The sequence below is a fragment of the Helianthus annuus genome, chromosome 4 (assembly GCF_002127325.2).
Source record: "Helianthus annuus cultivar XRQ/B chromosome 4, HanXRQr2.0-SUNRISE, whole genome shotgun sequence".
Classification (NCBI taxonomy): Eukaryota; Viridiplantae; Streptophyta; class Magnoliopsida; order Asterales; family Asteraceae; genus Helianthus; species Helianthus annuus.
The window spans coordinates 203,269,959-203,340,788 of NC_035436.2; the positions used below are offsets into that span (position 1 = coordinate 203,269,959).

Sequence of the window (70,830 nt, forward strand, 5' to 3'; positions counted from 1 at the left end):
CCACCTTATCGTGCGCAGGGGCGATGCTTTGAAGGGGCCAGGAGGGGTGCCCGACCCCCCGAACTTTTCGGCCAGTAGTGTTATATATGTAGTTTTCGTATAGAAATTTTTGAGTATATATGTTTTCGACCCCCGGCTCTATAGAAATTTTTGGGTATATACGTTTTCGCGCCCCCCCCCCCCCCCGGTAAAAAAATTCAAGCTTCGCCACTGATCGTGCGAAGCATACGTGAGCATCTCAACCGCACATCTGACCTACCCTAGGCCTTCAATTGAACGTGGTGGCACAATAGTAATTAACTTGATATAATTACGCACGTTATTGCATAATTACGCACGTTATTTGCATAATTACGCATGGGTTGGGTTAAACCTAATTACGCACGTTATTTGCATAATTACGCATATTATAAAAAAAAATCAAAACCCGCATGCAACCAAACATGAAAATTACGCATGTTGAACTCAAAATTAAGCATGGGTGGTTTCAACCCTAATTACACATGTTATATGCATAATTACGCACGTTATCAGGTGGTCGCGTACGTTAAGGGACTTTTGTATTTTTAACTTTCTAATATAAATAACTCCTTAGTCAAAATCATGAGAGAAACAATGATTACTCATACTTTATCTTTCCTAATGAGCTTGCAACCTTCAAGAGCACCGGTGCTTGAAAAGATTTCTTGAAGTAGGGGTTCGGTGACCTGTGGATGAATGTTCCCAACATACCTAAATAAAGTCGGATATTTGATGTCAGTGTCGAGTTTAAATTAGCATGAGGTGTTTAAACCATACAAAAGTGTTTTGCTAGTTAAGTAAACAAATAATATGGTTTGAACTATGATAAGGAAAAGAGAGCTTTGTTCGGAATTATAGAACAGGGGAGAAAACGAAGACACTCACACACTGCGGCATGTAGTTGAATCAAACCCGGGAGGTAGATTTCCACTCAAGATAGGTTCTATCTGCAAATATAAAGAGTTAAAACTTGTCTAATAAAATTATGTGAATCTTGTTAAAAAAATAAAAAAATCAATAAATAAAAAAGGCAAATTGGAAAATAATAATCCCATCTTTCTGAAATTGGCTGATAATAATCCCAAGTCAGTTATTAGCCAATAAAAATCCGACCTCGTCCATTTTTTTTGTAAAATAGTCTGCCGTTAAAATAAGGTTAACGGAGTTAAGTGTTTTTCCGAATTACAAACCGATGTTTTAGAGCTTTTGATCGGAACGAGGATACGAGTCGATTGATGTAAAACTTACCTCGAAATTGTGTTCGAAATGGCTTGAATTTTGTTAATTGGATGTTAAACACCCGAATTGAAGCACCGTTTTCGTGGGTTGGGGGCAGTATTTTGAGGTAAGTTTTACATCAATCGACTCGTATCCTCGTTCTGATCAAAAGCCCTAAAACATCGGTTCGTAATTCGGAAAAAAAACTTAACTCCGTTAAGCTATTTTAACGGAGGACTATTTTACAAAAAAAATTGGACGAGGTCGGATTATTATTGGCTAATTTTTTACTTGGCATTATCATCGGCCAATTTCAGAAAGATGGGATTATTATTTTCCAATTTGCCAATAAAAAAAACTAACAGAATCAGGAATTATTGTCCATCAAATTGGTCTATTGATCCCATTAATCTCTCATGGTTTCTTAACCCTTTCTTGTATTATCTTTTTAAACTTGTGTCCACATGAACAAATAGGTGCTTTTTTAGTACTAAAAGCCTAAAACCTTCAAAAACACTAGTACATTTTGGTACACATTTCAGTGCCATATATTTCTGTATATAGTAACAACATCCTTTAGCAAAAAAGCTGTAATCAATTCCCAATTCAAGAAACTAATAAAACAGTATTACACAAATTTCTACAAAATGCCCAAACACCAACTCAAAACAAAACAAAACTATACTATAGTGATTCAGTACAAACAGCTAGCACACCAAATTTAAAAAATATGCATCATCACCACTAAAGATTACAGATTATACAAAACCCACAAAAAAAGAACCCGACCCGGATCATAAAACTTGATACCCACTAAAAAAGGTAGCACCTTTAACACAAAAAATCTAAACTTGATAACAAAAAATCAAGAAAATGGAAAAGGGGGGGGGGGGGGGGGTTACCTGTGGATGGGTTATGAGACCTGGGTGATAGAGGGATTGCTGCTGCATCAGGGCTTGTTGTTGTCTTATCCTCTGATGCTGTGGCATCATGTTTGGAAACAGATAGATACAGGAGGGGGTGTATGTATTATGTTATGTAAAGCTAGCTAGGGTTTTGTTTTAAGTAAGAAACAGGAGAGAAAAGAAGGAAGGAAGAGTGGAAGAAGATTGTTGAAATAAATAAAAAGAGGGGGATGGTGATGGTGGTGTTATCATGTGTGTCAGATCTTCTAATCTGCATATGTATTTCGTGCGATGGTTTTATGTCTTGTTGTGTCTCCACCGTTGGATCTTTTCTTTGAGTTTGTTTATTACTATTTTTGTTTAAACGGCAAGGAACGACGTGTCAATCATCGTGACGGCGTGACACCGGACGTTGTGGTCAAGGTTGACTACTCGACCGCCGTCAGCCCCTTGGCTCTCCCAGATGCGTGGAAATCCGACCTCCACCCGCCCGAAGGCATAACAGTGGAATAATCGGTAAAACCTCGTCTCCCATTTAAAACAAACCACCACCACAGAAATTAATGGAGAGAATGGAAGTTAAACCTGCGTCACAAGTAACACCAAGTCTTTTCTCAACCACTCCATCACTGCCTATTTGTTTATTACTATTGTTTATGGTTTTTGTTTTCTACATTTTGAGAAAAAGGATAAAGAAGAAGTCATCGAGTTATTAAAAAATTAAAAATGGCAATTTTATAAATCCTCAAAATATTATATATATTTTATTTAAATCACGCTTGGAGTATTTTATATATCATGTATTGAAAAGTTATGTTTTATATATTTTTTAATTTAATGCGTAGATATTAAACCGAAACGTAAAATATAGAAAATAATAACTAAGTCGATTTAGAACCCGCGCATTGCGACGGGCCTGTCAAATGGAGAAAATAGACAACGTAAAACGTTAACCTACACACGCACGTTGCGTCGTGTTAACTCGCAAATTCTAGAACGAAACGTAAAAGCGTTGAACCACACACGCATATGTTAGCTCGCAAAATTCAGAACGAATCGTAAAACAAAAATTTGTGAAATATGAAAAGCATAGGGAACAAAGTTGAAAGTAAAAAAGTTGTAAGGTTAAATTGTAAAAGATGAAAACGTTTGGGTTAAAAGTAAAAAAAATTAATAGTTTTGGGTTGAAAGTGTAATATTAATTTTTTTTAAAACCTCCCTAAACATTAGATACGACTTCCCTATGCACAAAGATGTTGCAAATTTATAGTTTGTAATTTTAACTCTAACCTATTCGTAAGGATTAATCCCATCCATATAAAAGTTTACCGACAATCCCAACTTTGAATCTATTTTTCTTTAGCGGTTCAATACTAACTAAAAGTTTACTCAGTTAGTTTTTGCTGACGTGGACAACCACATAAGCAGCTTGCGTCATTAAAAGCTTATCACATAAGCAATCTATGTCCTCAAAAATTTACCACATAAGGCATCAATGTAAGCAAAAACTATTTGGGTTAATTTCCAGTTAATATGAAATCCTTAAAGAAAAATATGTTTAAAGTTAACACTCTATGTAAACATTTAATAAATTGAGATTAATTTCACCCAATAGATCAAAGTTGAAACCATTAAAATTCAATTTCTCTATTTTAATTGACCGTTTACTAGACCAAGAGGGTATACCAGTATTTGTTTGGTGATAGGTGGTTGATAGCTAAAGATGGTGTTGATAAAGTTGGTCAAGTGAAACTATTTTGTTAAAATGGAACTAATTAAATAAATATTTGTTTTTTTTATTGTGTGTGTAAAAGTGTTCTAACTTTAAAAAAAATATGGGCTTGCTATACAAATATACTCTTTTGTTATTCGGGTCAAGTGATCACGAATGAGGATGAAAACCAAAAAGCAATGTGAGAAGGGAGCTCGTCAGCCCACAAGCCCATATTCCTTAAAAGGTTTAAAAATTTACATTATTCATAAATTTAATATTCTAACGATAACTTCTAATCCATTTTACCCATTTCAACTTGTTATATTCTTTGACCTTTGTCACTATTTTGTTCACTGAACTAATTTAATCGTATTATTGAATTGACATTACAATTACTACAAATACATGTATTTTATATTATTGGGATTTTTTACATATATCCCCTTATTAAGATACATTATTACATATTTACTCAACTTCTAAATTTAATTACATATTTCCCCTATTTTTATAAAATTACCCATTTACCCTTTTAGTTATCCGTTTCTTTAATCAAAATTTCAAAACCACCTTCCCTGCTTCTCTTCACAAACATGACGGCAAGAACATAAATCTCAAACTACCCATTTAGTTATCCCTTTCTTGAACCCCCCTTTACCCTTTTAGTTATCCCTTTCTTGAACCGATTAGTTGTTTGTAGCTGTTTCTCAAACTATATCATTATAGTAATACGTCTGCTTGTCCTGTGCTTGTCATGCCATACAATATATAACAACAGATATGTAGAATTCAAAGTTTGAAAATCGCCTTAATTGATATCAGTTTCAGTTACATATGTTTTTGGTTCGCTGGTTCTATATATGATTCCGTTTTTTGTCTATTTTTATGAAGATTCACAAGAGACAAATTGTGATCCAACAAAAAAAAACTAGAGAAATTGTTTATTTTTATATGTGTGCTGTGCTTCTAACTGTACTTTGATATATTTTCTTTATAATTTTGATTCTTTAATAGCTATGAGAAAATATTTTTAAAACCGTCACTTTTAATAATGGACTAACTTTTGTGAGTCGAATTTATCTTTTTGTTCAAAATACAAACAAAATGAGTAGTTAAATTCTTAATTTTCATTTATTGGTTATCAAAAGTTTCATTTATATCTTTGTTTAATGTTTTTAAGGTATTGAACATTTGAACCGTGTATACAAAGATTTATATCTATTGTCAGGAAGTTGATTCATGATGTGTATTCTATTGTATGTTTATGGTTGTGAGTTATTTGATGCCTAATATGTTTCTAGCTTTGAATTATTTAATGTTTAATATGTTTTTGGTTGACTTAGTTTTGGTTTTGTATGATATGTTCATGGTCTTTTGTTCTCGTTAGGTGATTCATGATGGAAGACGAAAACAACCCATTTAGTATTGGATGTGTATCGTATTTGTACTTCTTAAATTTTAAGTTTCTTAAACTGAATCGATTATGAACAAAAATTGCATTTTATTGAAAGTTTGTGTTTTATATTATGAGTATTATGGTTTTGTTTGTATTGTTTGACAAGAGTAAAAGGTAGAAGAATTAGAGCGATACTACATGAATTGGGTAAATAGGTAAATGACTGATGATAATAGAATAGGAAAATATGTAAATATTCATTTAATAGTTCATTAAGGGTAAACTAGTCATAAATAAGAGTCATTTTAATGAAAAGGGAAAATATGTAATATATATTGGTTAGGGAGGGGAAATATGTAATTGTTTTTTTGGTTTAGGGAAATACATAATAAGACAACTTAAGAGGGGAAAATATATAAAAGTCCCTATATTATTTATGAATATGAATTGTGAGTGAAGTTGAACTTCTTTTTCTTCCAATACAAGTAATGTTATTTAGTGTACTTTCTTATCATTGAATGTTGATTGTGTTATCAACTTATGAACATTGCAAACATGCGAGACATGCTTTCTTTAGTTTTAGTTAAGTTAGTACTTTGTGTATTGCCATAATTTTATGTATGATATATGAAAGTCGAGCTCTTATAAGTTAAACAAGCGCGGGCTTGACTCCACTCGTTTGCACCCCTAGGTAAACGGGACCAAAGGTCTGCCTTATACAGTTAGAGAACCATCACAATGTTTTGATGAAACGAGAAACCCTTCATGAGACAGTATCTCAGTTGACGGTTAATACGATTGAATTGTTTAGCACTTTAGTGTTAGTTGCATTTTTAGGCACGTTTATGTAGCATATTAATAATAAAATTTCATCACATATCATGCATATTTCATAATAATGCCTCATAATTTTGAAATACACACGTTTTTGTGGAACGGAATCTACTTCGGTCGTTTTTAATGATTTTTGTAGGCGTGGAGTAATTGCAAGTGCCGATAACGAGTATTGGAGGGATCGACTGATTATGGAGGAAGCGAGTTAAGTTGAATAAATTGGAAAGAGAGAAAAAATCGGTCGATGGTCAAAAGTTCATTTTATCTCTAGTATGTTGGGCTTAAAGTATATTGTCATGGGCTAATGGAAGTTTGGTGGATTAGTCCACAAAAGAAAGGAAAAAAAAACGTAGAGAAGGAGGGGATTAGAAGAGATAGACTTGAAAAAAAAAAATAACCAACAACTTTGAAAGAAAGGGGGGAATTTTGGGGATCCATCGGTGAACGACAGCATCAAAGGAAAAAAAAAAAGAAGCATTTTTCTTGCGAGGATTTTCTAGAACATCAATTAATTTTTGGAGTTTTTGGTTTTCGTAAGTTTGAATTCTAATATTTTATTTAGTATTTGTATTGATTGAACTAGCAATCATGTCCGGCTAGTCTTTTACAGTTTCGACATCGGGGTTTAGTTTGTTTGATTTGGTTTATAAACTTATGTGAAACGGTTATGTTAGATTCAATTATTTTAGTGGTTTGTTTGTGTGTTTCTTGATCTTAAATCCGGATATTTTTACCGGATATATATTAGTTTGTTAATGAAACTGGCCACTTTGTTAATTATTCTAATAAAGTTCATCAAGTTTTAAAACCTTAACCAGTTTTGATTTTTGATAAAAGGAACAAATAACGGGTTGTGTTTGTCTATGAACTCGGTTTCGTTATAGAATCATACAATCTAGTTAAACATACCGAACGGCGTGTGTGTTTGATTATAATCGATACTTCTATCACGCAACCCGCACGCTAAAATCCGAACGGCGTGAGTTTAGAGTAGCGGGTTGACTCTAATCAACGAACTGCGCTTGGTTAGATATTAGATAGAGGGGATGTCCGAACTGCGTGACGTCTAGTATTGATACAAACTATTATTTAAAATGATCATTGCACCGTGACCGTTAATGATCGTAAGTCGAACCGAATCAAGAAATTGCCCTGGTGTTGAAATTAGTTTTTAACATCTGAATTTTCACAACCACTTTAATTAGCATTTTTATAAAATTTTGTTCTCATTAATTTTAAGTCTAAATCAAAACCCCCCTTTTTAAAACAATCGTATCTGAATAAAATCGTTTTGGCATAACTAGTTAATCTGTATCCCTGAGGACACGAACCTTACTTCCATTCATACTATTTTTAGTGTGTCAAGTAGGTTTATTTTATATTTATTTGCTGGATTCGACACCCAACATTTAGCTACTATTTGCGGTAACTTTATGTCAGCATGAACACCTTTAGCAATAACTTAAATACTGCTAACGATTGACGTATCAACATTTATTCTTAATTCCATTTAATTTAAATAAAGTCCAATTAGTTACTATGACATCGATACCAGTAAAATCACCAAACATTTAACACCATTTTTACCAGCCTTATGTTAATGAAGACAATGTTAAGCAAATTATTTGTTTATGGGAGCAGAATAACAAAACGGATATCAGAAACAAGTCGGGAATGTATCATTCCAAATCAAAAGACAAACATAAAAAGTAAATAAAAAAAGTTGATGCTTTGGATGTAAGGAAAAAATCATAAAGATTGCCCATAACAGAAAAAGGGTTGTGATTCATGACATGTATGATATGGGAGATAGGGTTTAGGTCTTTATTGTTAGGTATGTATCATGGGCACATGTTCATAACATCATATGATTTTCCCTCATGACCTAATTGTGTCTATTCATGAATGGGATCATAAGAGTAAAGTTGGGTGATGATGGGATGCATATTGTATTAGGGGCGGTGGTATAGTGTAGATTAAGATGTATGGCACGATGGCTAGAACTGTACGTCGATTGCTTGAATGTTTATGACCTTTGAAAATTTTGATTTTTTTTTTTTTGGCGTGTTAGACAAACATGAGTTCATGTACAAATATAGCTACCAAAAAGAATCTAAAATATATGAAGGAACAAGTTATCGATGGTGAAGTTCAAGCATTGCTTGGACTTGAGTGAATTTTTGCATAGGGGTTAGACCCTTAAGGTTAAAATTAACATGAATTAGATGGCACCCATTGGTGAATAAATTTCATTTCAAGTCTTAAAAATCATAGACTAATTAGAGACAATCATGTTATCTTCTATCTCAAAACACTTTAACACGTATGGTGAGAAAAAGTGCAAAAAAGAAAATGAGGAAAATGACTCGATCATTTGAAAAGCAGCCTAACATGTTTCTAAATACAAAAGGGTTGTTAAATCACTTAATTTATAAAAATAAAATAAAAATAAGGTTTTGTGCCCATAATTCACAAGCTTAAAGAATGCATCTTACTTGTGGAGACTAGGGGTGAGCATGGTGTGGTTTGGTTTGGTTATTGCTTAAAGCCGAAATCATAACTGCACACTTCGGTTATTAAGAAATCAAAATTGTTCGGTTTCGGTTAATCGGTTATTGGCGGTTAATGGTTTTAGTTATAGATCGATTTTTTACATTGTTTCTAAAGTTATGATTTAAATGTGTGGGGTCATACATACGAACACAAAGTGGCTAGAGTTTTAAATTCCATGTGGTGAACTATAGGTTAAAACTCGAGTTTTATGCTCATGTTGTTGCACTTGTCTTTGCGCATGTGCGCATAATTACGTGTACACAACATTTAGTGTTGCTTGGGGGTTTATGTACCGTAAGGTTGGAGTTCCCCCCTCTGGTAGGAAAGCTGAAAGTTACACTGTTAGGTTTAGTGGTTTGGCGCTTGGATTTTGGTTCGCCCGTGCGGCACTTCACTCTACCTTATGGAATGTGCGCATAATTACGTGTACACAACATTTATAGCCGAAGAGGGTGGAGAAGGAACTGGGCTGATGGGCCTTGCGCCGGACGTCGCCAACAAGGAACATCTGGTTTGTCCTCTCTGACACGGCCAGTAGTGTATGCAGAGGTATAGGGACGTTGGCGTACGGTGATTGGTGCCATGTGGCTTGCCGAGTGTACTTGTTATCGAGTCTTTTATCAACTGTGAGTGGAGATCATGGAACAGTGAATAGCACACGTTCATTGGCTACACGTCATTGTCCTTTTGTACTGTTTGTAGGGCCGGCTCAACCGTTTTAGAGGCTCAAAGCGAACTAAAGATCTCAGACCTACTAAATAAGGTTCTTTTTGTTAGGCTTGTACCAATTGGATTTTGGGCTTTGTATTTAAAAATAACAAACAAAAAAAAGGCTTAACAATGTCTCGAACCCCTGCCTTACTTGTAACTAGAGAGGAAGTTTACCACTAAATCAACCTACCATTTTATGTTTAACCGCCCTAATTTAAATATAGAGTAAAATGCACAGATAGTCCCTGTGGTTTTGCAAAATAACACCTATAGTCCCCAACTTTTGGAAATTACACCGGTGCTCCCTGTGGTTTGACAGTTTGTTACTCGGATAGTCCCTGGAGTGGATGACGGTTAGTTTTATCCGTTAAGTAGATGTAAAATGACAAAATTACCCTTCATCCTCTCCACTCTATAAAATATAAACACCACCCTGACTCTGACTCTCTCTCTCAAGAAAAGCCCCACCACCACCTACCGTCACCAGCACCACCACTGCCACCATCACCAACCACTAGCCACCATCCAACCTGACACCACCATCTGCCACCACCCACCCCCACACCACCACCTACCCTACACCCCACACCACCACCACCCCTGTTCCCAAATTCACGCCCTAATTCCTTTTATCCACAAATAAATCATGTACAGTGAATGATCTTGTGAATTACATTGGGGGTTTTAATCTAAGTACAGAAACGAACAAGATTCACCAAAAAAATGATTACAGAAAACACGAATAGAACCACCAGTATCCACCACCTGTCGGACTTCAACTCGAACCACCAGTATCCACCACCTGTCGGACTTCAACACGCCATCAAACACCACCACAGCACCGCCGCCCCCGTCATCATTACAACATCGCCTCCCACGACATCACCACGCCTCCCCTCGCTACCACCAGACACACCTAATAAATCATCCACCATCCACCACCTAACACCACCACCCCGTCTCCGTTCCACCTGTTGAGGCTACCCCTGCCATTGCCTTTAGTTGATTGGAGTCGTCAACAACAGTGGCCGGTCACACACACACCCACATCTCTTGTCTCTCTCTCTAGATTCTTTCTAATTGGTTGTTAAGTTGAATGAAATCAATGGGTGAAATGGATGGTGGCAGGTGGTGGTGCTGGTGACTGTAGGTGGTGGTGGGGCTTTTCTTGAGAGACAGAGAGATAGTGAGAGTGTCAAAGTGTTTATATATATATATATATATATATATATATGTGTGTGTGTGTGTGTGTGTGTGTATGATTTTTTTATACTTTAATAAAAACAAGGGGTAAATAAGTAATTTTAGATAGACTTAACAGAGAAAACTAACTGTCATCCACTCTAGGGACTATCCGAGTAACAAACTGTCAAACCATAGGGAGCACCGGTGTAATTTTCAAAAGTTAAGGACTATAGGTGTTACTTTACAAAACCACAGGGACTATCCGTGCATTTTACTCTTAAATATATATACAAAAACTAGCAGAGTCTTTTTTAAATTTGGGGTCTTTCTTAAATGGTGGCCCAAAGCCCTTGCTTAGGTTTACTTACCCTTGAGCCGACCCTATCTGTTTGTCTCCTGCACTATTGATCATCGTGGGAATTGTATTAGCAGAGTTTGGGGCCAAATAATATATGGTACATGATCTAATTTAATTGAAGGTAACAAACTACCCGAAGAAATATTTCCTTAGTTTATACGGCCCAAATTCGTTGCTTACTTGATCCAGTGGTCACTATTGTGTCCTAGTTTTTCTTTCATTGTCTCACGGCCGGCGTAAATATATATTATTAGCATCATTTATATTATTTCTTTCTCACTAAAAACATGCAAAAGTATTAACAAATATTTGTTAGTTTTAGTATTAAACATCACACTATTTTAGTTTGATGAATTATATTTATCAAATAACACATAACATAATTGTTAGCCTAAAATTTAAAATATTTTTTTTATCCTTTTATTTTAATTAGAGTTAACTGTCATTTTCGTCTCTATAGTTTGGTGGAAAATGTCATTTCAGTCTCAAAAAAGAAATTATGTCTGTTCCGTCCTCAAAATTTTTGAAACGTGATACTTTAGTCCAAAAAGATAACGCGCCGTTAAAAACGTCGAGGACGGAACTGGGCCAAGGAGTTATCTTTTTGGACTGAAGTGACACGTTTCAAAAATATTAAGAACGGAACTGACGCAAAAAAAAGGGCTGAAGTGGCATTTTCCACCAAACCACAGGAAAGAAAATGACAGTTAACTCTTTTACTTATATCATTATATGCCCGTCCATGTATTTTTATAAAATTTTATTTTTCATTCTTAAGTATCATAAATTACTCATACCGTTCTTCCTACTTACTACTCAACTATCTAATCTAAGGGATCAAATATGTGAGACCATAGATGAGACAGTGGAACGAGTAATTTTTGTTACTTGATAGACAAAAGGTAAATTTTTTGACAAAGCATATACAATAATGTAAGTTACACTATATTTTATATGCTTATAATGGTTTATGAGTTTGTATAATTGTTGATATCTTAAGTTAAAAATATTTATATAAGATAGTCCTAACTCCCAAGAGTCGTGTTTAAATACGTTTTAAGAATTAAATGATGGTACTTAATGGTTAAGAGTGTTGGACAAGTGATGATTAATAGTTAAAGCATCACGATTTAAACATTAAATTATATTATATCATTATCTTGAACTTATTTCCGGACATGGAATAAGCATATATCATTTTCTTATCCACCATGCCAAATATCTACCTTTTTTTCCTTTAAAATCATATTATCGACCACATGGATCAATTAGCAAAACACGCAACAAATATATTCCTTATCATTTTCCTAATTAATTAAATAATTTTATTCTTTATTTTCCTTTCAGACATTAATTGAATCAAATATGGTCAAACAAACACCCAACTTAAAGTATTTATCACAGCCACCCACATGTTACATGTTCGCATATGTTTTTTTTTTTTTTTTTTTTTTTTTGAACAAGTTCGCATATTTTTTTTAACAAGATCGCATATATTCATTTATCATAACAATGAGTCTTTTTATTTAAATTGTTAGTAAGAATAACAATACAATAAGTAGTTTATAGTTACTAGTAGCGTCTTCCTAATCGAACCAAACCAGTTGCCCTGACTGGTCGGACACATTCGTAGTCCAATTATGTTTGTTTGAACAGTGAACCGGTCGGCTAACAATTGGATTTCAATTTTTTCCTCTTTAAAACTCTCAATTACTGATTTATTTACTGTTTCATACTTTATATTTTTTAAATTTAAGATTTTTTTTTCCTAATTCAACTATTTATTTACTTTCACACCCTTTATATTTTGCTTATTTAAGGTTCTATACTTTATTAATACTACAAATCCACACAAAAATATATAAAGTATTTACATATTTTCTTTTAAATTAGTTCTATAATTATATTTTAAAATTTTAAATTATTTATGACTCCGTTCTATAGTTGAAATCGGTTCAAACTCGTCTGACCAGTAAGACAGCTAATTTAATGACCGATTTGGTATAAAACTGCGGGGCTAAACACCTATATGTATTAGTTTATCTCATATACATATTAAATGAATTATGTTGTGAAAAAGAAAGTGGTGAGATTGTTAAGGAAATAAAGTGATTTTGCAAGTGGATACCCTCATGGCTGGTCCAAATCTTTATAAAAGCATTTCAAATTCAAGAAACCTTCGAAATTTAAAAAGCCTAAAACCGAGTTGCCCCGTCACAAAAAACTATCAACCTTAAACCAAAAATACAAAAAAAAATATTAATTACATAATTAATTAATAGTATATCATCCATATTATTGTTACTATTACTATTACTATATTTCTGTAAATACAATTATTAAGTTATGTGAATAACTTGGCCTCCTTTGATCACCTTTGACTTTCTTTTTTAATTTTTTTTTATCTTTGATTTCCCCCTTTTTCAAAATCTTTTGAATTTTTTTACCTTTCCCTTTTTTCTATCAGATCAGTAAATTTGACTAATTTTGACTATTATTTTTAAGATCGACGTCGACCGATTCTCGTCGCAACGCGCGGGTAATTTTACTAGTTCCATACCATGTACTAAAAAAAGAGTAACAAGAAAATCAAAATAATATTAATTAATTAATTAATTAATAGTATATCATCCATATTCCATACCATGTAGTAAAAAAAAGTAAAAAAAAACTACATCTTTCAATTTTAGAAAGACGTAAAAACAAGTCAGATCAGATATAGTATAGTTAAATCGGCCCTCCGTAAAAAATAGTAACAAACATAACTAAAAACACCAATTAATATCCTTAATCAATCAATGAGATAGTCCACCAAGTCCCAACCATTCCTTGCTGTCTTCTTGCTTCGAAACATCATGAACTTGATATGGCGATCGAGCCGTGACTCGGTCCTTCCTCTTCTCCAAGAATCTAGCAAGCGAAGCCTTTCTTGCGATAGGAAGATCTGCACAAAAAAAAAACCAAAACGATGATTTAGTTTCACTATATTTAATCAAGAAAATGTTTCCTACCACTGACACAGGTTAGATTTTGGAGTAAATTACTTTTTAAGTCTCTGTGTTTTATTAGTTTTAATTATTTGAGTCCAAAATCAAAAAGTTTAACATTCTGAGTCCTTAACAGTTCATTTTATAATGTTTTGAATTCAATTTTGTTCATTTTATAACGTTTTGAGTCCAATTTTGTTAAAAAAAAAATTAGACTCAAAGGGTTAGAATTTGGACTCAAAATGATTCAAATGGTTATAAAAAAGCGTCTATGGGGTCAGGGCGTTAGACATTTTGATTTTTGACTCAAATGGTAAAATCACTAAAACATAAGGACTCAAAAAGTAATTTACTCTAGATTTTTACATATAAAATCTGAGTTTTTTTTTTTTAACAAAACATGAGTTTGACTCCTTAACTGTAACCGACAGAAAAAAGAACAGACGCTACTAAAAGGTTCTGGTTTCACCAGAACCTATGGGTTTTGTTAATAATTACCGGAGCCAGTGACAACAGTGTGCTTGGATGGTTCATCTGGCTTAATAGGTTTGTGGGCGCTTCCTTGGTCCGCAAGTTTCATGATTTCTTTAACCTTTTCGGGAGCTAAATCATTGAACACCATGACCTGACCATTGTAGAAGATGGTCATCGTTTTTGATTGATCTTGTTGCTTGTTTGCTTGTTGCGCGGTGGCGCGTGGGGTTTCATTCATGGGAAAAAGACTCATGGTGGCAGTTAATTGTGGTGCGCTCCTACCTGAACAAATTGAAATTACACAAAATCAATATTTACCTCCATTAGAAATTTTTCAAGAACCAAAAGATTAATAGTTAATAAACTTATACAAAGCGGAACCAAGAGAAGGTCAAGAAGTCCGCTGTTTCCATCACTAGAATTTGTTACAATTTTTACACGTAATTTTTTTTTTATTTAATAAAAATATGAGTTGTACGCCTTAGCTGTAACCATGGTTATAAAAGTCAATATGCGTCCTTAGTCGATCGACCGAGAAGTTAAGAGTACTCAGCCTAGGCGGAGAGTACCAGGGGAGTACTCAGACATGTTAAATTATAAAAAAAAAAAATAGTTTTTGGAAATTAAATATATGTCAAATAACATAAATTTACTAATATTTATAACAAAATACGTGAAAACGATATTCATTTTTTAATATGATAGAAATAGAAATTATGTTTTATTTTTTTTAAGTCAAACTCAGCCTGAGTTGACCTACTAGATCCGATTCTGACCACGGTTGACCGTGTTTGATCGATTCCGAGTAAACAGGCGGAGTTGAAGAAAGTTGTCTCGGCAGACTACCTTGTAGCGCTGCCTTGAAACTCTGTTTTACAACCATGGTTGTAACTGGTACAGAAATGAACCTTAGACGGACCTGACCTGACTAAAAGGTTCTGGTTCCGCGAAATAGTCGTGTAATTATATGGCTAAGGAATTAAAAACTTACCAAGAGTTAGATCTGGGAAAGTGTTGTTTTCCTTCAAGTATTGAGAGAAAAGATTGCAAGTTTGAGAGAAACTAGACTTCTCGGGTGCCCGGACCTGTGTGTTTTGGCCGGAATATCTCATGGAATCCACAACTTCCGATGAAGAAGACATGATATAATATTTTTGTGAAGAAGAAAGAAAGAGAGGAATCTGGAATTGAAGGTGTGTAGATAGGAAAGGGTGATTAATAAACTTGTGGTATATATAGAAAGAGGAGTCGTGTTCTTGACAACTTCCATGAACATGCTTTGTTCCCCCTTTAATATTAAAATCTTTTGTTATTTTCATATTGTTTACCACGTGCTCTAATGGTGGACCCTTTTTTCTTTTTTTATTATTCATATAGAATAGAATATTTACTATATACAAATATCATGAATAATTTAGAGTAAATCATGTAGATGGTGTGTGTGATAAATTATGTTATGATATTGTTTTGGTTTTTTATTAACCGTTTACTCAATTATAACATGTTTGGTTTTTTTAACTTAAATTTATATGAAATGAGGTATTTAATGATTTATATAAGTCATATGTTGCCAATGAGACGCATACAAATACAAATAGGAGGATCATTTGGGTCATAATTACTAACTTTCTGCAAGGAAATAATTTGACCATGGTCGAAATAGAGAAGAGGAATGTGACACATAGAAGTAGAAAAGAAAAACCTAAGTAAGACTGATCAAAATGAGAAGGGGCTTATTTCTTGTGAAATTAAAGCTAGATGATTGTTTCAAAACCTAAATCTAATTGAATACGATTTGAAGGCGTGTGAATTTTTTGAAGCTAAGTGGGTTAAAAGCGAACCTAAAAGCAAAAAATGATGAAAGGCGAAATTAACCTTGTTAATGCATGTGCACTACCAATTAGTGTCTGTTATCAGTGGCGGAGGCAATGTATAAGGAGGGGTAGCTCGGACTACCCCTCAACTCCATCTTCGTAGTGTAAAAATATCCTTCAACTCCGTCTACATAGTGTAAATTTTTTATCTTTTTAGACAAAGGATACCCATAATCCCAAAAAAAAAAATCGGGATACCCATGAACTTTTGGGCTAGCTTCGCCAATGTCTGTTATGTTGATGACATGAGAATTAAATCGTATAAGTTGAATACTATCTAAAGTTGACCATATGATCTTGCGTCGTTCTTCCAAGTTCTCCTCAGGAAAGAAGCTCCATAGTCGATGGATGTGTCGATCATGGATCGACAATAGTATATATGTTTCAATTCCGCAAAATAAATTCGAACAAAATATAAAATTGAAGACTACTATCGAATATCGGTGTCATGGTTGAGCCATGCATTGGATATTGTACTTTGCATGTTTTGGAACCAATTGGGTTAAGTTGTAGTGTTCACCGAGCCACTGGTCATCAACTCAGTATATGATTGTAAAACAAGGTCTCGAATGTTAAATAATCTTTGAGTTCAAGCTACAAGGTAGGCTGTCAAGGGCGAGCAGTTTTTGTATAGGCCGAATACTCCTTGAGTATATTCCGCCTAGGCCAAGTACTTTCCTAGTACTCTCAAATCCGACTAGGGAGCGCCTAGCGACTTTTACAACCATGCTTGTACCCTGATAGAGTCTTTGGTGCTTCTGTAATTTTTGTTTGGGCATTTTAAAAATTGATTAATTACTTGGTACGGCTGGTGAGTGAATGATGGTTGTACCCGACTAGGGAGCGTCTAGCGACGTCAAGAACATAAGTTTTTTTTTTTTCAAAAATATGAGTTAACAAAGAATTGAGTTTAAACTAAAGTACTGATAAAGGAATGGGCATAGCAAATAACGTAATTAAACAATGAAATTGCCTCTTAAACTCGACGTTTAGCACATAAAACGCACTTTCCTCTTCTATGTCTACATTTGAAAGGGTAAAATGAAACATGTTATTGTAGGATCACGTGATCGACTGATACGTTCGATTAACGTGTTCAACGTGCAGTATCCATCAAACACGATGTGCTAGAACAACACACAATCAAGAACATTCAAGATCTAAATTAAATCAAGCTTGAATTATGAAGAGTATTGTTTACATGCAATCCCCGACACTTTCTCTCTCTAGAATGTGAATGTGATAAATGAAACCCTAGAAAGTGTCTACCCCCTAACAATAGCATCAATTATGTGTTTCTCCGATGACTTGGTAACTCTGGAATGCTTTGGCTTCACATGCACTAACAATTACTCTATGTGAAATCTAATTACGAAGGCCAAAATTCAAACTATGGATAGTTTTTAACTTGAATTACCCTTTCTTGAACTGTCCATACATCGTCCTTAGGCTCAGAAATAAGTCTACAATCCTTAAAGCTGCTTTCAACATGTTTAAGAAGATATATGATTACCAGAGCTATCGAAGTGATGGATTTAGGGTTTATATTGAAGCTAAAACGTTTGTGAGTGGTAAAGATTGATCATATAGACCCCGATAAAATATATATGATAAAAGTTAGGAAGTTTTCGGGGCAAAGGCAATTGGTGGAGTTCTGGAGAACCCAATTTTTATAAATTTGAATTACCATAGGGACAGTTATCACAAGAACTTGCATTTCTTTGATCAATCCCAACGTGAACGATGGTGGGGCTAGGAATGGTGTTAGAACACAAACGGGCACCAACCGCCGATAATAAATCCATTTTTGCCTTCACCTTGCTTCCACTCCTGATGGTATTAGACACACACAAGTCTAAAAAATTACAAAAATCATCCTTTATGTACGTCACTTATTGTAAACTGTGTCCTATGTCTTCAATAATTACAGAAAACGTACTCGATGTTTGCAAACTCTTGCAAGTTATGTCCTTTAACCCTAACTTAGTTAATTTTTGTGGTTAAATCTGACCAAATGGATCCCACATGAGGGTATTTTCGTGGTTAAATCTGACCAAATGGACCCCACATGAGAGTAAAATGACCAAAATACCCTCATGTGGGGTCCATTTGGTCAGATTTAACCAAAAAAATTAACTGAGTTAGGGCTAAAGGACATAACTTGCAAGGTTTGCAAACATCGAGTACGTTTTCTGTAATTATTGAAGACAAATGACACAGTTTGCAATAAGTGACATATATAAAGAACGGTTTTTGTAATTTACTCAAAAAGAAATGAAAAGACAATTTTATTTATTTATTTATTTATTTATTTATTTATTTATTTTTATCAAAAATGGTATAATGGTCATGTCGGTTAGTAAAAATGACCATATCTGTGACTAGTGAGCAAACAATTAGGATCATATGCACAACTTCTCAAAAGAAATGACCAAACCTGGAGGGGTTAAAGTCTAAATCTAAAAATAGAGTAAAATAAAAATAAAAATGTAAATAAACTAATGTGAGTTAATTAGACAACTAGTCCATGTGAACTCACCCTGACACTTTTGGAGTTTAGGCGTAAAATGTCACACGTTTGAGTTATGTAGTTTTCAATCTATAAATTTTATATATAAAATGACTAAGGTACTCTTTTAATAACTATTTTTGTAGTTAACTAAAAGATATGAATTGATTTGTAAGTTAATACGTGCCGAAGTGTCAATCAGTTAAAACCCACCATCCCCTTTGTTCGGCTTAACCTTTATACAGGATGGGGTTAGTCGAATCAAAACTTATTTATTTTCAGGTTTTGTCAGAAACGAGTTAATGCAACTCGCGCGTTGCGGCGGTATGTTGATTATGGATGTATTTGGTATCACTATATCGTATGCTAAAATTTTTACGTTCATGGAAAGCATTCTTTTTATTTTTGCAAACGACCGACCTACAACGCTATATTAAAACATTTTACTTAGAAATATTCTTTTTATTTTCACCTACGCCAATCATTTATTGTCACATTTGTCATAATGAACATTCAATCTCAATCCCTTAATCTTATTAGTTTGTAAATGGGCTCCAAACAAATCCGCTGTTTTTTTTTTTTTTTTTGAACAACAAATTTTTTTTATGAGACTTGAACTCAAAATCTCACACTTCATTGAATTGATTAATATTAGTCTCGTCATTTCGGCGTCTTCATAACAGTATAACATAAACGGTGATAAAACAAAAACTACCGGTGTATTATAAACCAGTATCCAATCCCGAATTAAAAAATGTAAAAAAACACATGGAAAGGTAAATTTATGATAAACAGAAGAGTCAAACAATACATCAAAAGGCAAATATATGGTAAACAATCTTAGATCCGTATTCATAGCTTTGAACAAATGACATGTCAATTTAAAAAAAAAAAAAAAACTTCAAAATGTTGTTTTCTTTTTTTGGATTTTTCAATCAAAGATATTTGCAGAAACATATTTTTTAAAATATCTAGAGACAAATATGACGTTTTGTTTTTATAAACCGGTGGCGACACTTGGTTGTTTAAAAAATCTAGATTTCATTCCCCAATCATGATATCAATTGTTCAATAAATGATTTACGAAAATTAATTTCATTTTTGATGAATTGTTTTCAACAGCCACCTTTATTCTTCATTTTTGTGGATCGGAAAATTTTAAATTATTGTTCTTATTTAATCGATGATTGAAAGTGATGTTCTTGTTTGGTTTGATTTAGAAGTTTTGGATTTGATTGTGATGCATACAAACGGGTCTATACTTTCTTTTGATTTAAAAAAAAACAAAAAAAAAATGGTTTTGATTGCATGTCTGTGACATTGCCTTCAAGTATTCTTAGAATTTCAAGACCTGAACTTTCCTTTCTCATACGCATGTTTTGCATTTTTATATTTTCCTACGTCGGTTTTTGATCGAAGTGAACTTTCAGTTTCATTGAGGCGATCATTCTTATTCTGATCATCATGATCGGTGAATGATTGTGGAGACTAGGAGATCGATAAATGAGTTTGAAAGTTTTTAAATGGATGATCACATATGGGGGAACGGTGGTGGGAAGAGACATATCGGTTAGGTGGTGTTGCTTCGGTTGATTGGCGGAATTGGTGGTACCGTTAGAATGTGGCATACGCGTCGGTTTGGTGGTGTTGCTTTGGTAATTGACGGCATTGGTGGATGGTTATTGTGTCGTGGGCGATGGTGTCAATTTTTTATATGTATTGTATGTCATGGTCCTCATGGATGATGGTGTTAATTTTTTATATGTATTGTATATAAGTAATTTAGAAAGTTGTGTATATGTATTAAATAAAAATATGACACGTAAATATAACCTTATAAAGTGGAGTCTAACAATTTGTTTGATATGTTGTGGCGTCAATTTTACGAAACGGTGGCAATTAGTTGTTTCTAAATATTAAGAAAGTTCTAATGTAAATTCAAGTGGTCATTTTTCAATCGAAATGGTGGTATAACATTATAATATTATATCATATAATTGAAAGGTAATGACAATTTTTTTAAGTGAACTTTTGCAAACCATTATGTCTTAAGTTGTAAGTGAAATGTCGTGACTTTTTGCAAACTATTGTGTCATGACCTTTTCAAATTATGATGTCTTAAGTTACTTTTTGTATGCATATAAAAGTCACAACCTTTCATTCTAGAGAGACAACCCAGACAAAAGGGTATGTATGTGTGGTTTTTTAAAAGTCGTCAATTTTCATGTTAGAGAGGCAACCGAAGTTGCTTTTTGTAGGTATATATAATTGTTACCATTTAATACAAACTTACTGGAAACTTTAACGAAAGTTAGTAACTTTTTAAAGTTGCACGTTAAAGTGTTGTTAAAGCTGAATCTCAGAGGCTATTTGTGCAATTAACACCGTTAACAATGAAAAATATCTACAACATTTTAAAACTATAAATAGGGATTTTTTTTAATTCAGAATGGCATGTAGCCCAGTGTTACCAATGTGTTGAAACGTATCATTTTCGAGTAGTGAAGATTTAAATCCAATTATGGACAAATGGTGTAGAGTTAAGTTCCCAGTAAAAAAAAATAGTGTTGTTATAAGTAAAATTGATATTTGTAACACTTTGTGAATTGTGTTCCTATTAAAGCATTTACATTGGTTTCTTTATCCTTAAACATATAATTTAACAAAAAATTACTATTCTATAAAGTTTTCTATCACTTTTTAAAAAACCGCTCACATCCTGTTTCTTATTGTCACACTCCAATCGATGGCGGAATCATCGGGCCATGGCACTGAGCGAAACAGATTGTCCATAAGTTTCCATAACAATTATCATTACTATTCAATTTATATAATACGTCTCATACCGTACCTCAAATAGCAAACAAACTATTACAGATAAAATCCAGGCAAATATTCTGTTCCGACAACTCAGATTTAAATATAAATATTGTTTATCTATGTCTAGAGACTCATGCTGCAAGATCTACAGACAACTATGCTCTAGACTTTTATTCTAGCCTCGCCTTCCTAGCAGATAAGCATCTTAAACACATGTCACATACGTTAAAATAAGTCAATACATAAAATGTAAAGGTGAGCATACAAGTTTGATAATAGCATATAGAGTTCGAAATAGTTTACGCATAACCAGCACGTACACATAGGAAAACGAAGCATGTTAATTATCGACATGGATCTATCGATACCAATGACTGCGGGTTGACTGCCCGAGGCAGTTCACAATACATGATTACCACCGTAATCCATGCAAGTAATTGTCCTTAACAACCCCCGTGTGAACGGGTGCTGAGTCCAAACTATAGTACTATCGTCGTTAAGGCAGGTAGACAGCATTCCATGTGTAAACATAACAACAAGCATTCATTTAGTCACGTAATACATGCGGTAACTATTAGCGTTTAAAGTAATTGAGTAGTGTGTTCGATTGTGATTTAGAATAAGTAACGTATGTAACACCCAAAAGCGCTAAAGCAAAACGGGTTCGAGTATACTCACAGCGGTTGATGGATTGAAGGGAGCGCTTGAGAGTAAGCTTAGCCTGAATAGTTCGCTAGCATAATGATAAGCAACGCGTAAAATGGAAACGAGTATTGGAGGGTCGGACAGCTGTCCGGTCGGTCGGTAGGCCGATCGGATGGCTGCTCGAGTGGATTGTTTCTTCCTTTGAGTAAGATGTGTTTGTGTATGATGGTTTGACCTTTTGAGGTCTTTGTTGCGGGTATTTGAAAACATTGAAATATCTTTACCTTTCAGGTCGATGGATCGAACGAGCCCGATCGGTTAGGTGCAGTAGTAGCTTGATGCAGAGACTTGGAGGGCTTATCCCAAAAACCAGATTTTACCCGCTTGTCGTTGATCTCGGCGGCAAGCAAGTAAGTCTCTTCAATTGATGATGTCTTTGCAGCGTGAACAAAGTCGGCAACACAATCGGGTAGAGCTCGAATGTACTTCTTGATGGCCATATCTGGCGTCTTGACTTGATCGGGACAGATAATGCTGAGCTGCTTAAAGCGAGCAGTCAGGGCAGCATTGTCTCTATCCTTCTGCTTAATGTTCCAAAACTCGTCCTCCAGCTTTTGGCATTCATGGGGAGGGCAGAATTTATCCATCACAATGGCTTTCAGCTCTTCCCAAGTCAGCTCATAAGCTGCATCATTCCCGCGTTTGTTTCGTTCGGCCGTACACCAGTCTAGAGCTCGGGACTGGAAGACGCCGGTTGCGTTTAGGGTACGGAGATTTTCTGGACAGCCGCTTTGGCGCAGAGTGACTTCGACGGAATCAAACCATTGAAACATAGCAGTAGGGCCATCTTCTCCGATGAATTCCTTTGGTCCGCATGCCTTGAATTGTTTGAAGCTGAAAACAGTCTTGGTAGCATCTTTAGGAGCTTCGGTTCTCGACTCCTCAGATGATTTGCTGACGTTCTAATAAACATCGCTCACAGCTTTTGCTACTTGTTTGGCGATGATAGCAGCAAGACGTTTGTCTCTCTTTTCTTGGCGAGAAAGTAGGTGTCGGGATCCAGATGACATTGTCTGCAACAGACATCGCCACAGGACTTAACACGTCATAATCGAATCTCATCTCACACGTCTAACCTTAACTAAAGCTCAGGAACACGATAAGGCATGTATCGCATAAACACATAGGCACGAAAATCACATAATCACAGAAGCACATAAGCACATAGGACACAGAATCACAGAAGCACATACGCATTTAATCACAGATGCAGTCATAATACAGAAACCTATCATTCAAAGTTCGCGAGTCGTTCGTATATATATATCGGTCGCGTATAGCATATCGAGTAGTATAGCATAATTGTATGGCATGTCGAGTATAGTATAAGCGTATATCATAGCATAATGCCGTCTAGATTTGCAGCGACTGGCTAGCGTATTGAGATAGAAGAGCAATGCGAGTCGTGTGTGTCGATCAAAATGATGGCAAGATCAGATAATTCTCCAAAAATTCAAAGCATATAAACAGGTAAATACACATAAAGCACATAAAATCGACGAATTATCAGAGTCAGCAGTTGCGGGCTCAGAATCGAAACACAAAAAAATCGAGAAATAGATTGTCTGCGGCTATTAGACATCGACTACCCAAAGCGATTCGACTATTCTCAAAGACTTGTCGTCACATTTCGACTTTCGGGATCGTGTTTCTGCCTCGATTCTTGGGCATTCAGCACGCATTCCCTAGGTCAACTCATGAGTTCAGGTCATTGGAGTCCGTCGAGGCTTTGGTGAGATAAATAAAGTCGGAACAAGTTGTCAAGGTTAGGGTTTCACCCCTGGCTTAGCAACTTCATCCTTGTTTTTAGTAAATTAGAGGAGATTATTCATCAAAATATGGATTTCACTCCTGGTTTGGTATAATTCTCCTCATTAAGCAAGCGTTCGTGTTAAAAAGAATAATGAAGAAATTGTTGATAAGTTTGATGAAAACAGCATTAATCAAGCAACTTAGTCAAGAATTTGCGGCTTTCACACCTAATCTCGACTTAATCGCTTGTAGTGTAGTGTAAGCGAGAAATAGCAGGATATAGCACCTAAACTTGGTATGTTGGTTCCTAACTATAGTCTAGGTCTCTAAGACATCGACCCGGACTAGGTCGTGTCTAGCCTAATTCCCTATAATTATGGCTTTGATACCAATCTGTCACACCCCAACCGATGGCGGAATCATCGGGGCATGGCACTAAGCGAAACAGATTGTCCAAAAGTTTTCATAACAATTATCATTACTATTCAATTTATATAATACGTCCCATACCGTACCTCAAATAGCAAATAAATTATTACAGATAAAATCCATATCCAGGCAAATATTCTGTTCTGACAACTCAGATTTAAATATAAATATTGTTTATCTATGTCTAGAGACTCATGCTGCAAGATCTACAGACAACTATGCTCTAGACTTTTATTCTAGCCTCGCCTTCCTAGCAGATAAGCATCTTAAACACCTGTCACATATGTTAAAATAAGTCAATACATAAAATGTAAAGGTGAGCATACAAGTTTGATAATAACATATAGAGTTTGAAATAGTTTACGCATAACCAGCACGTACACAGAGGAAAACGAAGCATGTTAATTATCGACATGGATCTATCGATACCAATGACTGCGGGTTGACTGCCCGAGGCAGTTCGCAATACATGATTACCACCGTAATCCATGCAAGTAATTGTCCTTAACAACCCCCGTGTGAACAGGTGCTGAGTCCAAACTATAGTACTATCGTCGTTAAGGCAGGTAGACATCATTCCACATGTAAACATAACAACAAGCATTCATTTAGTCACGTAATACATGCGGTAACGATTAGCGTTTAAATTAATTGAGTAGTGTGTTCGATTGTGATTTAGAATAAGTAACGTATGTAACACCCAAAAGTGCTAATGCAAAAAGGGTTCGAGTATACTCACAGCGGTTGATGGATTGGAAGGAGCGCTTGAGAGTAAGCTTAGCCTGAATAGTTCGCTAGCATAATGATAAGCAACGCATAAAATGGAAACGAGTATTGGAGGGTCGGACAGCTGGTCGATCGGACGGTAGTCGGATCGGACGGCTTGACCGTTCGGTTGACATTCCGTTCGACAACTGTCCGGTCGGTCGGTAGGCCGATCGGATGGCTGCTCGAGTGGATTGTTTCTTCCTTTGAGTAAGATGTGTTTGTGTATGATGGTTTTACCTTTTGAGGTCTTTATTGCAGTATTTGAAAACATTGAAATATCTTTACCTTTCAGGTCGATCGATCGAACGGCTGTTCGATCGGCCGGCAGCCCGATCGGTTAAGTACTTCAGCAAACAAGTCCTCAGCAGGGTGTCACCTGATCGAACAGCTGTTCGATCAGGTGGCACTCCAAACGCGTCGGACATGTTGGAAATCGATTAAGTGTTGAAGCATAGTATCTCATGATCCGAAAAGTAATCCCATCGGACAGTAGTCCGATCGAACAACATTTCGTTCAATACTAGACTTCAATGAATTGTTCAAGTGTGGGGCCATGTGCTAGCCGATCGGCTGGCCGGTCGATCGGCTGACTGTCCGATCGGCTGGCTGTCCGATCGGCTGGCTGTCCGTTCGGACAACAGTCCGATCGGTCAGCATCCTGACCTGGTCGGCCTGTTCGTCTAACACTTGGTTGTTCTGTTTTTGTTTGTTGTTATATCGAGGTATTTTGACAACGAGTTGAACCATAGGACCCTCGTTCTTACTTGTTTCTCCTGATCGGACAGGAATCACCCAAGTCCGGCCGGTGAACTGTTTGGAACGGAGTTTAATGTTTGACCCGAAATCAGTGAACCTCGTGGATAGAATCTGAATCTTGAATCGCACAACTACTAGGATGATTAGTAAGTCGGCACAAGCTTCGTTTCTATCGGTTTGAAGGCATTGAGTGTAAAAGAGTTTAAAGAAAGTTGGAAAGCCATCTTCCAATCTTTTCCACCGTGAATATGTTCAGATCTGTGAAAGATCTTTGTTTGTTTATGTGGAAATCGGCTAGATCCAAGTTATTCTTGGTGGATTGAGGCCAAAACATGAAGTTCTTCAAGAACACCATGATGACATCATCCTAGAACACTTGAATCTTGATGATTTCACGGTTAAAAGTTAAGATTTGAAAGATAGAAAGGTGTAGGAGTGCGTGTAGATCAAGAAAGTACAAGATTTAGGATGAAATCTTACCGGAATCGAGAGAAATCTGAGAAAAAGGATGAGAGCACGAGCTGGTCGGTCAGAGGTTTCCAAAAGTGGTAAGGATGACAATGACAGGGGTATTTATAGGATGCCAAATGAGGAAAGGGTTGGCCGATCGGTTAGGCAGCTCGATCAGACAGCCTGTCCGATCGGACAACAGTCCGATCGGCTGGCTGTTCGATCGGCTGGAAGCCTGATCGTTCAGCTGCCTGATTCGAGCGTTCGGTGCGACAATTTTTGATGTTTCGATTTCGATTGAGGACGATGCGAGTACGATAGAATTTCCTATTCAAATTACTTTTAATCCCAACTACTATATCTAACATACAAGCATCTATATCTTGCACTGTCTCTTCTCCACCAATTATCATAATTCGATTTCGATTGAGTTCGAGTTTCGATTCGATCGATTACCACACATAACATAAAAGTAAACACGCACAAGTAACACATAAGGCACACACACGTATAATAACACCAAATTTGCATAATTCGAGTTTCGAGTTCGATGATGATTTGATTAGATCGATTATCAATTAATTGGCTTTATCGCATTGTTACTTCCTATGATTCATAGTCGTAAAGCGTTTCGTGGCGAAAGACATTCGATTACTTTGATTTTAGCAATTACTCAACATAACACAACCAACGTAAAGATTAAATAGAGTATCTACAGTCAAAGAAGTCAAAACAGTAGTTGAACAAGTAGTGACAGATCGTAATTAGCGATCTTTCCTCCTTTGACTTCAATCTTGACTTTGACTTTGACTTTTGAAAATACGGGGTGTTACACTTATAGCTATCGTTATATCTTTTTTTTATTGTTATTTCTCTTTTTTTTCATTTCCTATTTAAAACAAATAACTATTTTGTCTTGTTATATTTTTATTTTAAAATTGATCTCTAATAAGTAATGATAGCATATGCAGGTTGAATATTGGATTGGTATATTTACCGCTTTACTTATTTTAAAATTGATCTCTAACTAGGATAAAGACCCGCATGTGTTGCGTTGCGGGGCCTTTTGAGTTGTACACATAGTATGATGTTAAAAAACCATAGCAAAAAGCAAACACATATTTATAAATTTCATTTCGTGCAAACTGTAATCAAGTGCAGGTCAATGAAATGGGCTAGATCAAAAAATATTAATGTTACAAAATCATAACAAAAACCAAGCATAAATTTATAAAGAGTAGGGTTCTTGCAAATAGGGATGAGCTCGATACCGACCGGTACCGAAAATCCCCAAAAGTGGGTACCGGTACCGAATATACCCGGTACGGTACGGTTCGGTACCGGTATTTGAGGGTAAAAACCGGTACCGAACTGGTACCGTACCGTATCGGTACCGAAAATCTCAAAAGTCGGCACCGAATTGGTACTGAAAATGTATCCGGTTCGGTACATAGTGGAAAATTATCTTACAAAGCACAATGCACACAATACAACTCCTATTGCACAATGCACACAATACAACTCCTATTGCACAACATTGTTATAAAATCATCTTACAAAACACAATGCACAAAATACAACTCCTATTGCACAATATTGTTGCAAAATAATAGTATATAAATAAGCAATGATACCATATATAGGTTGAATAGTGGATTGGTATATTTACCGCTTTACTTTAGAATACCATATAATATAGACAAGATTTAGGTTTAATCAAAAACCTTATTTTTTTCCCTTATTTTTAAAGATAAAGAGTTAATATAATATGAATGCTGATATGGTCCTTGTGCATAAGTGCCTGGAGTATAAGAATATGATTCCATTCATGGACCAAAACCTATTTCAAATGGATGACGAGGTAGACTTGTATGGTCCATACTTTTACAAGAAAAAAAAATAATGTTTTTATTTAATTAAAACGCATATTTCGGAAAAGTTGTAACATATTTAAATCTTCAATACTAACTCTGTCGTTACCAGTTGAGAGGTTTAAATGTTTGATTTTAATAAGGAAAAAAAGAGTCGGTGTGGAATATGGATAGGGTTGCCATAAAGTCAAAGCTAGAATTTTGACATTTAAGGTCATAATCTATTTAATTTCTTTATGGTCTATTTTTGAGATATCCAGGACCAGAAAAACAGGTTGGCATTTGGCAAGACTTTGTTGTTATTGTTTTTAAGATTTATATTTATATTCCTACTTAAAAATGTAACCAGAAATCTTGTCTATTTGTTGCTAGGTACAACATTCTCATTCAACTTTGTACGATTAAACTCATCAGGATACCATTTAGAGCATTTGGAGTGAAGAGTAGATCACTACCGATAATTCTATTCGGGTGTACCTATTGGCACACCACATTGGCTATCTACACACCAAAATGTGTTTTTTTTATATGCACACCATGCAGTGTCGAGCTGTGGTCAAAGCACGGCGTTTTGGTCCAGTCAATTAGACAAAAAACTGACGGGTGTCTGACGGGTCTGTTGACCGGACCAAAACGCCGAGCTTTGGCCGCGTTTTGGTCCTGTCAACCAGACAGGGTGTCAGTCTTTTGTCTGGTTGACAGGACCAAAACGCGGTCAAAGCTCGGCGTTTTGGTTCCGCCAACAGACCCGTCAGTCTTTTGTCTGGTTGACCGGACTAAAACGCTGCGCTTTGACCACAGCTCGACACTGCATGGTGTGCATATAAGATAGAAAACACCTTTTGGAGGTGGCTATCTACACACTTGGTGTGTAGATAGTTTGAGCCTTCTATTCTACTCTCATATATATATGTGAATTGTCTTAAAAGTAAGTAAGTACATAAAATTTTGTTATTAAGTACTAGGACCGATACCCGCCGCGCGTTACGGCGGCGTCGAAAGTTAAAGTAACTCGAATTTATATCGTATGTTTGATCCAACTTGAAAAATATTACGTCGTCGTTGAATGGAAAACTATTATATTTGACTCGACTCACTTTCGGTCACAAAATAAGGATAAAAACATATTATATTTGAGTATACTCATTTTAGGAAAAAGTTTATGTCAAACGTTAGTCGTTTCCATTGGAAGACGAATTTAAACCGACAGGTACGCTAAAACTGCGATACGTCGCGTGTTACGGCTGCGGCACCTTAGTTGTTTATAGTTGGTGGTACGTTATGTGGTGTGTTAATCATAGAAAAACACGTGTTTCGGTGTATCTGATCTACCTCAGTGTAACCCATATAAATATTGCGGTTACAATGTATGATGATGACATTAACGTGTAATGCCCGCACGTGAAGTTACGCGTTTTTACATTGTTACACACGGTATGTTTGTGATATTAACGTCATTTGACATAGATAAAAAAAAAGAGAGAGAATTTCTCCATCGTTGCAGTTTAAAGCTGTGATGGTAACTCAGACAACCATGTAAAATTGTAAAAGTTATTTAGATATTAATATGGTTAGGCATAGATAAAAAAACATATTAACGTGTGACACGCTACGATGTAAAGTCGTAAAATCAATTCAAATAAAATGAGAGGTCAAGTTATTAAGAAGAAAGGTTGACGGGTCAAAGTTATCAATTACCAAAATCAAAACTAAATGTTTAAATTACTTAAAGAATAGAAGGTGTAGGTGTCAGATTAAGGAAAAGGAAATTTAAACTACATTTTAAAAGGGAAAAAAACTGTAACTGGGAAAATGGAATCTTAAGAAAAAGGAAATTTAAACTGCAGTTAAAAAATTTAAAATCCAAGGGAAATAAACTGGAAAAAAAAATGTTAAATCCATTTAAGAAGAAGAGAAGGAAGATTTGAACTTGTGACCACTCCTTCAACTTGAGACAAAGCAACCACCAGACTAAGCTTGAATTTGATTTGCCTTAGCTCTAATAATGTATATATACAAAAGTAAAGGCGGTGGCTGTGATGTGACAGCCACCGACCTTTTGTTTTAAGATATAAGGTAATAAGGTGAAAAAAATAATGGATCATGCCCGAATAGTATGTGTTGAAATTGGTTCATTTGAATCCACTTAAATTACTTGTTTAGCATCGGTGAATACAAGGTTGTTTAACTAACATGTGCCTTGCAACTCGCTCATAATTGACTCAAATAAAACACCTCTTAATTCAGCTAAGTTGATAGTTTAAAATAAAAGCAAACAAACAAATAGTACGATTGTATATATATGAAGTGATTAAGTACCCATAATAACGAATTTGCTTCAAGGGTTATGATATAATAGAAAGTTTATTTGGCTAAAAAGGCTAGGAAGTGATCTTGATCATCCATTTAGTTAATCAAGGGCTAAAATTAAATGAGGAAAATTGAAGGGGGAGAAAAGAGGCGCGTGAGTTTGTTTAGGGGCATTCTAGTCAATCCACGGCAATAGTTTCTCTCTCCTCCAAATCCTCCCCCCCCCCATTTTTTAAACGTTAATAACTCTTTCATACGACATTATTTTTTTTTCTAAAAATTGCACCAAAAAAATGAGTGTTTTTTTATCTTTAAAACGAGTATACTATTGCTATATTTTCGAAAAAAATTTTCTAAAACCCAGTTGCGTAAAACGCAATGGAAAAAACGCAATAGAAAAAAAAAACCTAAAAATGACATTTTTCTAAAACGCAATGCACCAAAAACACAAAGAAATGTCTTATTTGTAAAACGCAGTGGCCAGAAAACACAAAAAAATGTGTTATATTTAAAATGCAATAGCTTAAAAACACAAAAGAAAGTGTACTTTCTAAAACGCAATGGACTGAAAACACATAAAAATGTGTTTTACCTAGAACGCAATGCACCAAAAATACAAAAAATGTCTTATTTATAAAACGCAATGGCCAGAAAACACTTAAAATGTCTCCTTTCTAAAACGCAATGGCCTAAAAAACAAAAGAAAGTGTTCTCTCTAAAACGCAATGGACTGAAAACAACTAAAAATATGTTTTACCTAAAACGTAATGACTAAAAACACTTCAAAATGCAAAATCATTTTTTTGAAGTTTAGGGACTAAAATGCAAAATCATTTTTTTTAAACCTTCTTCTTCCTTTCATCCACAACAACCATCTGCAACTTAAACTTCAAGAAAAACCATTGCCAAAATCTAATTAAAACTAATTTCTTTTGTTTTTTTAATTAAAACTAAGTATACACACATGGCAAAGTCCTATTGGGCAAAGAAATCAAGTTTTGGGGGCTTCGGCGTGTTTCAAAAAACGCCAAACACAAATTCAGGCGAGATCGCGCCCAAAAACGCCTAGGGGGCGGCGTATGGGCGTTATGAGCAGGGGCGGAGGTTAATTGGTGCCCGGGGGTGCACCCGCCCACCCCAATGTTTCGGTTAGAAGTGTATAGGTTCCGATTTTTCATCCGGAAATTTTAAAAATTGTATAGGATCGCCTCCCCCAATTCTATTTCCTAAATATATATACAATAAATAAATTAAAGTAAAGTTGTTACCACTTTGTATATCCTAAATATTTATACAATATATAAATTAAAGTAAAATTTGTTACCACTTTGTATACAAGTGATTGATAGTTTTGTAAATATATTTTAACTCTTATTTGTTTAACCCTAGATTTCCCACCATACAATAAACTTAATCGCAAGTTTTTACGTGTAAGAACGGGTCCTTTGAATGAATGATTTTTTTTAGTTTTATATGGACCTATTATTATTTGACCTGGCCCGAATCGGTAGCCGACCCGACCCGAAACATAACAATAGGAAAAAAAATTTGGTCCCATCACTTTACGTCCCCTCGAAACTTTTGGTAAAGCTCCGCCACTGGTTATGAGGCGTGTTTGGGCGATATATTTGATGAAAAACGCCCGGTTACACGTGGTCTAAGGGGTAAATTCACTATACCTTTCTCTGCACCAAAACAACTTAGATCCTCACAAACATTGATTCTCTCGTAGGTAACAGTTTCAAGGAGATCAAAGGAGTTACTGATTTCTGAACCTACATATACAGCATTCATTGATTCCTTCAAGGTCATTTGAGGTAGTCATGAGGCTGGAGGGTGTGGGATAAAGCCCCTAGGGGCTTTATCACGCCACCTCAGCGCCACTTCAACGCCACGTCACACAGGGGGCTTTAAGGCCCCTACCCTTAACTTGCACGGTGTGGGATAAAGCCCCCCTTTAAACTGACCATCTCCCCTCGATCAAATCAAAAATCGTTCGTTAACATGGTGGCGAAGGAAGCATAGCGCCCCGGTTTAACTTGCAGGGTATGGGTGGTGGCGCCGGGGGTGCTATCGGCGGTGAGGTGGCACGGTGGCGCCCTCCGGCCTGAGTGTTGTTATATTTGGAATAGGTCAATTGTAAATTGTAATCTCTATATATTATTTGAATTGTGGAATAACAAAGAAAAGGATTCACTGCCTATTATCATTTTCTATCTTGTTATCTTAAGAAATCATGATTTGAAGGCACTTCTCAGTTTGGTAAAGGAGAAGTTTAGCAAACAATGTTGAGTTATGGTATTAGATCGCAGTGTATAAAATAAAGGGTATGTTTAGCTGTACGCATGTACAACGTTTCATAATTAATGGTAAGGTTGGTGGGCGGTGATAGGCGTCGAGGAGGAGTGATGGACCGACAACGATGGGTGACGAGAGTTGGGGCGGCGATGACAAGGTTGACAGATACGAGTATTTGAAGACTGTGATGATGGCAGCCGATGGACGTGTATGACAACAATGGTAAAGCAGCGGCAACTACAGCTAAAAGCACCCCATATTTTCCATCTTCCATGGAAGTTTTAGAAGAGAGTTAATTACTGTTTTCGCCCTTGTGGTTTGTCAAAAATCACTGTTTCAGTCCATTAGTTTAAAACTTGCGATTTCAGTCCCTGTGGTTTCACTTTCGTAACCATTTCAGTCCACCTCGTAACCATTTCAGTCCCCGTACTTAACAGAATAATGGATTGAAATGGTTACGAAAGTGAAACCACAGGGACTGAAATCACAATTTTTAAACTAATGAACTGAAATAGTGATTTTTGATAAACCACAGGGACAAAAACAGTAATTAACTCTTTAGAAGAGAATACTAGAAAAGGGCCTATATTTGGTTTTCTCGAATTACATTCGATTATATAAACATGTATTACAAATATAACCAGAGGCAATAACAACATTAAATCACCAAACCCTCTATATCAACAACATCCCTACAGTAAAAAAATTATAACAGAAAGGCCCCGGACATCATACGACACCTCCAAGAGGCACTCGTGAAACCGAAGATATAAAAAAAACACGAACGGACCCGTCATCAGATATCATAATCTATATCCGAAGCATTTTCAGAAACAGATTTTTTCACAAGTGTTCCTTGTTCATCATAAAGATCAAGATTCTCACACGGTTTCGGGAATATGCTCCCTATCACCCTTCCTGAAACGTATGCACATTGGAATATATGTTTTTTCTTGTACGTGATCCCAACCGACATGTCTCTAAACGTCACATTCCTCACAGGAATATCCGCACTCCCGTGTATTCTAACCGGCACACGCACACCTTCACCGTGAATGTTGATATAGCTTATGTCCCTAATCACTGGGAATGCTTTCGGGTCAAAACCAGTATCAGGGTGCTCGTTGTAATCGGTTTTGATGATTATTCCGACCCTCACATTTTCAAATGTAAGGTTTCTATATTTAATGTCGCGAATGTAGGCCCCTCTACCTGCAGCTGTCTTGATTCTGACAGCACGTCTTGAATTCCATACTAGAACGTTTTCCACCGTCACGTTCGATACCCCGCCTGACATTTCACTGCCGATTGATATTCCAGCACTGTAAAAGTTTACCAAACAAGAATCCATGTTATGATTCAGGACCTATGTAGTTAATATCCATATCAACCGATATATCAGTGATATCGGTTATCGGTCCCATGCCGAGATAGCAGTACAAAATATTGGTCAGAATATCGGTACCGATAATATCAGCGATATTGTCCGATATTTGACTGATATAGGACCGATATTTGATCGATAAATCACCGATTTTCCCGATATCAGTACCATTCTTCTTATTTCTACCGTTCATTTATCTTCTTATTTCTGTTATTAGTGTTTTAAGTCTTAATTGTTAGTTGTTACTGTTAAATGTTAGTGTTTTAAGTCTTAGTCAATTCTTACTTGTTACAATTGTTAGTGTTAAATTGCTATATATATAAATTTAGCATGATATTAAAATTACCGATATCCCACCGCGAAAACCGATATCTCAAATATCGGTCCTTGACCGATATCCGATATTTTACCGCATTAACTAAGATATCTCAAATATCGGTCCTTGACCGATATCCGATATTTTACCGCATTAACTAAGATATCTCAAATATCGGTCCTTGACCGATATCCGATATTTTACCGCATTAACTACTTAGTTCAGGACACCTGTTAAATGTTAATGATAGTGATATTTTCGATAAAAGTGAAGGTGTTTGGAAATCTCACCTCACCATCGAACGAACCATAAGATTTCGGATAAGAATGTTTTTCGAAGGTCGACCATAAGCAGTACCGTACTGATCCCAACCGCTTTTTATTGCAATGGCATCATCCCCCACACTAATATAGCTGTCCTCTATTATCATGTCTTCGCATGAATCTACATAAACCATAACAGCCACAATATAATATATGAAACACTCATGAAAGGTTTTAAATAAAATCAAGAGTAAATTACAAAAATCGTCCTTTATCTATTTCACTTATTGCAAACTGTGTCCTTTGTCTTTAATAATTACAGAAAACGTACTCGATGTTTGCAAACCCTTGCAAGTTATGTCTTTTAGCCCTAACTCAGTTAATTTTTGTGGTTAAATCTGACCAAATGGACCCCACATGAGAGTAAAATGACCAAAATACCCTCATGTGCGGTCCATTTGGTCAGATTTAACCACAAAAAATTAACTGAGTTAGGGCTAAAGGACATAACTTGCAAGGGTTTGCAAACATCGAGTAGGTTTTCTGTAATTATTGAAGATAAAGGACACAGTTTGCAATAAGTGACATACATAAAGGACGATTTTTGTAATTTACTCTAAAATCAAATAGAATGAAAAACGAAATATGCACTTACCAGGATCTATACCGTCTGTATTGGGAGCCTCGTAAAGGGGAGCCAAGATTGTCATATTTCTTATCGTCACGTTTTTACAATCATATGGATGAAGTGTCCAAAAAGGTGGATTTCTTAAAGTAATATTGGATATCACAATGTCACTTGAATACATGATCTGTATAAGCGGGCCTCGCGTATTGTTGAGAAGCTTTTGGCGATACCTTTTCCACCATCTTTGACCCTGCCCGTCAATGGTACCATTATTCCCTGTAGTCATGGTTATCAATATATAATTAGTTCACGTATGTAATGTAACATTACACACAAGGGTTCTCGTTACTCATAATGATCAAAAGACATATGAATAAGAGTACATCAAAAGTGTTGACCTGTGATGACAACGTCTCGGAGATTTTGACCATGAATTAAACTCCCAAATCGGGGTCCGGGATGCTCTCTACCATAACCGTAAGAAGGCAAAGGAGGCATTAGAGGCCAATACTTTTCATCCTGTTAAGCAAAATGAAGATGAGTTAGCCACAGGCATAATTAAACGGTTTTTGACAACTTAACAGAAGATGTACTATTACAACCCTTTTCACCCAAAGTAACTGATGTACGCTAAAAACTAAAATGAAAATCCTGATCGTTTGAAACCTAACGGCATCTGCAATGTGCATACATTTATTGTTTTACACAATCACCTGACATAAGCTTAAAAATGGAAAACACTAAACTAATAAAAAAGCAATTGGTGAAAGTCATCACAATTTGAGTAAAATGCCAAAATGGTCCCCGAGTTTAGGCCACTTTTGCCATTTCAGTCCAAAAATAAAACTTTTTGTATCTGGGTCCATGAGGTTTCATTTTTGTTGCCATTTTCATCCAATTGGCAAACTGGGTTAGAATTTTTTTTTGTTAACTTCTCCCCTTTTTTTCGTTTTCCTCATTTAAATGAAGGGTATAATCGTCATTTTATGCCATAATATATTTTAATTAAATGAGGAAAACGTCAAAAAGGGGGAGAAGTTAACAAAAAAATTCTAACCCAGTTTACCAATTGGATGAAAATGTCAACAAAAATGAAACCTCGCGGACCCAAATACAAAAGGTTTCATTTTTGGACTGAAGTGGCAAAAAGGGCCTAAAATCGGGGACCATTTTGGCATTTTACTTGTCACATTTTACAATAATCCCTTTGCAACAGTAAACACAAACCATGATTTGAAGCATCAATATTCTTTAGTGCAAAGCAACAACCGACACCAATAAAGGTTTATCAAAGCATAACGGCCAAGATTTCAAAAACTTCACGAACAATTATCACTTATCAAATCCACTCGTAATCATAAAAAACAGTAGTAGGTAACATCAGCCAAAACCAAACTCAAATATACGATCACTTTTTTTTTGAACCGCAAATGTTACTCTAGTCCTACACTCCTACTCCTACAATCGAAACACCACCGCAATAAATGACGTTAGGAAACTAACCCGTATAATCAAACTAACGGTATACTAAATATCTATGTTATGATCTAGGTAGTTAATGCGGTAAAATATTGGATATCAGTCAAGGACCGATATTTGAGATATCGGTTATCGCGGTGGGATATCGCCATATCGGTAATTTCAATATCATGCTAAATTTATATATATATAGCAATTTAAGACTAACAATTCAGTATACTCTCCTACCATTAACAAATTAACCTTTTGCAACTTGCAAAACACTAACAATTGTAGCAAGTAGGAACTGACTAAGGGGTTGTTTGTTTGCCTCTTAATGGTTCAGACCTCTTACTGATTCAGCACTTAATGGTTCAGACTGTTTGTTTCACAAGCAGATGTCTGAATGGTTCAGACATTTGCCTCTGAATGGTTAGGAATTATACAGAGTCTGAATGGTTAAGACCTCTAATCTGAATTGGTCAGACATTTGTCTTTGAACGGTTAAGCATTATACAGGCTCTTAATGGTTCAGACATCTTACTGGTTCAGCACTTAATGGTTCAGATCTCTTACTGGTTCAGCACTTAACCATTCAGATGTTGCCAAACAGCCCCTAAGACTTAAAACACTAATGGCAGCAATAAGAAGAAAGACGAATGGTATCGGGAAATCGGTGATATATCAGTCAAATATAGATCCAATATCGCCGACATTATCCGTACCGATATGTTAACTACATAGGTTATGATATGATTAACCTAATGTTTTATGTTTTACTAAATTAAAGTATATATGTATACTTTTTAGATTTATTGAGTTATCCTAGATTCACCTGCAATAAATGCTCATTCATAACAACAATCAATCAAACAGTAATCAAATAACCAAAAGACTCACATCCACACCAAGTATAACAGCATCTTCATCAAGAAACAAAGTCAAATGACTAGTCAAATTAAACGGCGCCGTCAACCATTTCCCGGCCGGAACATTAAGCTGCCCACCACCACTCTTCCCTAACTTCGAAATCGCAAAAATCGCCTTCTCAAAAGCCACCGTATTCACCGTAACCCCATCACCAACACCACCAAAATCCGTAATGTTAAACGCCACCGGCCGGAACACCGGCACCACTCTTCCGGCAACCGGCCGCCGGAAAATCAAAAGCCCGTCAACAAAATTACGTTGCCAGATGAAAAGAGACGTGAAGACGAGGATCCAGAGGAGTGCGAAGAGGGTTTTGTAAGAGGAAATGAGGGGTGTGATCCAACGGCGGGGGTTAGATCGCCAGATTGGGGGTGGGGGGGTTAGGGTTAGGGTTTCTACCATAATAATGGAGGTGAATCTGTGAAATTGGGTTAGATGATGGGTGAATAGAGATGGGGGATACATGAATATGGGGGCATTGAAGAGGGTTTGGTGGATTGAAGGTGGGTGTGGTGTTATGTCAATTAGGTTAAGTTGAGTTGTTGGATTTGATTAAGGATTTGGGGGAATGGAGTGAGTGACAAGGGAAGATCTGCATCAGAATTGAAACTATTTTATTAACAGAGAGACCCGGTAACACGACACGACACGAAACGACATGTTGTTAGCAAGCTTCGTGTTTAGACTTAACATGTTTCGTGTTACCATGTTTCTGGTCATGTTTGTTTTTGAACCTGATAAGTTATCGTGTCGTGTTTGTATCCATCATCTCACGTAAGAGTGTGAATTTCTGACACGACACGAACCTAACACGAAATTCGCTGGTTTGGGTTTAGTCTAAACGGGTCAGGTCAGTTTCAGGTTGAACCCACTAACTTGTTTAGCTAAACGGGTCGGGTTCGGGTTAACCAGGTCGGGTTGGCGGGTTGACCTGTTTAACCTATTTATAATATGTTTTTTCTGCAATATGTTTTATATCATAAATTAAATTGGGTGTGTCTTTTATGCGATAATTATAACTTCAAAAGAGAAATTGACATAAGATTTTATAATTTAAATATAATTGTATTATATGCATTTGTGTTCTTTTGTAGTAAATTTCAATTTTAAAATTTTAATTTGCGAAAAAAAATTAAAAATTTCGTGTTAAACGGGTCATGTTTGGGCCAACCACAGATATTTGGGTCGTGTTCGGGTTAATATGTATGATACGATTTCCGGGTTCGCATCGTGTTTGGGTTCGTCTAAAATTTTCCAGGTTCGGGTCGGGTTGGACCCGCCAACCTGCGAACCCGACCCGTTTAGCGCCCATGATTTTCCAGGTTCAGGTCGGGTTCGTCTAAAATTTTCCATAACTTTAGCGATACTAGCCTTCTTGCCTGAGAAAATAATTTGGTTCCTCTCCTTCCAAATACATCAACATATTGTAAGAATGATCCCGTAAACTGCCTTGTCTTTTGAATATGTAATAGTTGTACGGAAACAATGTATGTTGAACTTTTTTTTGTCATTTTAGAATAGTTTTGAGTTTAAAATGTTGAGAGGCAAGTTAGAACGATCCAACTATAGTTATATCTAAATATGGGGAATGGGAATTAGAAACAAAGAAAATAAAAAGCACATATATATATGAGGGTTCCAGCTTTCAGAGTGACAAAAGCGATTAACACATTTTTTGATACAAGAGGGTGTTTGGCCAACTAGGTAAGTTGATGTTACCTCTCACAAAGAACTTGGAGCCATTTATAGAACAACTATTTGCATCAAAACAACCTCAAAAAGGGTTAAATGGTAAGGCACTTTGACAAATTTCCTGTGGACTGCTCAACAAATGGCCCATTGACCAACAAAAGGTTTTCCTAAAGAAATATGACACATACACATACTCAATTGTATAAGGATCTAGCTTGAGCTTATTTATTAAACTGGTGTCTGGATCAATATATGGTATGTTGTCACATTTGAAAAGTGGATAGGGGATGAGAGCAATTCAAGTATCACATTCTCATTTCTCACAGTGTTTCATTTTTCAGTCTAATGTTTTAATGTTTATGCACTCATATAGCGACCGTCACAACTCACAACCACTAACCAATCACTACACTATTTTAAATAAACCATTATTTTAAAAATGTTGTAATACCATATAGAGGTGCACACAAAACCTGAACCCGCACTTGAACCCGAAAAAAAAAAACCCAGACCCGGATATTAAAAAACCGGGTTTTTTAACCCGACCCTAGCTGTATGGTAGGGTCCGAGTATGCATATTCTCATCAGTACCTGAACCCAGGGTTTTTTGTATACCCATACCCGGGTTTTAGGAATGGCCGTACCCGGGTTTTACGAATGCCCGATAGTATTTTAGGAATGTATGCACTTTGATTATTCTAGTTCCTAGTAACATGTAATCTTGTTAAATTAAAGTTCATGTTATAAACCAAAAAATGAAGTTGGAAAAAAAAAACTACAAAGTTTATATTTATACCCAACCGGGTTTTTTTAATACCCGCCCATGTTTTTTTCATACCCGAACCCGGAAATATGGTATTCTAATTTCTGGGTATAGAAAGCCCGAACCCGGACACATAGGGTATGGATTTTCTGGCTAATACCCAGACCCAAACCCGACCCGAGTATTGAAAATACCCAAAAATTCAAAACCCAGGCATACCTATACCTAGGTATATACCTGAACCCAGATATTAAAAATCCCGCCAACATGGGTATAGCCCAGTTGATCAGGGAAGTTTTCCGTAAGGTTTCTCTTCTGGGGAGATCCCAGGTTCGACTCTTGCTGTGTACATATTAGGATTTCAGTATAGAGTTGAGACTAGACAGGATTTAAGAGCTTGTCTCGCCCTATAGGGTAGTGGGTCCTTTGGCCCCTACAATTGCTGTTAAAAAAAATATTAAAAGAACCCGGCTTGTGAAGTCTATGGATAAAACCTTATGGGCTTTTTGTTGGTGAAAGCCCAAGTCTACAAACTGGCCATGAGTTGCGGGTCCACATATCCATACACGTGTGACCATTGGTCATCTTCTTGTTGTTTAATCTCTGCAATTCTAACTCTGTTCATTCATTGTTCATCAGCATCCATGGCTTTCACCATTGCTTCCACCTCCCATTCATCCCTCCCTACCAGGTTCTTACCCCCCCCCCCCCTCCCCTTCCCCAAATAATATAATAAAATACTAATCTGAAACAAACATTCATTTATTTATGACAGGGGAGAATTCACCAGGAAAGTAGCTTTTGGTGAGATAAGTTGTACTCCAAGGTACATATTGAGAAGCATAAATAATGTACAGAAGCTGAAAGCAGCTAAAGAAGGAGTATCAAGTGTCTGTGAACCACTTCCTGCTGATAGACCAGTATGGTTCCCAGGAACCTCACCTCCTCAATGGCTTGATGGCAGGTCAATTCTTCTTCTTCTTATTATTTTGTTATCTGTTTTTTCTTCATACATAATTAAGATATAATATTGAGTAACTAATTCTCATTTTCTTGATTAATATTAGCCTCCCTGGAGATTTTGGCTTTGACCCACTCGGATTAGGTACGCAAATTTGATGCGCGAAAATTACCAAAGCGGTGATTCTATTTACACCCATTTTTTTTTTTTTTACTATTTACACCAAATGATGTGATATTAATAGATTTAGATTTTGTTTTTTCTTTTATAACTTCCGATATACAATGTTTTATTAAAAAACGAATATGGTTTTGTGATCTGCTTATTTTTATCTACGTTTTGATATACATTTTATTAAAAAAAAACGGAATATAAAATTTTATGACGACTTATAAAACGTTATATTGATACGACTCCGTTTTTTATAAAATTTATATCAAAATATAGATAAAAATAAGCACATCGTAAAACCATGTTCATTTTTTAATAAAACATTATATATCGAAATTTATAAAAGAAAAACACAAATTTGAATTTATTAATGTCATATCAGTTGGTGTAAATAAAAAAAAGTTGAATTTTAAATATAGGACCGTTACCAAAGTAGTTAAGTTTGACTCTTTTTCGTCAAAATAGGCATTAACTTTTAGCCCGCTAAAAAAGTAAATTATATCCAAAAGTAGTCGATTAGAAAACGAGGGTCAGCATTTAGCTAGTAAAAAAACTTGGAAGGTGTTATGGGTCCACGAAAACATCCGATCAAAAGATACACATGTCAAGAGCCGGCTAAAGTTTAGCCAGCTACTTTTATGATTTAGCCGGTTCTTACATTGTGGCTTTTTTTTTTTTTTAATTATTTGCTCTTATTTTTAAAGGATATTGGCAAAAATGTCTTTTTTGGTGATTTTTCCAAACTTAATAAGTTTTATTCATTTTTAGTAGATCTTCATTGTAATTAAATAAAGATTGTGTGACCAGGATCCGACCCAGAATTACTCAAGTGGTTTGCTCAAGCTGAATTGATGCACAGCAGATGGGCAATGCTTGCGGTTGCTGGAATTCTGATCCCCGAATGGCTCGAAAGCTTGGGCTTTATCGACAACTTCTCATGGTACGAAGCGGGCTCTAGAGAATACTTTGCTGACCCAACCACTTTATTCGTGGTGCAGTTAGCCTTGATGGGTTGGGTGGAGGGTCGAAGATGGGCCGACATGCTCAACCCAGGGTGCGTTGACATCGAGCCTAATTTTCCCAACAAGAAGAAGCCAAAACCCGATGTTGGGTACCCAGGTGGATTGTGGTTCGACCCGTTTATGTGGGGGAGAGGGTCTCCAGAACCAGTGATGGTTTTGAGGACCAAAGAAATAAAGAACGGGCGGTTAGCCATGTTGGCCTTTTTGGGTTTTGTGTTCCAAGCCGTCTACACCGGGCAAGGCCCCCTGGAGAACCTATCGGCTCACCTTGCGGATCCGGGTCATGTTAACATTTTCTCGGTAGATACATTTGATTGTGTTTTCTTAGACTACATGGTATGGTGATGGACCATCCTTGGAGGATGATCCGCCACGTAGGCGACACATCATAGTCCTCCCAAGGATGGATCATCCTCCAAAACTAGGGGGCATGGGAGGATGGTCCTAGTCATCATCCTCCACCACTTTTATATTTTTTTTTTATTTTTTTTAATCTTCAACTTTTTTTAAACATTTAACAAATAAAGTAATAAAATATTTTAATTAATATTATAAAACATTACATAAACATAAAAGAAATTGAAGAAATGGAAGAAACGGGTGAAGCCATGATAATTTTTTTGCGAGAGATGGGGTGGTAACGGGTAAAAAATGGTACAAAATATGATGACTTTTTATAAAAAGGGAAGAGTGGTTTATAAAATGTGAGAGAGATGGGGTGGTAGTGGGTGAAAAGTTGTGAAAATTGGGGTTAAAGATGTGAGTATTTATAAAAATGGAAGTGAAATGGGTGTATTTTTAAATTATAGCCGTTGGGAATTTTTTTTTTATTAATTTCAAACGGTCAAATGTTGGGGGGCCCACCATATTCGCATCGTCGCCAACGTCTAGAGTCAGACGGAGAGGACGGGGACGGTAGGGGGCGGCACGGTGTTTGGACCGTCGCCGACCCGCGACGGGCCGGGGCCGACCCCATACCGTGTAGCCTTACTTTAGAAATACTCTATGTGAGTTGATGTTTGTAGTTGCTAATTAATTAATTTTCTGTATGTTTTCAGGCCTTTAGCTCTCAAATTCAGTGATGGATGGATGCTTTGGTTACAAGTCTTCATGATCTTTAAATCATAGTTGTTATGAACTTTTATGAGCACATGTATTCATCCGATGTATCATAATGTAATGTTATTTTAAATCTCAATTTTATAAAATACTCAATTTAAATACAATTCATTTACTTTATAAAATCTTAGGGAAGAATTTTGCTACGCATTAAATAACATTGGGACACAGAATGAAAGTATTTTATTTGAATTTGGTGGGTAAATAAACTAAAGCGACCAGGGATAGGTTTTAAATAAACCATAAGAACGCAAAGAATGGACATTCAATTAGTTAAGTTAACTGAGTTTGCTTCAGGGACTCTAAATGTAGCGCTTTTTATAATTTAGGGATGCAAGTTTCCAAAATCTCATTGTGGGGACTCAGCGTGACTCCGCCAGATAAGCCCAGGGACACAAATTGCATTTTACTCATAAATTTGTTAGATTAAGTTCTTGCTCATTATCGGATGCATACAAGATGTAACTTGTCGAATTCTGGAAGAAAATTGGGCTCGTATACAAATGCCTTTATTGTGCATGATCAGTGCACAAGTTCCTTAGAGGCGTTGTAGCCTTGCAATACCACCATTGTAAGCCTACGAAGGTCAATTAATGTGACACCCCACCCTTTTAAGATGGGCCCATTAGGTGGGGTATCGATTGTGACGAGACCGTGTAACAATTTTACATCGCGACGGAAGCGGGGGAATTACATATTACAAGAATATTTCAAACAAACTTGTAAAATGCTTTCAAATAATATCCCAGTTAATGAAGACAATGCTCGAGCGTTTTATAAATAGTAAATAACAAAATCTTACATTATAGGTCTTCAACTGAGGGTTGCAAACCCTTGGACTCTGGGCCGAACCACCATGCCTACTTTGATGCGTCATACTTGTTAGTCAATCTTTAAAATACGTCAGCTTTCGCTGGTAGATACAGTTGACTGACACAATTTATAAAACATTTTAAAAAATGTGGGAATTGTATTTTGATTAACATATTTACATGATTGGTACATTCGGGTTTGATCAGATTACACATCTCATATCTACACCTCACATTTTATGACCATAGTATTAATGTATACACAGGTATCGGGGTATGTGTAATTAACCCCCAAATGTCATATGTTTAACAAGCAATACTAAATTAAATCAAATTACCACACGTTGTGCATTAAACTATATAAGTGGTACAATATCCAAGGGGTTTTCATACGCATTCCAGGTTTAATAAAACAAGTTAAAAGTATTTACTTGCTATTTTATGGGGTAATCAAACGTACTAAACAAGTTAAAAGTATTTACGTTTTCAATCAGGCAAAATGTTTGTTTATAATCGTACGATTGAAAAACATTGTACATTATGGTTACATAAACCATCGATTCTGATTTGGAAGAGTTTAGGACCATTACGGGTCATTTTGACCGTTAAACAGTCTTAACGACTCGTGTCTCGTATACGCGGGTTTTAGACGGAATTGGGTCCGTTATGGGATGAACCCGAAGGGAATCCAATGAATAGAGTTTACAAGCTAAGGTGATCAAAAGACGTTTAATCATTTGTTAATTAGGTCAAAATAGGTGAAATAATTGAAGTAATACCGAAAGGTTGGACCTTTGGAGTTAGTCAAATGAAATAAGTCAAACCGAAGATATTCGAAGTCAAACGATAAAGTTGGAACACAATAATAATTTTAGAACACTGATGAAGGTCTAAGGATCATATTAGAGTTTGAAGTTTTTGGAAAGACCTATTGAAGTGCTCGGTATACGTGAAAGAAGTATGACTTGGTTGACTAGAGCTTTAAGCTAGGGTTTTAGGAGAAAACTTGGTTGGATGTGAGGTGGAATGAGGGTTTGATGCAGTTTTGTGTGCGATCAAATGGCTCAAGAACGATTGATTAATCAAAGACGATAAATTGAACCAATGATTCAAAGAACATAGTTCTTTTCATTTAATAATAATCAAAAACTGATCGTAAACATTGAACCGAGACCACTATTTATACTGGACCCTAACAACCTTAAAGATAGACATGAATAAACTAAATAAAATAAAAGATACGATAATTAATAAAAGACTCGATAATTAAGGAATTAAATATTATTAAATCTTGAGATAATATTCAACCGGGATCCCATTGAAACCCATTTCGGAATGGTTCAGCTTCTGGATTGTCACCCGCATCATTCTCCCCCTCTTAGAAAAAAACTCGTCCTCGAGTTTTGTCTCCGAATCAAAACCATCTGGATCGAAAGGAATGTTAAGTTGCTTCAGTTCCATTCTTAAAGTCTCCACACCAAAAGCCCAACTACCCTTTTTAATTTGCTTGTGATCTCCCGAGAATTTACCGCCATTGGGCTTAAACGACAACCCAATCACCATGTTGGATAATCCATGCCAACTACCTCCATTTTTAACTTTAGTTATTTGATTTAAACGAAACAAATACGCACCAGAATCAATTAATCCATCATGTAAATTAATTTCTTGACCACAAGTTAAATTATCATAACCATTTGCAGTATTCAAAATACAACCTTGATGTCCACGTGTATTTCTACCATCCAAATCATGCATGTGATCACAATTTTCAACTATCACATACTTATCATCAAGAATGATTTTCCCAATACTTAATTTTGTAACTTCTTTATGCATGGCACATGCAGACTTATTATTTTTGACTGGCCATTTCATTTGGAAGTTTCGAATTATTATCATAACTATCGGCATCTTTACCCAAGTTTTTAGCACTCGTAATCTTCTCCCCATTTTGAATTTTTGAATTCAAATCATCCAAGATTGTCGGCACTATGATAGGAGTTTCTATGACCGGTTCACCATCTCCAGCCGATCCAACGCCAACATTAGCTCCTACACCGCCACCGGGAGCCATCGCAAGACTACTGCTTTCTATTGCTTTTGATTCAATAGGCGCTAGTTGCTCGGTTGACGACCCTAAAGAAGTTTCTCTGCTCACAACACATTGGCCTTCCCATTGCTTTCCCAACCCCCCTGTAACGAAACGAGTCTCCTCGAATGAATTATATGCACAGATGTCGCATATAACATCTTCATCATATTCTTTGTTTGTAGTTTTGGCATCCATATATTGACCCATAATAGATCTGTTAATCATCACGTGAGGAAAAGACTTACCAGATTTATTATCAGCCACGTCTTTTTCTTTGCTGTCTTCTCCGTTCAAGGCCTTTGTAACCCATAAATAATCTTCTTGGCTCACCTCTTCGTCCTCGTAATAATCAAAACAAGGAGGTGAGTGGTAGATAAATCCGCCATGGGTAGGATGCTCCTCATCCCCGGTCAACCAGGGCCGGCCCTGAGAATTCGTGTACCCTGTTCGAGCTTCAAAAAACGTGCCTTTAGGCCTTAATGAAATTGGGTATTGGGCTCAATAAATGTCTAAACCTAATGTCAATGGATTAGTAACTAATCTAAAGCATAAGAATAGTTTTGTAAGTGGGCCTATGTTGGTGTTTGTGTAGGTATACCCCATTAAAAAAGAAATCTTTATGTATACACATCGGGTTTTTTCTAAAAATAGCGTCCCCTCTGAAATATCGGGCCCTGGCCGGTGGTCCTCCCCGCCCACCCCCAGGGCCGGCCCTGCGGTCAACTCACCCCCGACGGGTTCTTCCGGTTCCGTTTCCTCCCATACCGGTGATGCCTCAAGATCGTGGATTCGTTTTTTGAGTCGCATGATCTCATGTTGTAACTCGAGATCTCGGACTCGTCGTTGGAGTCGCATGATCTTAAGATCCCGTGGGTCGGAATCAACTCCGTCGTTGCCTCGGTCGGCGATTCTACGAACAGGGCGTCGATATTCACCATGAGCATGTGAATCGAGACCATCTCTACCGTTGCCTCGGTCGGCGATTCTACGGACACGAGAATAATCGCTATCACGTCGAGCCGTTTGAAAACCAAAGCTCTGATACCACCTGATGCAGTTTCGTGTGCGATCAAATGGCTCAAGAACGATTGATTAATCAAAGATGATAAATTGAACCAATGGTTCAAAGAACATAGTTCTTTTCATTTAATAATAATCAAAAACTGATCGTAAACATTGAACCGAGACCACTATTTATACTGGACCCTAACAACCTTAAAGATAGACATGAATAAACTAAATAAAATAAAAGATACGATAATTAATAAAAGACTCGATAATTAAGGAATTAAATATTATTAAATCTTGCGATAATCTTCAACCGGGATCCCATTGAAACCCATTCCGGAATAGGGATTGTCACCCGCATCAGGGTTTAATTGTGTATTGTATGTATAGAATGGATTAATGAAGGAGGTCGAACACTCGTCCCTTAGGAGGGGAGGTGGTAAAATGGTGGTAGGATGCACTAACATGTAAACATTGCCACTGAAGACTGGTAATAGACCGTTGCCAATCGGTGACACCCATTACGAATCCATGTTTCGTAACATGTCGCTAGGTATTTCGTGTCTGTTACAAATGGTTGAATCCCAAAAATTCGATTTTTCTATGAAGAATTTAATTCTCACCATCTTACACGTGATTCTTAACCCTGTATTATTAAAAATCATTCTAGGGGAGGTCACCTAGACACGTGTCGAGATTGTGTGAGCTCAGAAATGTTGCGGATGTCACAATTAACTCATTTCTTGCTTTGTTTTATCATAATTTCCAAATGTTTACAAGTTAATTAATAGGTATAAAAGTTTCATGTACTCATTTAGCTTTGTTAACGTGTGTACCAATGTTGGTGTGTTCTCTTTTCAAAATACACATATGGTTGGTTGGTGTGTTCTCTTTTCAAAATATGCCTCTAGATGGATTAGTTAAAAAACTAAAGTTCATTTATATTGTAATTTGGAGCACGTCACAACTTGCACCCTAGGTGTGTTTACAGTCTGGTTTAGTCGGTTTTGATGACAATTTCAGGCCAAACCCTTGAGAATGTTATGGAAAAATACATACCGAATCATGAACTGGACTATGTGGGTGTTTGAGATTCCTTATTTTACCAACTTATTAACTTATTCACTTCTTAAAAAGGTAAAAAAGGACTTTTAGTGTTTTGGATTGTATGTGACGTGAGGTAAGAAGTTAATAAGTCAGAAATTTTGACTTATTAACCTTTTCAAATAAGTTGAAAATGAGTTTTCAAAAGGAAAGCCAAACATGCCCTATATATATTCGAACCGGCTAAAGCGGCCGACTTTCTTCGGTTTCAACGGTTTACAAACACCCGTAGCAACCATTTAAATGATTTTTGTAAGTATGACTATTGACTAGTTAGGGGTGTGGGGGTTGGTAAACCTGTTGACAACTCACCACGATCTTTTTCAATATCTACCAACGCCGTGTTTGAAAGAGGAGTAAGAGGAAGATGGCAGCAACAACAGCATCTGAAGTTGCAGTGAAGTTGAATCTGAAACCGCACCCAGAAGGTGGCTTCTTCTCCGAGACTTTCAGAGACACTTCCATCACCCTTTCCACTTCTCAACTTCCCCCTCAATGTATGTAACCCACTTTCACTATTCACTAGACAGATCTTGTGGAGGATATATATGTCAATCAAGTTATCATTCTTCTACATTATTAGATCATCATAATCTTCTTATTTCTGATTGAAAAATTGTTCCTTTTTCAGCAGTTATTGATCAATTTTGGAAAACTTGTTAAATCTTGAAATGAGTAATTCTTTACAAAAGGGGATTAAAGATTAGAAGAAGGCTGTGATAGGATAGGGGATTTGATTGAGTTTAAGATTATAGATTATGAGCAGCTCACTTCATTTTGAAATTGATATGTTACTCTAACACTAAAATTACTACATCTTCTAGATTAAGGCTGGCTAGATATGATGGAATTCGGGTCAGAAAATTGGGGGTGGTTTGTCACATGATCCAACTCATTGAGACGTTTCCGTACGTTACTTATGGGCCTCATAACTCCAAACGATTTTGAAAGTTATGCGCTCCTTAGGGCATGCCTAGTGGAGAGGTGAAGGGGCGCCATAGCGCCCAGAACACTGCCCCCTGGGCATTATGGGTAGGGCTGGCAATAGGTAACCTGTAGGTAACCTGCTAAGACACGATAACAGAAAAGATACCTTGTGATTTTTTACATTTTTAAAAATAATCAAATTTTGAAAGTTAGGATCCATTATTTCTCCTTCTAGGTGCATAAAATATACATCTGTCTTATAGACATTGGATATAAAGCAGTTAAACGAGTCGTATTCATGTTTAAAATTTTTGTTGTTCGCGTTATCAGATACCTTATGGCTTGGGCCCAGAACACCTATATATACATACATATATATATCTATAATTGAAGGGGGGTTATCCACTACACACATAATTGAAGTGGGTTATGAGGGGTTATGTTTGAGTAAAGGGTCCCTATGCGCTCCTTATGTTGGAAATTTTTCTAGCCCATCGGCCACCTACTAGATCAGACCCGTATCAGAATAATGTGAAATTTTTAACTACTAGTGGTTGGTTGCTTATTGATTGACAATTAGTGTGGATAGTTTTATTGTTATGGATGGTTTGCTGTATCTTGTTTAACGATCTTGATTAAATGATTAATATCATTGTTGCATTATGAACAGATAAGGTGGATCGTCCTATCAGTACAGCCATATACTTCTTACTTCCGTCCGGGAGTGTTTCACATCTTCATCGTATTCCAAGTGCAGAAACATGGCACTTCTATTTGGGTGAACCTCTTACGGTAATCGATATCTAATCTCAAATCGTCATTTTTATTTCATTCTTTCGTTATGTTTGTGCTAAAAATAATTGGCCAACAGATACTGGAAATAGATGATAAAGACGGAAGCTTGAAGTTAACATGCATTGGACAAGATATTGGAGCAAACCAACTGTTGCAGTATACCGTGCCACCAAATGTATGGTTCGGAGCATTTCCCACCAAAGATTATGAAATATCAACCGATAATGTAGTAGTTGTGAAAAAGCCACCGAGGGATGCGGAGGAACATTATTCCTTGGTGGGATGCACGGTTGCACCTGCTTTCCAGTTTGACGACTTTGTGTTGGCTAAACGGTCTGAACTCGTTAAGCGTTTTCCTGCTCATGAATCGCTCATTTCTTTGATCACATACGAGGATTGATATGCACTGCTTCGTTCTGTTTTTCCCTAAACCGCTTGGTGTCTGTTTATGTGATCATGTTTATGTTTCTATGTACCTAAAGAATAAGAGTAAATTGCCATTTTAGTCCCTGAGGTTTGACCAAAATTGCCACTTTAGTTCAAATAGTTTTTTTCTTGCCATTTTAGTCCAAATAGTTTTGTTTTCTGCCATTTTAGTTCCCGAGTTTTGTCATTTTCATCCAACCCACTGCTTCCATTCAAAAAAGTTAGTCAACTTAGGTGAATTTTGGTCAAACCACATTTTTCTTTCTTTTTTTGCAAGTGCGATGGTATGAGGATGGTGTTGTGTCGGTTTACAGTGAAGATGATGGCGGTGGTTGTTGGTTTTACGATGATGGCGGTGGTGTTGGCTGATGACGTGGGTGGCAAAAAAGTGGTCGGTGGTGGTGGAATGGTGGGTGGTGATGGTGATGGTGGTGGGGTGGGTGGGTGGGTGGTGATGGTGCAGGCAGGTGGTGGCGATGATAGAAGGTTGTGATGGGGTGGGTGGTGGGAGGTGGTGGTGGTGGTGGTCGATGAAAATGCCAAAAAATGACAAAAATCAGGGATTAAAATGGCAGAAAACAAAACTATTCGGACTAAAATGGCAAGAAAAAAACTATTTGGATTAAAGTGGCAATTTTGGTCAAACCTCAGGGACTAAAATGACAATTTACTCAAAGAATAATGAATGATGTAATACTGTTTAATCTCTATGATTTTTTTTTTTTTACATTTATATTTCATATATAGATTGGCCGAGTTACATCAATATCGCAGGTAAGCGAGCAACAAGCTGCGCCGCTACCCCTTTCTGAATAGCAAACCCTAGCCTATTAAAGACAAACCCTAGCCTATTAAAAAAGTTAGTCAACTTAGGTGAATTTTGGTCAAACCACATTTTTCTTTCTTTTTTTGCAAGTGCGATGGTATGAGGATGGTGTTGTGTCGGTTTACAGTGAAGATGATGGCGGTGGTTGTTGGTTTTACGATGATGGCGGTGGTGTTGGCTGATGACGTGGGTGGCAAAAAAGTGGTCGGTGGTGGTGGAATGGTGGGTGGTGATGGTGATGGTGGTGGGGTGGGTGGGTGGGTGGTGATGGTGCAGGCAGGTGGTGGCGATGATAGAAGGTTGTGATGGGGTGGGTGGTGGGAGGTGGTGGTGGTGGTGGTCGATGAAAATGCCAAAAAATGACAAAAATCAGGGATTAAAATGGCAGAAAACAAAACTATTCGGACTAAAATGGCAAGAAAAAAACTATTTGGATTAAAGTGGCAATTTTGGTCAAACCTCAGGGACTAAAATGACAATTTACTCAAAGAATAATGAATGATGTAATACTGTTTAATCTCTATGATTTTTTTTTTTTTTACATTTATATTTCATATATAGATTGGCCGAGTTACATCAATATCGCAGGTAAGCGAGCAACAAGCTGCGCCGCTACCCCTTTCTGAATAGCAAACCCTAGCCTATTAAAGACAAACCCCTGCCCCCCCCCCCCCCCCCTGTTGATGAGCAACTGCTGTGGACAACCTTTTGTACCCTAGTCAACAAACGGTTTAATGATATTTCAAATCATGTTTTAAATGTTAAATGCTTAATTACGATATCGGTTTCTTTTTCTATTCCTCAATATTACATACATAACTGATCTATTCCAACTGCCTATTCATACATGTTATCCTGTATTCTTTTTTACAAGCATCTGCTTTTGACCAAGCATTCAAGCAGCACCGTATTTCACCTTCAATGTCGATCCATTACAGTTTTACTCGCAGCATTCAGCGCAGCCGAAACAGGTCAAAGCACCACATAACTGGGTCAACACAATCCCGCATTGGTTGTTGATTCTAGAACAGGCTTGAATGCAGCACATACAACAGCATTTGCCAAGCACATTTGTGCAGCAATTACCAGTCACTGTCACGAGCTTTTCGGTTTGGTTTTGTATCTTATGTCCACAACCTGGAGGGATGTTTTCGGATGTTGCAATCGTGTTGCCAAACCCTAGCCCGAGGTGGTGCAACACTATGATCTTTTCGGTTTTTGGGTCTTCGGTGTTTTGAGAACCGGCTTCTTTTTTTCCCTGCATGTATTTGTACAATATCTGTAATATAAATTGATTTTTAATAAAGAAATGTAAAGAGAAAATTACGAAAATAGCCAAGACCAGGGTTGAATTACGAAAATAGCCACCTCATGCGTCCTTGGAGTGGCGCATCAGGATTCAAATGTGCGGGATGCGTCTGGAAACAATGGGATGCGTCTTTGGAGCGAAACCCAATAGAAAATGGACATGTGACGGCAGACTCCTCCAAGGGGTCAGGCCTGACGCCTTGGATCTCACACTCGGAGGAGTCTGCCTGACTCGTTGGAGGAGTTTGCCTGACCTCTTGGAGGAGTCTGTCTGACCCCTTGGAGGAGTCTGTCTGACCCCTTGGAGGAGTCTGTCTGACCCCTTGGAGGAGTCTGCCGCCACGTGTCCATTTTCTATTGGGTTTCACTCCAAAGACGCATCCCATTGTTTCCAGACGCATCCCGCACATTTGAATCCGTGATGCGCCACTCCAAGGACGCATGAGGTGGCTATTTTCGTAAGTCAACCCTGTTCTTTGGCTATTTTCGTAATTTGCTCAAATGTAAAAGCTGAAGACCTGTTTGCTATAGGTTACCTGTTTTTTTCCAGATTTTGAAGGTTTATCTTGCGGTTCTGTCTTCCACAAGCTCATATGTGTGTATTCGGATACAATACCTGTCTCTAGGCTTATCTTTGCTACCTGCCCACAAAACATTAATCAGTATTCAGTAACATATAACGCGTGCCATACATAGTTATTAAAAGCGCTCATAGCGAGCGCCATAGCGAATAGTGTAGCGTAACGCTCACGTGTCGCTATTTGATTTTGGCGCCTCCATAGCAGGCAAATAGCCGGATTTTAGGTTTTCTTTATTGTTTTTTTTTCTGCTTTAATATAAATAGCGGGATTTTATGGGGGTATAAAACAGTAGTATTTTAGGTTTTTTGTAAGCATAAATACAAAACAGTGTATATAAAAGCTTATTTGGATATAATAATATACATATAAAATATTGAGTTAAATGCCATTTTAGTCCCTGTGGTTTGGGTCATTTTGCCAGTTTAGTCCAAAGGTTTCATTTTTCGCTTTTGGGTCCAAAAAGGTTTTACCGTTGCCATTTTAGTCCACTAGGTTAACTTCATCAAATTTTTTTTGTTAACGAGAAGGGCAATTCGGTCATTTTATATGTAATTCTGTTAACTAGAAGGGCAATTCAGCCATATAAAATGACCGAATTGCCCTTCTCGTTAACATAAAAAATGAATGAAGTTAACCCAGTGGACTAAAATGGCAATGGTGAAACCTTTTTGGAACCACAGGCGAAAAATGAAAGTTTTGGACTAAACTGGCAAAATGACCTAAACCACAGGGACTAAAATGGCATTTAACTCTAAAATATTTCTAAAATTTTCTCCTAGTGCGTCGCTAAACACTAAATAGCGCCTGCTATTTCATCGCTATCGCTACGTAGCGTATAGGTAGCTTGTCGCTCTCAACCGCCAATCACTATTAATAACTATGGTGCCATAATCGTCCATACTTTAGTGCTTAAATGAGCACAACTGATTTAACAGATTCAATCAAGATTCTGAAAGTTAAACTTATGTGTCACTGACCTTCTTCTCAAGATCTTTATCCTGTGAAAACCATGCCTCTGTCGTGTATGATTCGATCTGTTTCTTCGCAAGGATCTGGTTGATCAAATAAAATAAGTAACATTTAATCAGTTTTGGATAATAACTTGAGGTTATAGGGCACCTTTTCAAGAGGAATGTCGTTTGCGTGTTGTACATCAATGTCGATAGTGAAATCACTTGTATCAGCAACGACGCCCTTAACTTTCAGTTTTTCAGGGAAATTACCCTTGAATCGCCCCGATATGATCAACGGTCTTTCGGAACAAAGGTCTGGAATGGTTGAAGGATAAACCTGTGAAAAAAGTGAAAATGAGAGACTGTAACATTAGGGTGAAGGGGGTGCTCACCTAATAGGTGAGTCCCCTCTCTTACGTCAAACCAATCCCCGTGTGCCACGTCAACTCCCCTCTTAAACTCCCCTAACACCCCCATTTGATGGCGCCACTCCCCTATTAGGTGAATTGGGTTTTTTTAAAAAAAAAAAATAAATAAAATAAAGGAAAGCATTGATTGGATGAAACAAAGCTGGCCCCACCACCTTTCCCCTCTCTCCTTCGGTAACCCCACACCCATCTTCACCCCCGATTCGGGACCCCGCGGGGATGGCGGCGGTGTTCCCGATCGGGGAAATGGTTCACCGAGCCCCTCCCCGATTGCGCCCCGTATACCCTTAGTTAAACTTGAATACAAGAGAGAGTAAACTGTGATTTTGGTCCCTGTGGTTTGGGCACTTTTGCCATTTTAATCTAAATCTCAAACTTTTTAAATCTGGGTCCTGTGGTTTCACTTTTATTGTCATTTTGATCCAAATCTCAAATCAGGTCAGATTTCTAAAAAAAAAAAAAAAACCTGGTTTTTGTCCTTTTCCTCAGGGGTAATTTGGTCATTTCCTTTATTATTTTAATATATAAAACTCCTCTGAACCTGCTCTCTCTCTCTAAACACCCTGTCTCTCTCTCTCTCTCCTTGTCTCTCTAAAGAGGTGGTGTTTGTGGGGTGGGTGTTGATGGTGGTGAGAAGGGGGAGAAGGTGACGGTGGTGGTGGTGCTATAAAGAGGGAGGAGAGAGAGTCAGGTGTGTTTAGAGAGAGAGAGAGAGGAGGTGCAGAACTTCTTTCTGAATTCTGGACTATTAATTTTAAAATCAAAATTAAAATGAACAAATGTTATAAATAAAATTAAAATGAACAGATGTTATAAATAAAATTAAAATGACCAAAATGCCCCTGAACAAAAAGACAAAATAGGCAGGTTGTAACAGTTAAAAAAGAGAGTTTTTGAATTTTGGACTAAAATGGCAATAAAAGTGAAACCACATGAACCTAGATTTAACAAGTTTGAGATTTGGACTAAAATGACAAAAATACCCAAACCACAGGGACCAAAATGCCAGTTTACTCTACAAGAGATTTAGCCAAACATACTTCCATATCATCTAGACCATCAATTACAATGTTGGCAAATATGGAAGAAGAAGCTTTAGAAAACCACATTTGAATTCCAACTTCAATCGAATCTGATCAAACACACATCGGACAAATACAATCAGTGACTTTTCGTACATATTATGTTCAAAAGAAACCGAAACTTCTTAATTTTCTTAGTCCAAAAAAACTGGAATATGAAAAATATGTCAAGAATATTAATTACCGGCATCATACGAGGCGTAATACTGACCCCTGCCAATCATTGCGAGCGTTTGCAAGAAGTAATGATTACAGAATGAACCTGCAAGCAAACAAGAAGCGAAGCTTATGAAGGCAGTCATTTAATTATTTAAAGTTTAGAACAAAATGTTTATTATCTTCTGTTATTTATATATAAATTAGCACCAAAAGTATTACCTATACCAAACGTGTTAATACGCGGACACAGTTCTGACCCCTTGTTTTGTAACTGTATATGTATGTCTTCACATATATGTCTCTCATATTCAACAGCTCCATCAGTAATAAAGAAAACCATTGGAATTGATTTGCTGCTCCCGGAAAACATCTTTAGCGCCTGATCTAGAGCATTTGACATGTTTGTACCGCCACTTGCAATGAAAGTTGTGTTAATCCATTCGGTTGCGTTTATGATTGATTCGTTAGTTGCTGACTCTAAAGTCGATGAATATACTTGAGTCTCATTGTTGAATGCCGTTATACCAAAAGAATCTTCTTGATCAAGTTTCGACAGTGCTGCAATGAGCGCATTCTTCGTTACCTCGATTGTGTTCCCTATCATGCTTTCGCTTATATCAACTACGAAAACAACTTCTTTCCTGAACACCTATCAACAATCCGAAGTTTAGTCGGCATATATACAAATTTATAAGTGGCCATAGATTGAGGATCTTGTACATTAATCCAGAAGTGTGAGAAGTGTATTATAACAGTATATATAACACTATATAACACCATATAAACATCGTATAACAATATGTAACACTATATAACAAATATAACACTATAGTTTGTCTGATAGCATGTCTATCATAGATGTATAGTGTTATATATTGTTATATAGTGTTATATGGTGTTATATGGTGTTACATATTGTTATACGGTGTTTATATGGTGTTATATAGTGTTATATATAGTGTTATAATACACTTCTCACACTTCTGGATTAATGTACAGGATCCCTACCTAGTGGCCATATATGATAGTGATATCAACAAATTCTAAAACCAACCTTTCTACTTTTATCGGGTCCTGCAACTAGATATAAGCAAAACATCTCTCGTTGATCAAAACTCGGTGTTGGTGGAGACTGCAAAAGTACACCACCATATAGATTCGTCGTAGAAACCTGAATTTTATCGATATTATCGTCAGTTCAACTATAAAATGAACTAGATAATATATTAATACGTCGAAACATACTTTACGATAATCTTACGTGGTATTTGAAGACAAAATCTGTATTTGACCATTTAAGAACTTGTGCTTCGTATAATAAATCCAACTTCCCCGATTCACACTTTCGTTCCTGGAACACAGCAAAAATCTCACTTGGTTATCGAGCACTGGTCAACCGTAAAATTAGAGGATATAAATAATTACAAGTACCGATCCAAATTACACCTTTAGCTGGTGACTAGTTGTGCTCCAAGAAACTTCTGCGATCGGACCACAGTTAACATTCAGTTGTATCTTTTCCTTTTTTGGGATTTTCTTTGAGGCAGGCGTAACATACTCCGGGAAGCTATAAGGTACATCCAATATAAACTCACCATCTTTATACATTATCTTCTGCGACCATCTAACTTTGATCGAAAGATTCGAACCACCATCAACCTGAAAAAAAAAAAAAAAAAAAAAACGTCACCAAACTCAAACGACATTCAACCTGATTATACGATAAGCAGCCTTTAAGATCTTTTTTTTTTTTTAATTTTTAAACATCTTTTTTTAACCTGTGGGATTGTGAAAGTAAAGATATGGGCTTTCAGAAGACCTCCTTCTTCCGGTTTGGCTTCACTTTCTTCCTCCTCATTTTCGTCTATTAATGCTAATCGAGTCGAGTATGATTTTCTCGCTACTTCAACCTCAGCACCTAGAATTGAACCCTGTTAGCCAATATAATTTTGTTTAAGAAATAAACAAACTTAACAATAACAAATGTTTGTAACTTTGTCACCTCACATTTGTTTATTTCAATATCACATTCATTTATGAAAATTATCAAGACTTATATCATTTTCCATATACACAAATTATTTTTTAACATTCGCCACAACCCCTTTTTGAACAGCAAAACCGATCTGACTAACGACTGTCAAATTCAAAACAGTTACAATAACATTCTAACACAACTATATAAAATCATGCATAACAGTCAATTAACTTTCGCTTGTGGGCTTAGGGGGTAGTGCTTTTACTGTGGGTCAGGCTGCTTCGGGTAAAGTGACCAAATACGAAAAAGCGTGCCTTGACAACCAGCACGTGTTTATCCTATTTGCTTTTGATACTTTTGGTTTTCTGGCGCCAGAGGCTGTGGACCTACTTAGTTGAGTTCAAAGGGTCATGCATAGTAATGTTATGACCCCGAGATCTATGGACGTAGTTTTTAAAAGACTTAATATTGCTATTCAAAAAGGGCTAGCGGCGCAACTTGTTGCCCGTTTACCAACTATCTCGATGTAAATTCATAACACGATAAGGAATAAAAACTAAAACCAATCTCCAAACCGATAAATTACCTCTTCGCCCATAGGAACCGCAACACGACAAGTACACTTTTTATTTCCCATGACACAATGCACCCGCCAGGAACCACTCATGGACACAAACGCGGTGTCCAGAAAACACTCAACCTCGAAGGATATCGAATTCATCTGAAGAGGGATCAACGCAGGCGGGTTACACCGTCCGTGGACATGAGGCTGATAACTGGGCATATCAGGGTTGTCAACAATCATTGGGTTGATGATCACGGCATAAACCATAGGAGACGTTGGGTATAACGATCCGGTTGCCTTATCCATCGGTGTTACGGGTTTTGGGGCTGCGACCGAGCGGTCGTTGCCGAAGTATATACGTTTTGATAGCCTGAGGCCGTCTTCGACGCCTGTTGTGAAGTCGTCGTTGTGCATTTTGAATAATGTTGACTTATTGTTTTGGGTCAATGGAGGGAAGATCGATTGGGTTTGTGGGTTTTATTTGTTGTGGTGGTTTTTCGGTTTTTATAGTGGTGGTTTTGGCCGGCCGGCGATGATTACACCGGAGAAAGTGACCGGAAACGAAATGAATTATGAATATGGGGTGGCTTTCGTATAACCGTAAAATAACGAATTTGATTTCAAATCATTGTTTTTGGACATTTACGATTTTAGTCCTTCAACTAATGCTAAATGTTCATATATGATTTCTAATGCTAAATGAGTAATTCCTTGTCTCGTATAAGGGTGTGTATGGGTCAGTTTGGTTCGGTTTTTACTATTAACCATAATCAATCTTTGTTTACGGTTAATCGGTTATGAAGTCGGTTATTTTCGGTTAACAAACCAAGAAAAGTTTGAAATAAACAGGGGTGTTGTGTGTTACTTAGAGGCGTGCACAGTTTGGACTTAGCTCAGATTTTTTTTTATAAAAGAATCAAGACTCCAATTTTTGGTTAAACTACGTATGTGAGATTCTCTTTAATAAGTTAAATTCTCAACAAAAAAAAAAATGAATATAACACCTTAGTTCTTCGTGAAAATAAAAGGCATCTAAATCAAGATCATTTTTTTACTAACATACTTTTATCTTAGTAAAAAATTTCTACATGGTTAATGTAAAACATAAATCTATTATTTAGACTTATAATTACATGTTCGGTTCGGTTAACCAAAGCTTCATAAGCGTAGCTATAACCGGTTAGTCGCTTATACAAAGTTTCATAATTCTCATGGTTAGCTATAACCTGGATTGATGTTCGTAGACTTCACTGGACCGTTGCTTTTTTTGCTCTTACTATTTCTTTTAGCTACGTTTTTGTTCACCATTAAACCAATGTTCAGTGTTGGCAAGGTTGTAATCATAAAACCAATGTTAAACAAAAGAGATGAACAGATAATCGAATGGTTTACCTCCTAACGCTGTAATCATCATTCCCGTTTTCACTTCAAATCGATATACATTTTGATCAATTAATCATGGGTTCTAATTTTGTATTTTGATTTGAGAAGATGATGTAGCCGGGTATTTTGATGGGGTAATTTACGATTTTAACCTTTTGGTAGAACAATTACTATTTTGCCACCGCTAATCATCATCAATTTAATGACACACAAATCAGATTGATTGGACGGTCAGCATTGTCACATAAGTAATGTAGGATAAGTGGTAATGCATGATAACCGCCCTCTATATGTATATATATATTTATATAAAATCTTTTATAAACATAATAATTAATGTATTTATTATTTTTATGATTTTTTAATATTTGGAATAAAATAATTAAAATACCGAGGTAAATTTAGTCATATTTAACTATGAAAATTAACTGAATTAGAACCAAAGGGATAACATTAGGGTTCGCAAACAACAGTACGTTTTTGTAAAAAAAAAAAAATCAAAATGAATGAATTCCTCATTTTATGATCAAAGCCCTAACCAGTAAGCAGTCTCAACTCCGATCATCCGGCAACGGATTTAAGGTCTCTCTCCATCTCGCACACACAAACACGTTACCACTATTAACACAACAATTTCCGATTATCATTAACCATTTTTATTCAACAATCAATTCGCCTATTCTCAAATATATCAACCTTGAATTCGTTTAGAACTAATTATAACTTAACAAATGCAATATCTGTTTGTTACCACAGTGTGAATGATGAAGAAGGCGCTACTTCCTGTGAAAAACATTAGCAAAGAGAGAAAAGTTTCTGGAAAAGAGGCTTTAACAAAGCTCTTGAGATGGCATTTCGGTCATTCGGAGTACCGAGGGAAGCAATTGGAAGCCATAGAAGCTGTATTATCAGGTTTCATATATTCACATTATTGCTTCTTCTTATATCCAACAATATTTATTTATTTATTTATTTATTTATTTATGCAGGAAGAGACTGTTTCTGTTTGATGCCAACGGGTGGCGGAAAATCGATTTGTTATCAAATTCCTGCACTGGCAAAACCAGGCATTGTGCTTGTCGTGTCTCCTTTGATAGGTGAAACAATATTTGTTTGTCTTCATTTGGATGTTTGTTTAGACTACACAATGTTTTTTCGTTTATTTGGTTTCGATGCCAGGGTTTGACTTGATTGAATTGAATGCATTGTTTGTTCATGATCACAGCCTTAATGGTGAGTTTGTTTGTTTGTTTGGTCGGCTCGGTTATATTATCTTTGTTACGCGATAGTGAGTGTTGCTAAATTTCTGTGATTTATCATGTTATTTGCACCAGGAAAATCAAGTTATGGCGTTGAAGGAGAAAGGGGTTGCGGCTGAATATCTCTCATCGACTCAGACTGCACAAGTTAGGAATAAGGTACCGTGGCTGGCTACTACTGTTAGCTTTAGTATATAAGTACTAAGCTATGTAGTTAATATCCTGATATATCACCGGTATATCAGTGATATATCGGTTATCGGGCCCCTGCCGAGATATCAGTGCAAAATATCAGTCAGAATATCGGTACCGATAATATCGGCGATATTAACCGATGTTGGACCGATATTTGACCAATATATCACTGATTTTCCCGATATCAGTACCTTTATTCTTATTGTTGCTATTAGCGTTTTAAGTCTTAATTGTTAGTTGTCAGTGTTAGATGTTAGTGTTTTAAGTCTTAGTCAGTTCCTACTTGATACAGTTGTTAGTGTTTTGCAAGTTGCAAAAGGTTAATTTGTTAATGGTAGACGAGTATACTGAATTGTTAGCTTGGTTTTAAAAAGCGAGAGACGCACAAAAGCGACGAGGTCTAAAAATGAGGCGCGAAGTGCAAAGCTCAAAAGCGGTGGGCTTTTCATACCCGAGGCGCAAGAAGATCATATAAATTTTTATATATATCCCATAGGTTTTTAGCATCCCTTATCCAAAATATAGTTATAACGAAGGTTTATATATGATTTTACCTACATGTACAAACCAAAAAACCTATTGTCCAACATTTTCATGCATAAAAACAACATAAAAACACCCAAAATACATAAGGCGCGCGCCTCAGACCTCAAAAAACCCAAAAAATGTGCTTTTCTTGCGCTTTGTGGTAAAAGCGCGCCTCAGGTACCCTGAGGCGCTGAGACCAGCGCCTTAGTGCGCCTTGCGCCTAGGCGCGCTTAAACCGAGATTGTTAGTGTTAAATTGCTATATATATAAATTTAGCATGATATTAAAATTAATGATATCCCACCGTTATAACCGATATCTTAAATATCGGTCCTTGACCGATGTCCGATATTTTACCGCATTAACTACTTAGATACTAAGTTGTGAACCGCGTGTTATTATCGAAGTCCAACAATACTTGCGATGACGTTTTATAGATCCATGAAGAACTAGAATCTGGAAATCCCGGGTTGAGGTTGCTCTACGTGACACCGGAACTGATTGCAACAACGGGATTTATGTCAAAGTTGACAAAGATTCATTCACGAGGGTTGTTGAATTTGATTGCAATAGATGAGGTTTGGACTTCTATTGGTTAATTATTGACTATGCATATCCGATTGGTTTATCGATGAGTTCTGATTATATTTGTTCCTTTTTTTTCACTTTTTAGGCGCATTGCATCTCAACATGGGGCCATGATTTTAGGTGATTTTTCAAGTTTTTATACAGTGTTCTATTTTTCCTGTACGGGCTCGTTTTTGCTGTTCTTGATTTGAATCTATTACTAATGCAGGCCTAGCTACAGAAAATTAGCTTCATTGAGGAAACGTCTGCCAGACGTTCCAATGTTAGCATTAACAGCTACGGCTGTTCCCAAGTGAGTCTTATGTCTCCTACTATGTACACTTATGAGTAAATTGTCATTTTAGTCCCTGAGGTTTGACCAAAATTGCCACTTTAGTCCAAATAGTTTTTTTCTTGCCATTTTAGTCCAAATAGTTTTGTTTTCTGCCATTTTAATCCCTGACTTTTGTCATTTTCATCGACCACCACCACCACCTCCCACCACCCACCACCCACCCCATCACAACCTTCTATCATCGCCACCACCTGCCTGCACGATCACCACCCACCCACCCACCCACACCACCACCATCACCACCCACCATTCCACCACCACCGACCACTTTTCTGCCACCCACGTCATCAGCCAACACCACCGCCATCATCTTCACTGTAAACCGACACAACACCATCCTCATACCATCGCACTTGCAAAAAAAGAAAGAAAAATGTGGTTTGACCAAAATTCACCTAAGTTGACTAAATTTTTTGAATGGAAGCAGTGGGTTGGATGAAAATGACAAAACTCGGGGACTAAAATGGCAGAAAACAAAACTATTTGGACTAAAATGGCAAGAAAAAAAACTATTTGAACTAAAGTGGCAATTTTGGTCAAACCTCAGGGACTAAAATGGCAATTTACTCTACACTTATTTATATACCCAACGTTTTCAATGAGTTATTTGTTTGTTTGTTTCTCGACAGTATGTATTTTTTTAGAAAAACCATGTACTACTACTATATGCAGGGTTCAGGTGGATGTGATAGAGTCTTTGAACATGGAGAACCCTCTAGTCCTGAAATCATCATTTAATCGCCCAAATATATATTACGAGGGTTAGTTCAATCAGTTTAATGTTGATCGCGTTAACAAGTTATAACTGTGATCTTAACTCTGTATTGGCCGTTGTTCTTCTCCGTATATTGTTTTGCTATTCACTACTCTAAATAAGCAAAATTGACTTTCTTTTGGGTTTGTATGTAATATAATTTAGAGTAAACTACCATTTTGGTCCCTGAGGTTTGTTCACTTTTGCCACTTTAGTCCAAAACTCAAACCTTTTAAATCTAGGTCCCTATGGTTTAACTTTTATTGCAATTTTGGTCCAAAAATGAAATCAGCTAATATTTGTCTAATAAAATCATGTTATTTTGTCCTTTTCCTCAGGGGCAAAATGGCCAAATATCAGCTAATTTCATTAATTTAATTAATAATGTGTTATAATAAAATTATATTGACCGTTTTGCCCCTAAGGAAAAGGACAAAATAACAGGATTTTATTAGCCAAATATCAGCCGATTTCATTTTTGGACCAAAATGGCAATAAAAGTGAAACCATGAGGACCCAGATTTAAAAAGTTTGAGTTTTGGACTAAAATGACAAAAGTGACCAAACCTCAGGGACCAAAATGGCAGTTTACTCTATAATTTATGTCAATGACTTAATATTTTAATGATGTTGTACAGTTCGATTCAAGGATCTTCTAACGGACCCATATGTTGATCTGACTGATCTAATAAAATCTTGTGGAGATGTATGCGGAATCGTTTACTGCCTTGAACGTACAACTTGTGATGATCTGGCTTCTCATTTATCAAAAAACGGCATTTCTTGTGCTGGTACTTTTTTTTTCGGTCTCTCTTTAACTTAATCTTGAGGTGTTCCTCACAATTTTTTTTTGTTTTCAGCATATCATGCAGGGTTAAACAATAAATTACGGACCTCTGTTTTGGATGATTGGATTTCTGCCAAGACGCAAGTTGTAGTGGCTACAGTGGCGTTTGGGTATGGTTAATAATTTTACCATTATAATTAAACGATACAAATAGGGCTGTAAACGAACCGAACGAACACGAACGAGGCCTTGTTCGTGTTCGTTCGTTAAGGAAATAAATGTGTTCACGAACGGTTCATGAACACTTATCGAACGAGATTTTATGTTCGTGTTCGTTCGTTAAGGGAATGAGCGTGTTCGCGAACGATTCACGAACACAAATAAATTTGGCAAACGCGACGAAGGATAAAGGGAGATGGCTCAGAGAGTAGCACTGGAACTTGAATCCCTTATTGTGGAACGGAGGTCGAACGTATTCGCTGATGTAAATAATGAGAAATGAAAGGGAAATGGTGCATAAACGAGGTGAAAGAGGGTTTCCTAGTTTAATTGTTAGGGTAATAAAATAAATAAAAGTTTAATAATATAAAAATTATAGACAAAATATATGAAAGTACAAAAATATTCAATTAAAACACAAACGTATGAACATAAACAAACGCAAATAAACGAATGTTCATGAACACGTTCACGAACACAATCGAACGAACGAGACCTTTGTTCATGTTCGTTCATTTAACTAATCGAACGGAATTTCTTGTTCATGTTCGTTCGTTTATTAAACGAACAGACATAAACGAACTTCCCGCCGAACGGTTCACGAACTGTTCGCTAAACGTTCGGTTCGTTTACAGCCCTAGATACAAATAAACACGAATTTTTGTTCATGTGTAATTCCTTTTCTTTCTTCATGCTTGTCACTCACCTGGAGCATCTAATGAGCTTAGTGTACCTTCAGGATGGTATTCTACTCTTCTAATAATCCAACTTTTTTTTTTTTTTTTGCAAAACTTTCATTAAGTGTATGTATCGACTAACCAATCATGCACGATAATATTAGGGTATAGATCGGAAAGATGTCAGAATTGTTTGCCATTTCAATATTCCGAAATCAATGGTATCGTTTTATCAAGAATCGGGTAGAGCTGGTCGTGATCAACAACCTTCTGGAAGTGTTTTATACTACGGAATAGATGATCGCAAGAAAATGGTTTGATAATTGATACCATCTTTTTAATTTTTTTTATTCATTCCTTTGACCGTTAGTCGCTAATAAGTAAGATACTTGCAGCAATTTATATTGAATAATGCGGATAACAAGAAGTCGCAGTCCTCAAGCTCACAGGACAGGTCCCCAAAAAAGTCAATAGTTGACTTTAATTTGGTAAACTTATAAAACTTATCTATTATTTACCTCATTAATTTTCTTTTAAAAATATAATCTGATTTTTTTGGTTCATAAATGCAGATGGTCGAGTATTGTGAAACATCTGGTTGTCGTAGGAAAAAGATTTTAGACAGTTTTGGCGAACAGGTAGCTAAATTTAAGTTTGTATCAGTCTCTTTTATATTAAAATTTAGAGTTAAATGCCATTTTAGTCCCTGTGGTTTGGGTCATTTTGCCAGTTTAGTCCAAAGGTTTCATTTTTAACATGTGGGTCCAAAAAGGTTTCACAGTTGCCATTTTAGTCCACTGGGTTAACTTCATCCATTTTTTCTGTTAACGAGAAGGCCAATTTGGTCATTTTGTATGTAATTCTGTTAACTAAAAGGGCAATTCAGCCATATAAAATGCCCGAATTGGCCTTCTTGTTAACAGAAAAAACGGATGAAGTTAACCCAGTGGACTAAAATGGCAAATGTGAAACCTTTTTGGACCCACAGGTTAAAAATGAAACCTTTGGACTAAACTGGCAAAATGGCCCAAACCACAGGGACTAAAATGGCATTTAACTCTAAAATTTAATAATAATAGCTTTCTTACATGTCACTTACACGAAGCAGGTGTCAACATCACTATGTAAGAAAACGTGTGACGCATGCAAAAATCCAAACATAGTGGAGAAATACTTGGACGAGCTTAAAGCCATGTGTTCCCTTGGTAATCGAATCGGATCGTCACGGATATTTATAAGCAGGTAATAATTGTTTTGTTTAGAAAGCTAGGGGAAGGTTCATTGGGGAACACTAAAAAAGTGGGGAACAGCGGGGAACCGACTCAAACGAACTCCGACCTAAGCTAAACCGTAAAATCTAAACGATAAACCCTAAAAGCTAAACCCTAAAGGCTAAACCTAAAGCTAAACCCTAAAGCTAAACCCTAAACCCTAAACCCTAAAGCTAAACCCTAAAAGTCAAACCCTAATATATTTAGGGTTTAGGGGTTATGATTTAGGGCTTAGGGTTAATACATCCTAGTTAGGGTTCGACGAGCCGGTTCCAACGCCGCTGGAATGAGTCCAATCGGAGTTCGTTTGAATCGGTTCCCCACTGTTCCGCACTTTTTTAGTGTTCCCAAATGAACCTCACACTAGAAAGCTATACCTATATTATATATCATTTTATGAATAATTGTTATGTAATGATGCACAATTCTTTTAACTCAGCTCCTCAAAACCTGTTGATGACGTGGATTTCTCAGAGTATTGGTCTCGTGATGACGAGGCAATCGTGTCTGAGGATGATATATCTGATGATGACGGTAAACATGTATTATTGATTGTTTTGTTGATAACTTATATTTTCACTTTGTTTTTTTTAAGTTGACTAATTGAACTTTCAGATGGTATTGATGTTGTGGAAGACCTTACACAGTCAGCATTACCTTCAAAAACTAAATTTAGTGAGAAGATGGATATTTTGCAACGAGCGGAAGAAAAATACTATCAGAAAAACGATCACGATAAACAGGTAATTTGTAATCGCTAAGAGGGATATCGTGTGCGTGTGTGTGTATTCAATAGCAGGGTCTAGTTTGACCTTTGACTTTTCTCAGAGCAATAAACTCGACAAAAACGCTATAAACGAAACCACACGGGAGTCTTGCAAACAAAGGTTACTCAATTCGCTAAAGCAAACACAGCAACGGCTCAACAACTTGCCGTACGCATTCCGTCTACTCTTTTTACTGTTTTCTGCCAAATTTATTTTCGAGTTAATAGCCAAAATGGTCCCTGAGGTTTGCTCACTTTTGCCACTTTAGTCCAAAATCCAAAATTTTTAAATCTGGGTCTCTGAGGTTTGCATTTTGTTGCCATTTTAGTCCAAATTTTAAAACCCCCCTTTTTTGATTGTTGCAACCAGCCTACTTGTCCTTTTGCGCAGGGGTATTGTCCTTTTGCGCAGGGGTATTCTGGGTTCTTGATCTGAGTTTGTTATAATAACTCATAAAAATGACCAAAATACCCCTGCACAAAAGGACAAAATAGGCTGGTTGCAACAGTAAAAAAAGGGAGTTTTTGAAATTTGGACTAAAATGGCAACAAAATGCAAACCTCAGGGACCCAGATTTAAAAATTTTGGATTTTGGACTAAAGTGAGCAAACCTCAAGGACCATTTTGGCTATTAACTCTCTATTTTCTTTTTGGTGTTCTAAACCACTTTTTTTACGCTTGATGTACAGCATAGACCCTGAAGTGTCTTCCGTATTCTTTGAAAACGAGTGCTTCAAAAAATACGGGAAAACTGGAAAATCATTTTATTTATCTCAAGTGGCAAGTACTGTGAGGTGGCTTTCAACAGTCAACGCTGCAGACTTAACATCTCGGCTTGCAACCACGAATCAGAATTCTACTTTAAAAACTGCAACGGAAGTGGAACCTTTAAGTTCAGGATCACCGTCTGTTTCAGATGAGGTAACGAACACGATGAATGAAAAAGATCGTGAAAAAGTTTCGTTATGTTCGTCACAGATCACTCACAATGATATAAAGCTGCCACCGATCCTGTCTTTCTCTGAGTTTGTTAACAAAAAGAGCAGCAAAGATAGCAAACAGTCAGCATATGGAGTTGATAAGAAACCAGATAAAAGAAGCAGACTTCAGTAGTCCCAAACTGTTTATAATCTTTTTGCATTTGTTTTTCGCAAATAATATTGATCTTGCTAATCGTAATGGCTTATATTTAGGGTTGTAAATGAACCGAACAAACACGAACAAGGCCTTGTTCGTGTTCGTTCGTTAGGGAATAAGCTTGTTCATGAACTGTTCACGAACGCGTACCGAACGAGATTTCTTGTTCGTGTTCGTTCATTAAGGAAACGAACATGCTTGTGAAATGTTCACGAACACTTACCATACGCAATTGAACTCTTAACAAATGTTCATGAACATAAATGAACACAAACGACGTTTATGAACCCAAATAAATACAATATTCATTTTAAAAATCTACATTTTCATCAAAAACATTACGAAGAATCTAGAAAAAATAAATAAACACTTAACAGAATTATCCGAACACAGTTGACATGATTATCAGAAACATGATAAACACAAAATCAAGAATCTGTCAAGCTTTAACACAAACTAAAATTGAAATAGTGAAACGAGGGATGTTGTGAGAGATAACTAAGGTTTCAAAATTTTAAAAACTAGAAATAATAAAACAAAATACAACATATAAAAACCTTTTAAACGAATGAACACAATTAAACATTAACGAGCAAACATAAATGAACTCATTACCGAACTCTCACGAACATAAACAAACACATTACCGAACGTTCACGAACATAAACGAACGAACAGCACCTTTGTTCATGTTCGTTCGTTTAACTTGTTTAACTTAACGAACGAAATATCTTGTTCTTTTTCGTTCATTTACTAAACGAACGAACATAAACGAACTTCCCGCCGAACGGTTCACGAACTGTTCGGTGAACGTTCGGTTCGTTTACAGCCCTACTTGTATTGGCAACATGCCTACGAAATCGTTTTTTAAACCTCCTAGGTAAAGCTTTCCGTTAAACTCCAGGACCGAAGTGACAAACGCCATCACTTCTCCGGTAGGATCATCTAATCTCTTGATAATCTTTCCATCACTCCCCACATTTAGCGCCATCGCGCTTTTATCAACTGCGTTAACTAGATTATATAGCTTTGTAAATGTTGCCAAAAGATGTTTAATTGCCTTTGAAGAATGCACAAATTTCATCCTGCTTGAGGTCGGCTGCATCATGTTAACTCTTTCGGTTAGCTTCAAATCGTATAAACTGTTGTGTTGTTAAATGAACGAGACGCGTGATCTAGTTACCTGAAGTATAGCTATCCAAAACGACCCATCAGGAGCAAGATTAATATTGTCTGGTGAACCAGGAAGATTGTCGATAAAAATATCGACTTTTCCTCTAATTTCTTCCTTAAGCCAATACTTTAGGCACCTAAATCTGATACACAAGCAAGTTCTGATGTTATTCACTTTTTATCTTGTAGATCATCTTTTGCAGAAGAGTTAATTACTGTTTTCGTCCCTGTGGTTTGTCAAAAATCACTATTTCAGTCCATTAGTTTAAAAATTGTGATTTCAGTCCCCGTGGTTTCATTTTCGTAACCATTTCAGTCCCTGTGGTTTCACTTTCGTAACGATTTCAATCCATTATTCTGTTAAGTACAGGAACTGAAACGGTTACGAGGTGGACTGGAATGGTTACGAAAGTGAAACCACAGGGACTGAAACCGCAATTTTTAAACTAACGGACTAAAATAGTGATTTTTGACAAACCACATGGACAAAAACAGTAGAGTTAATTACTGTTTTCATCCGTGTGGTTTGTCAAAAATCACTATTTCAGTCCATTAGTTTAAAAATTGCGATTTCAATCCCTGTGATTTCACTTTCGTAACCATTTCAGTCCACCTCGTAACCATTTCAGTCCCTGTACTAACAGAATAAATGGATTGAAATGGTTACGAAAGTGAAACCACAGGGACTAAAATGGTTACGAAAGTGAAACCACAGGGACTGAAATCGCAATTTTTAAATTAATGGACTGAAATAGTGATTTTTGATAAACCACAAGGACGAAAACAGTAATTAACTCAAAACGGTAATTAACTCTTTGCAAAATTTACTTACTTCCATGTTTCACACACCACCAAAAACTCTTGGTCTGAAGAGACGGCCACCCCATTAGCGAACCAAAGCCCGTCAAGCACCAATGATGTTTCCATCGTAACTGGGTCATATTTTAGAAGCTGCCCATGGGGTTTAGCCTCAAGCATATCCAGGTGCGCATCATGCAACCGAAATTTAGTGCTTGCAACACTAAAGTATAAGCTCCCATCACCTGCTTCAACAACATCATCTGCAAACTTTATATATTCGTCATTCAGATGAGTTGCTAATGCCG

The 70,830-nt window shown here is 36.6% G+C and overlaps 8 protein-coding genes across 8 annotated transcripts in view; 3 read left to right on the forward strand and 5 right to left on the reverse strand.

The window, feature by feature from the left end:
- LOC110938041 (oligouridylate-binding protein 1) overlaps nucleotides 1-2,416 on the reverse strand; it is a 6,027-nt gene extending 3,611 nt beyond the window's left edge. Inside the window, exons 1-3 of the mRNA XM_022180512.2 lie at nucleotides 2,142-2,416; nucleotides 907-968; nucleotides 630-732 (exon numbers count right to left, since the gene is read on the reverse strand). Coding sequence (XP_022036204.1) covers nucleotides 630-732; nucleotides 907-968; nucleotides 2,142-2,231 — 255 coding nt within the window. The 5' untranslated portion in view covers nucleotides 2,232-2,416. The remainder of the gene's footprint in view (nucleotides 1-629; nucleotides 733-906; nucleotides 969-2,141) is intronic.
- An 11,057-nt stretch (nucleotides 2,417-13,473) lies between these two features.
- Nucleotides 13,474-15,565, reverse strand: LOC110938042 (protein TIFY 10A). The gene is made up of 3 exons (XM_022180513.2): nucleotides 15,348-15,565; nucleotides 14,381-14,638; nucleotides 13,474-13,839 (listed from the first exon to the last, which is right to left on the reverse strand). The coding sequence occupies exons 1-3, from the start codon at nucleotides 15,496-15,498 to the stop codon at nucleotides 13,691-13,693; spliced, it is 558 nt and encodes a 185-aa protein (XP_022036205.2). The 5' UTR covers nucleotides 15,499-15,565; the 3' UTR covers nucleotides 13,474-13,690.
- Nucleotides 15,566-33,486: 17,921 nt separating this feature from the next.
- LOC110938043 (probable polygalacturonase) lies at nucleotides 33,487-38,473 on the reverse strand. Its single transcript, XM_022180514.2, has 5 exons — nucleotides 37,848-38,473; nucleotides 35,888-36,008; nucleotides 35,517-35,765; nucleotides 34,889-35,042; nucleotides 33,487-34,220 (listed from the first exon to the last, which is right to left on the reverse strand). Exons 1-5 carry the CDS (start codon nucleotides 38,340-38,342, stop codon nucleotides 33,695-33,697), a joined length of 1,545 nt encoding a protein of 514 aa, XP_022036206.1. The 5' UTR covers nucleotides 38,343-38,473; the 3' UTR covers nucleotides 33,487-33,694.
- Nucleotides 38,474-40,871: 2,398 nt separating this feature from the next.
- Nucleotides 40,872-43,712, forward strand: LOC110938044 (photosystem I chlorophyll a/b-binding protein 6, chloroplastic). Its single transcript, XM_022180515.2, has 5 exons — nucleotides 40,872-41,023; nucleotides 41,108-41,296; nucleotides 41,400-41,437; nucleotides 42,272-42,786; nucleotides 43,545-43,712. Exons 1-5 carry the CDS (start codon nucleotides 40,872-40,874, stop codon nucleotides 43,566-43,568), a joined length of 918 nt encoding a protein of 305 aa, XP_022036207.2. The 3' UTR covers nucleotides 43,569-43,712.
- Nucleotides 43,713-48,899: 5,187 nt separating this feature from the next.
- On the forward strand, nucleotides 48,900-50,872 carry LOC110938045. The gene is made up of 3 exons (XM_022180516.2): nucleotides 48,900-49,121; nucleotides 50,222-50,343; nucleotides 50,423-50,872. The coding sequence occupies exons 1-3, from the start codon at nucleotides 48,992-48,994 to the stop codon at nucleotides 50,744-50,746; spliced, it is 576 nt and encodes a 191-aa protein (XP_022036208.1). The 5' UTR covers nucleotides 48,900-48,991; the 3' UTR covers nucleotides 50,747-50,872.
- A 1,452-nt stretch (nucleotides 50,873-52,324) lies between these two features.
- Nucleotides 52,325-58,958, reverse strand: LOC110938046. The gene is made up of 12 exons (XM_022180517.2): nucleotides 58,674-58,958; nucleotides 57,888-58,040; nucleotides 57,556-57,768; nucleotides 57,371-57,460; nucleotides 57,164-57,280; nucleotides 56,329-56,758; nucleotides 56,135-56,212; nucleotides 55,909-56,000; nucleotides 54,607-54,777; nucleotides 54,465-54,539; nucleotides 53,443-53,547; nucleotides 52,325-52,856 (listed from the first exon to the last, which is right to left on the reverse strand). Exons 1-12 carry the CDS (start codon nucleotides 58,956-58,958, stop codon nucleotides 52,539-52,541), a joined length of 2,127 nt encoding a protein of 708 aa, XP_022036209.2. The 3' UTR covers nucleotides 52,325-52,538.
- A 1,567-nt stretch (nucleotides 58,959-60,525) lies between these two features.
- Nucleotides 60,526-68,606, forward strand: LOC110938049 (ATP-dependent DNA helicase Q-like 3). Its single transcript, XM_022180519.1, has 20 exons — nucleotides 60,526-60,617; nucleotides 60,792-60,947; nucleotides 61,025-61,132; nucleotides 61,261-61,268; nucleotides 61,370-61,453; nucleotides 62,455-62,595; nucleotides 62,691-62,725; nucleotides 62,814-62,897; nucleotides 63,612-63,700; nucleotides 64,332-64,484; nucleotides 64,554-64,650; nucleotides 65,439-65,442; nucleotides 65,541-65,690; nucleotides 65,772-65,864; nucleotides 65,949-66,014; nucleotides 66,485-66,618; nucleotides 67,087-67,181; nucleotides 67,263-67,390; nucleotides 67,476-67,582; nucleotides 68,104-68,606. The coding sequence occupies exons 2-20, from the start codon at nucleotides 60,797-60,799 to the stop codon at nucleotides 68,525-68,527; spliced, it is 2,151 nt and encodes a 716-aa protein (XP_022036211.1). The 5' UTR covers nucleotides 60,526-60,617; nucleotides 60,792-60,796; the 3' UTR covers nucleotides 68,528-68,606.
- A 503-nt stretch (nucleotides 68,607-69,109) lies between these two features.
- LOC110938047 (protein STRICTOSIDINE SYNTHASE-LIKE 5) overlaps nucleotides 69,110-70,830 on the reverse strand; it is a gene marked incomplete at its 5' end in the record, with an annotated part of 2,053 nt that continues 332 nt past the window's right edge. The window contains 3 exons of the mRNA XM_022180518.2: nucleotides 69,110-69,650; nucleotides 69,735-69,867; nucleotides 70,557-70,830. The exon at nucleotides 70,557-70,830 is cut by the window's right edge and continues 34 nt beyond it. Coding sequence (XP_022036210.2) covers nucleotides 69,375-69,650; nucleotides 69,735-69,867; nucleotides 70,557-70,830 — 683 coding nt within the window. The remainder of the gene's footprint in view (nucleotides 69,651-69,734; nucleotides 69,868-70,556) is intronic.

Coding starts and splice junctions, on each gene's coding strand:
- LOC110938043 (XM_022180514.2), bottom strand. CDS start 38,342: ATGTATCCCCCATCTCTATTCACCCATCATCTAACCCAATTTCACAGA. Junction 36,009..37,847: donor CTGTTATACTTGGTGTGGAT/GTGAGTCTTTTG, acceptor TTTGCTTAACAG/GATGAAAAGTATTGGCCTCT. Junction 35,766..35,887: donor CCGAGACGTTGTCATCACAG/GTCAACACTTTT, acceptor CCATGACTACAG/GGAATAATGGTACCATTGAC.
- LOC110938042 (XM_022180513.2), bottom strand. CDS start 15,498: ATGTCTTCTTCATCGGAAGTTGTGGATTCCATGAGATATTCCGGCCAA. Junction 14,639..15,347: donor TTTCCCAGATCTAACTCTTG/GTAAGTTTTTAA, acceptor CAATTTGTTCAG/GTAGGAGCGCACCACAATTA. Junction 13,840..14,380: donor CACTGTTGTCACTGGCTCCG/GTAATTATTAAC, acceptor TTTTTTGTGCAG/ATCTTCCTATCGCAAGAAAG.
- LOC110938045 (XM_022180516.2), top strand. CDS start 48,992: ATGGCAGCAACAACAGCATCTGAAGTTGCAGTGAAGTTGAATCTGAAA. Junction 49,122..50,221: donor TTCTCAACTTCCCCCTCAAT/GTATGTAACCCA, acceptor CATTATGAACAG/ATAAGGTGGATCGTCCTATC. Junction 50,344..50,422: donor ATTTGGGTGAACCTCTTACG/GTAATCGATATC, acceptor ATTGGCCAACAG/ATACTGGAAATAGATGATAA.
- LOC110938046 (XM_022180517.2), bottom strand. CDS start 58,958: ATGGATAAGGCAACCGGATCGTTATACCCAACGTCTCCTATGGTTTAT. Junction 56,759..57,163: donor GACCCGATAAAAGTAGAAAG/GTTGGTTTTAGA, acceptor GATTGTTGATAG/GTGTTCAGGAAAGAAGTTGT. Junction 53,548..54,464: donor ATAAAGATCTTGAGAAGAAG/GTCAGTGACACA, acceptor TTTTGTGGGCAG/GTAGCAAAGATAAGCCTAGA.
- LOC110938044 (XM_022180515.2), top strand. CDS start 40,872: ATGAGTTGCGGGTCCACATATCCATACACGTGTGACCATTGGTCATCT. Junction 41,024..41,107: donor CATTCATCCCTCCCTACCAG/GTTCTTACCCCC, acceptor TATTTATGACAG/GGGAGAATTCACCAGGAAAG. Junction 42,787..43,544: donor GTCATGTTAACATTTTCTCG/GTAGATACATTT, acceptor GTATGTTTTCAG/GCCTTTAGCTCTCAAATTCA.
- LOC110938049 (XM_022180519.1), top strand. CDS start 60,797: ATGATGAAGAAGGCGCTACTTCCTGTGAAAAACATTAGCAAAGAGAGA. Junction 62,898..63,611: donor ACAGCTACGGCTGTTCCCAA/GTGAGTCTTATG, acceptor TACTATATGCAG/GGTTCAGGTGGATGTGATAG. Junction 65,691..65,771: donor TAGATGATCGCAAGAAAATG/GTTTGATAATTG, acceptor AGATACTTGCAG/CAATTTATATTGAATAATGC.